The sequence below is a fragment of the Crotalus tigris genome, unplaced genomic scaffold, assembly GCF_016545835.1.
Source record: "Crotalus tigris isolate CLP2741 ecotype Arizona unplaced genomic scaffold, ASM1654583v1 scf7180000017716.2861928, whole genome shotgun sequence".
NCBI lineage: Eukaryota > Metazoa > Chordata > Lepidosauria > Squamata > Viperidae > Crotalus > Crotalus tigris.
In genome coordinates, this window is record NW_024096587.1 from 1,464,699 (window position 1) to 1,523,613 (window position 58,915).

The following is a 58,915-nucleotide window of genomic DNA, read 5'->3' on the forward strand; positions in this document are numbered from 1 at the left end:
CAAGAAACTTTCCTGGGTTGAAAGAATCCTTCAAATCTTGGAATTAATGAAGGATTTTTTATTATCAGCTCGTCACCAGGCTTACTAATTAGAATAAAATAAAAAAGAATTTAACTCCTGGATGGCCACTGGATTTGGGAACATATTTATAATAATAATAATAATAGTAAAGTTGGAAGGGACCTTGGAGGTCATCTAGTCCAACCCCCTGCTCGGGCAGGAAACCCTACACCATTTCGGACAAATGGCTGTCCAGTCTCTTCTTAAAAACTTCCAGTGTTGGAGCATTTACTGCTTCTGGAGGCAAGCTGTTCCACTGATTAATTGTTCTCACTGTCAGGAAGTTTCTCCTTAGTTCTAGGTTGCTTCTCTCCTTGATTAGTTTCCACCCGTTGCTTCTTGTCCTGCCTTCAGGTGCTTTGGAAAATAGCTTAATTCCCTCTTCTTTATGGCAGCCCCTGAGATATTGGAATACTGCTATCATGTCCCCCCTTGTCCTTCTCTTCGTTAAACTAGACATACCCAATTCTAGCAACCGTTCCTTATATGTTTTAGCCTCCAGTCCCCTAATCATCTTTGTTGCTCTTCTCTGTACTCTTTCTAGAGTCTCAACATCTTTTTTACATCGTGGTGACCAAAACTGGATGCAGTATTCCAAGTGTGGCCTTACCAAGGCATTGAAGAGTGGTATTAATACTTCGCGTGATCTTGATTCTATCCCTCTGTTAATGCAGCCTAGTACTGTGTTGGCCTTTTTGGCAGCTGCCGCACACTGCTGGCTCATATTTAAGTGATTGTCTACTAGGACTCCGAGGTCCCTCTCACAGTTACTACTATTGAGCATGGTGCCACCTATGCTGTACTTGTGCATTTGGTTTTTCTTGCCTAAATGTAGAACCTTGCTTTTTTCACCATTGAATTTCATTTTGTTAGTTAGTGCCCAGTGTTCAAGTCTGTCCAGATCCTTCTGTATCTGAAGCCTGTCTTCTGGAGTGTTGGCTATTCCTGCCAGCTTGGTGTCATCTGCAAATTTGATGAGTTCCCCATCTATCCCTTCATCCAAATCGTTGATGAAGATGTTGAAGAGTACTGGGCCCAGAACAGAGCCCTGGGGCACCCCACTACACACTTCCCTCCATATAGATGCAGTTCCATTGAGGACCACTCGCTGAGTACGGCCGGTCAGCCAGCTACGGATCCATCTGGTGGTGGTTCTGTCTACCCCACATTTTTCTATCTTGTCAAGTAGTAGGTTGTGATCTACTTTATCAAATGCCTTACTGAAGTCCAAGTAAATTATGTCCACAGCATTCCTCTGATCCACTAATTTTGTCACTTGGTCAAAGAATGCAATAAGATTTGTCTGGCATGATCTATTTTTGACAAACCCATGTTGGCTTTTAGTAATGACTTTGTTTGCCTCTAGGTGTTCGTTGATTCGTTGTTTGATTATCTTTTCCAGGATCTTCCCAGGTATTGAGGTCAGGCTGATAGGTCTGTAATTTCCTGGATCCATTTTTTTTCCTTTTTTGAGGATGGGAACTACATCAGCTCTTTTCCAGTCCTCTGGTAGTTCCCCTGTGTTCCAGGATCTTTGAAAAATATAGTTCAGTGGCTCCGATATCACATCTGCCAGTTCCTTGAGAACTCTGGGGTGTAATCCATCTGGTCCTGGCGATTTGAACTCATCTAGGCTGGACAGGTGCTCCCTAACCATTTTCTTGCCTATCTTAACTTGTGTTTCTGTTTTGTTTTTTATGGCACTATTTTTGATAGGTTGGTCTGTTTTTTCCCTTTGTGTAAAGACAGATGCAAAAAATGAGTTAAATAGTTCTGCTTTCTCCCTGTTGCTTGTCACCTTCTTGCCACTTCCACCCACTAATGGACCAATCATTTCCTTCACTTTTTTCTTGTTTTTTACATGTTGAAAGAAGCTTTTTTTGTTATTTTTGACTTTGGTCGCAAGCCTTAGTTCATTTTGAGCCTTGGCTTTCTTCACTTCATCTTTGCAGGCTCGGGCTATTTGCTGATATTCTGACTTAGTTATGTTCCCCTCTTTCCACTTTCTGTACTTGTCCTTTTTATCTTTCAATTTGTCAGAGCGTTCTTTATGCAGCCATGCTGGTTTCTTTTGAGAGCTGTTATTTTTCCTCTTTGTTGGTATTGTGCTAGACTGTGCTTTTATTATCTCATTTTTCAAAATTTCCCAAGCTTCTTGAGTTGTTTTCCCCTTGAGGATTCTCATCCATGGAATCCTTCCCAAGCCCTCTCTAAGTTTATTGAAATTATTTTTTTGTGTCAGACAAAAAAAAAAGGTGAGAATTTGCTTTTCTTCCCTTTTAAATAAAATAAAGAATGGAGGAATCTGTTCTACTGTATGCCTAATTTAATGAAAAAAAAAGGACTAGGGGTGACATGATAGCAGGGTTCCAATATCTCAGGGGTTGCCACAAAGAAGAGGGAGTCAAGCTATTCTCCAAAGCACTTGATGGCAAGACAAGAAGCATTGGTTGGAAACTAATCAAGGAGAGAAGCAAGCTAGAACTAAGGAGAAATTCCCTGACAGTTAAAACAATTAATTAGTGGAATGATTTGCCTTCAGAAGTTGTGGGTGCTCCATCACTGAAGGTTTTTAAGAAGAGATTGGATAACCATTTGTCTGAAATGTATAAGGTCTTCTGTTTGAGCAATGGGCTGGACTAGAAGACCTCAAAGTCCCTTCTAACTCTTACTAGTTATATTTTTGTACTGTAGAAGTGTTTAAGGAAAATCCTTACCTTTTCAAAAGTATCTAGCTGGCTTGAAGGTAAGAGAAGGGATGAGATAATCTCAGTGATCATCCTAAACAAAAGGGGTTAGATAAGAAAATGATAGGTTTGACTTCAGGAATGAGGGCACTTCCTCACCACTACCATTTTCACTTCTCAAAACTGTTCAGTCCTACCATATTGTGACATTGGGCAGCATAGCCAGTTTACTTTCAGCACAAATCACGGCAGATTGTTTTCACACAGCAGATTGTTTTCCCACTTTTCACCTCATATGCCTCCCAGTTTTTTTACTGTGTCTGCTCATCACAGCTGAGAAATTGCCCTTGAACCAGATGCCTTAAGCCTAATAGAAAAGAAACAGATCCTTTCTAAAGATCCTTTTTCATATGTTTCTGGGCCACAAAGACAGACATAGCAAAGAAAAGAGAAAAGGTCATAAACCTTAGGTGACTTCTATTTTTTTTACTTCTCTGACGGTCAGTTGAAGGACTAACTGGTCAACTTACAATTGTTTTGCCTGATTTAGTTGTAAGGCAATGCAGGGGACAGTCACAGGATGGTTACTGAGGAGTGGGGGTGGGCTTAAACCAATGGCTGTGTAGAAATGCTTTTAAAAACATGAAAGTAATTCATGATTGTTTTCCTTTCTCCAGGGATGAAATATGGAAAACAAGGAGCAAAAGCATTGCCCTTGTCTTAAGTAACTGCAAGCTTTACAACAAGAAAATGTGACAGCAAAAACAAAAACAACCTCTCTCACTCTGTCCAAAACAAAAAGAAAAGGTGAACAGCGTGGCATCATTTCTGAAGAGAATGAGAAACTGACAAATGCTTGGTAATTTCATCTCATCTTACCCTTTGCCTATTTGCAGACAGATCAAGGGTGTCCAACCTTGCTAACCTTTTAGACCAATGGACTCCAACTCCCAGAATTCATGCTGGCTGGGAAATACTGGGAGTTTAAGTTCACATTCCTAAAGTTGCCAAGTTTGGGAACTCATGGGGTAGGAAATTCCAAGAGTGGAAGTCCATCTATGTGGAAACTCTCATCCTGGCAGAATCCTGAGGAGGATCTGCTAAAATGAATATCCTCCTTGTAGAACCTGAAGCTCAGAGTTGAGAAAACAAAACTGAAAGACTGTTTTAATTATAACTCACTATGGCCAGAAGTAAGCCAATTCAGTTTTCCAACACTGCTAATATCAAGCGATTAGAGAAATTTGGATTTTCTCTTGAGCTGTTAAAATATATTTATTTGCAGATGCCTATTGAGTTTTCTTAGGCATCCTTGAAATAAGATTTTGTGTATTATGGGAGATACATTGTACAGAAAAAGAGATGGAGTAAAAGTGAAAAAATATTCTCATTTTCTAACTTATATAAGATTAATATAAGTATAATGACTACTAGGCTTTACCTTTAGTCCAGGTCTGCAATTATACAATTATTTAAATGGAGAAATTGAAGTATTAAAAGAAACCAGTAGATCTTAACAAACATATTCAGAAATATGTTTAGCATAGGTATAGTATCTCTTTCTATTTTAAATCAGGCATGTCTAAGGACATTTTCACATTGCCATTATTTTCACTCCCCAAAGAAAGACCAACTGCCTGGTGCTGAAAGAAGGAAAAATATCAAAAATTCTGATCAATAGCTTTGCTCCTTCTGGAGTACTGAAAAGGACTTGCAAAGCCCTCAGCACTGTTGTCAATATTTTCCTTACAGATCTTGAAGCTCAAAAGCCAGTGAGGCTGGCTTTTAACAATCTTGCTGCAGTGGCAAAACTATATTGCACTTAAGCCAGAGATGAATCAGTACAGATTCCTATTCTCCACAGGGCCTATTGCATCTAGTCCCTTTGCCAGGCTGGAATGGAGCCTTTCCTTTCAAATTCAAAGTGGGTTTTTTTTTCTACTAATAGCAATATATCTGAGAGCTTCATGTCTTACTGTACTTATTGGAAGCTAGTTCTCAGTACTGAAGTGGACTAACCAGATACTGAAAGTGTTTCCACAGCAAAAGCAAAAGGCCTTTAATTCTGGCGCAAAGCGTGTATCAAGTATGGATGGAATGTATTTTTGGTGCTTAATTCTGCCCTTAATGTCAGCAGCTTTGTTGTTTTGATTGCATTACTTCCCATGGGATCTTAGGTGAGGAAAATAACTGTCTAAACTTTCTCAGACTTGGCTGGAGCAGGTTTGACCTGTTGTGTTTTATGAACACTTACTGGGTACAACTGCTTTGTGCAACCTGTCATACACACTTCCCATCTTCATGTATTATACCTGACTTCTATCTGGTCTCTTAAGAGTTGTTCTAACTGTGTCTTTTTCACTGCAGATCTTGTCATAGAAGAAGAGTCAGTACTCTGAAACTAATTTCCAAAGCTTTACATTCTATTTCTAGGCCACTTGCAAGTCCCTTGGTGCCAGCTGAGGCTCAGTCAACAAACTGCCACAGATGTCAGGTGTTCCAGCTGCAACTGGAGACTATTTGGCCTTTGAAGCTGGTTTCAACTGCAGAAGTGTGCTGACTGGGCATTTTGGTTTTTCTTGAAATACTCTGAATTGCAAATGCATAAATTATTGTTGGGCCTAGGATGGGGTAGATTTACAGGATAAACCTCTGATTATTCATAGTAAAATCTAGTAGGTGACAAGAGATATGGAAATCTAGAGTTACATAGCTGAACAGGGAAAGGAGGACATGGAGAATTGGAAAAGAGAACAAATGGGGGCGGGGGGGGAGAAGACACTTTTTAACTTTCCTATCATCCATGACAAAAATTACACTGAAAAACTCCAAAGAATGTACTTAGGCTTATATGTATATGAAATTACTTTTTCCAACATCAGAAAAACTGTTTTTTAAAGTTGCAATAGTCTTCCAATAAGTCTTTACTGTATTTTCAAGAATATAGGCTAGTGACTACTGTATGCACTTCACAAATTTCACCATAGAAATGTATCACGAGTCATGCGATCGACAGACTCCAGCAATGATGTTTTTGAACAGGCTGGATTGAAACCGATTTCTGAAATCAGGAAATAAATAACAAAAACCTAGGTTGTTTGGTTTGTTGACAGATAAAGAAAACAAAGAAGCAGACTATTTATAATACACAAAAGTTTGAGTGACTACTGTTTTGAAAACAGTCCCATTAACAAAAAGCAAGATACTAAAGTCAGATGATATTTGATTTTAAGGCTATGCCTGCCAGACAGGAGACATGCTGTATATCTCGTAACCCTATGGAAGCCAGATCTTCTGGCTTCCATTGGCATGGCTTAAACACTTAATTGGATGGGAAGAAGAGTATCTTTGGAATGGCGTTAATATTTGCTATGAAACAATAGAAAGACATGTGTTGGGCTCCAGCTAGTGTGTCATGGACTATGTTAGTCAGCCTAAAGTAGAGCTGGCTCCCCTCCCAATCACCCCCCCCCCATTGTGTTAGGAATTTTGTAATTTTTGGAAGGGTCTGGCTGAAATTTTGAATTTAGAGAAGATGGGTTATAATTCAAATGGAACACTTAGCTTTAAAAAGAAACAACCTCAAACAACTAGAAATGGAACATGAGATGATGGCCACAAGGAAATTACTAAGTCATAGATCATAATATGTAAAATTAAAGCTACTGCATAATGACCTAGATATCAGTTATGTTGTGTGAATTCCATTTCTGGTTACAAGAGGGTTACATACTATTTAACTCTTTCATTGGAATAGGATCAAATGAGAAAGAGTATCCAAAGAAAGATATTCAGAAAAATAAATTCCCTCTTAACTAGAAAATGCCTGGATTTCTGTTTCAAATGACATGTTGGGATCACAGCTGAAGTTATTAAACATATTTTGTGAATATGGGTATGCTTTTCTGACTAGGTGAGGACTCTTGTGACACATAATTAAAAATGGTGAAGAAAATTTCACCTACATAAAGTAATTTCTCCACAACATTGTTCAATGAAAAGCATAGCCGCAGAAAAAAACAGTCTACCTTAGCACATTCCGGAACTCAAGAGACATTTAAGATTCAGCGTTGGTTATCTGGAACTGACCCAAACCAATCCTGTTGATTATATTCCCTCAGAGTTTCCCCTGCAATAATTTATCTTGACCTGAGGGTAATTTATCATCAAGAAATGTAAATCTTTTTTTACTTTCGTAGACCTTGTATAAAAGATCTTTTGTAACCAGGTGTTAGTTTTAGGCAGAAATATTATCCCCAGTACTGCAAGCCGTACCCAAATGCCACCTATTCAATCCAAATGAGTCATAGATATTGGGGGGAGGGAGTGCCTTGATGAGCAAGCTCTGTGAGAAGAAAAAGGAGACTCTGATTCTTTTTATTATTTTTTATTTTTCATGAATTTTGAAACTAAGAGTAATCAATGAAATTTGGTTGGGTTGGAGATTGTTTCCCACCTGCCAAGTTCAAAAGCTTATACATTGTTTGACTTGATAAAAAACTAGATTACATGAGATTTGCTGTCCGTTACTGATTCCGTATCTTTCTATTGGCTATGTTCCCAGATACAGATAATCTTCTGATTTCCCTCCAAAATAATGGTGACAAAACTTAACAGATTTTAGAAATCTTGAAAGGTGTCAGGATAAAGAGGTGATGAACTGTGGGTGCATATAATATAAGGGATTGCTCTTGAAAAAGACCAGAGATTTCATGCTGTACAATATTTGATTACAAACAGTTCTGACTGGCTAATTTGTTAGTCAATCTGTTTCTCCCAACAGTGGCCTTCTGGATTTTTCTGAACTCCATTCCTAGTGTACCTCACCATGCCCACTGAGTTGTCTAGGTTAATAAAAAATGAGGAATTTAATATGTTTAAGTGTCTATGCATGTACAAGCAAGGGACTCTCTAGGACAGTGGTGGCGAACCTATGGCACGGGTGCCAGAGGCGGCACTCAGAGCCCTCTCTGTGGGCACATGCGCCGTCGCCCCAGTCCTAGGCCTTCAGCTGGGTTTTATAAAACTTTTTCACTTTAGGCCTCTGCCGCCATGTGCGAAAAAAAAAAAAGGCTCAATCAGTCAATTTCCAACTTCTCACGGGAAAAAAAAGATCTTACAAAGTTGGAATTGATTGATTGAACTTTTTAGTCCCACCCAGTCTGCCGTTACCACCACAGCCACGCCCAGCCAATGGGCCACACCCAGCTGGCACCCAACGATGCATAAGTGGGTTTTGTGTTGCAGTTTGGGCACTCGGTCTCTAAAAGTTTCACCATCACTGCTCTAGGATGAAGTTTCTGCTTTGGAAACCTGCCCAAGTAAAGCATCTATGATTTTAAGAAGAGACTGGACAACATTGTCTGATATGATAATGGATTTCCTGCCTGAGCAGGGCTTTGGACTAGAAGACCTCCAAGGTCCTTTCCAACTCTATTATTCTGTTCTGTTCTATTAGCACATACTCTTTTCAAGTAACAACTCAAAGCTTGTTATGTTTTTCAAGCATTTCTGGTTATTGTATTTACAGTAGACTAGAATAGAATATCTTTATTGTCATTGTGTATCTCACAACGAAATTAAGTGCTGTCCACAGTGCACATTACACACAAGTAAAAACCACAAGTAAAAACATACATTATATACACGCATCTTCACATTCTATTCACCATTGCACTGAGTTTTCTGAATTGTGCCACACTGTTTAATTCATACTCTATTTAATCAAATTCTATAGATTTGGGATTTTGGGAAGACCATCTCAGTTTAATGACACCATATCCTGGAGAAAGATGGCTGCTGCTTCACTCTAGCTTGTTTTAACATTAATTGAAGGTTTCCTTGTTCACCTGGGCATTTGCAGGTCACTGTTGCCTTGAAAACTTCCTTTCAAATGAACTCCAATTGTTTTATTGTTTGGGTTCATAGGATCTATTTTCCTTCCCTTGGTAATAGTTTTTATGAAATTCTAAAACTGAAACTGCTATATTATGGCTTTATTTGTTGATTAAAATTATGTCTATATTTGATGATATCTTTTATAATGTTGTATAATATTTTTAAATTGTGTTTCTTTTATGTTTTTATTATAACTATCAGTAATCGTTGGATTCTGGCAGATAGAAATATGAAAAATAAATATTTTTTTTGAAATTTGTTTTAAAAAATACATCATTCGGAGTGTGTTTATTAGGAAGAGTTATATACGTAAAATAAATTAGTAATCATAATGACAGATTAGATTTCCTAAGATTTAATGGTTTATAAAGTCCTGGTTTATAAATTCTTTAAATATATACAGTACATGTGTGCCTGCCATATACACATGTAAATTCCTGTTAATTTCCAAGACTAATTTTCTTTCAGACTTACTGACTCTCAAAAATCTATTGCTTTAGTCTACCTTATTCTGCCTCACTTTAAAGCTAGGAGTTAGAGAGCAAGAATCAAATGTATACTGTATGTTGAATATCTGTTCAGATTTGCGGTATTCACTGTCTTCCCCACAGTACTTGTGTATTTGACATCTCACCTGCAAATCAAAGCTATGCCCCCAACTCCAGAGAGGGTTACAAGCGGCAAGGAAAGAGTGGGTGGCAGAGAGAGATGAAATCTCAGCAGTGCATAGGACCCGGTGGATTTCCTCTATATTACCTATGGCTGGGTCTCATAGAAAGCAACCAACAAAATGTGGGTGAGAAACCACAGAGCCCCTCCTTATTCTTCTACAAAAGAAAAAAATCATTGAAATTTAACATCATTATGAGATATTTTCATTTCCAGGGGCATATTGAACTATTGGATTGGGCTATGAACTGTGCCAGTTAACCATGCCATAAGTGGTTGGATATCTCCAGTAGGGTTAACTTATCAGGGCTGGAAAAAAAAAATCAGAATTATACCGGAGTCAGCAAAGTATTAAGAGTTTTCTGCATCACTTTACCATTTTCCACTGATTGTCTGGAGCTTTGCAGACCTGATACATTGGCCCTATCTTTTGAAATTCTCTTGTTCTTCATACATAAAATATCCAGAGATCCTGAATGCTCTGGAATACAATTAATTAAGAAATCATTTCATAAACACTTCAGAGTTCATAAATGTCCCAGTTCAGATTTGGGGCCCAGACTATCAGTTTGTGAATGAAGATACTTTTATTCAAAGGCAGATTAAGAAATGAACTCCAGATTTGAACTCTAAGGCAATTCCAGGCCTCCTATTTAGTCCACTACAAGTAGTCCTTGGATTCTCAGGGGCAAGAGAACATACCTAGATATTCATAGGGAGCAGTGAACTTTGTAGAAGTACAGTATAAAGGATTTCAGACCATATGTTTTGGTATTCATCTTTTCTTGTTCAGGGAATTTGGAAGGAAAGGAAAGGAGACAGAAAGACATGTTGAGCAACTCAAAGAAGGTTGCAAACAGGAAGCAGCATTATTTAGATAACCTTATAAAATTACATGAATGAAGCATGACAATTGAAAAATATCTCACGTGGACTCAGCGCAAGTTATAATAATGTTTTATGATTTCCCATGTTCTTTTTACTCCTTCGCCTATCTTTCATTACTTCAGAAAAATCCAGAAAAGAATTAGATAGGTTTTTTTTTATCTGCAGCTAATTCAGATTAGATCTGAATTAACTTCAGATAAAAAACATGCCCTGTAAGCACAGTGGGAAGGATCATCACTGGCAAAATGACATTTTGAGGCTGTTGCATCTTCATTCTATGTCATAGAGCACGGGTGTTAAACTCAATCGCATCATGTGATGTATTTGACGTATTGTGACGCTTTTTGCCTTTGCGGAGCTGGGGTGGGTGTGGCCTGATCATGACGCATCTGGCTCACGGGCCGCCAGTTTGACACCCTTGTCATAAAGGAATTTACATGCATAGCCTTTTCTGTGTTTTGCTTCTTCTTCTTCTTCTTCTTCTTCTTCTTCTTCTTCTTCTTCTTCTTCTTCTTCTTCTTCTTCTTCTTCTTCTTCTTCTTCTTCTTCTTCTTCTTCTTCTTCTTCTTCTTCTTCTTCTTCTTCTGTCTCCTCCTCCTCCTCTTCCTCTTCCTCCTTCTCCTTCTTTTTTGCTTTTTCTGCCTGCCAAATCTTCTGTAATGAAGCTAGTTGGTGAAATCAATTCATGCTTCTGCTTCTTTCTGTAAATTCAAGCACTCTGAAGTTTTGATGGTGTCCTTCTTCCCTAGGATGAATCAATGGCTTTTACCATGGTAATTACAGGTAGTTACTTAACAGGGCAATTTCATCATTGTCATTCTTCCTTTTTATTCCTAATTATACAATTAGGAGAATTAGGCAAAGAGACAGCTTTATGCATTAAAACTGGGAGAAGGATTTTGTAAATTATTAATTTTCAATCTAACAAGGAGAAAAATCAAGTCAGCAAGTTTTCTGTTTACAGTTGAAGTAGTCTATGTACGCCTGGAAGTGAGCATTTGACCTGAGCAACGATTAGTGAAGCTGTCATCACTATAACAGAAAGGAGTTTTATTTACATGAAATGCATTATAGGGATAGGCAAAGCCCAGCACCTAGCTAACCACATCCTGCCCAGAGAATGTCACAGATAAATATATCCTTTATTTGTATATCTAGGAACAAACTCCTTCCAATCTCTATGACAAAGAGCAGCCAAAATAATAGACAAAGAACAAGACACAGAGGGAATCCTTCTCTATCCACACCCTATTGCCCCCCCACCCTTGTGCTCAATAGGTCATGAATTTCTGAAGGATCAGTGACACTGAGTTCAACTTCTAACATAGAATGCATAACTTGAAATTGATAGGATTATGGAACTTAGAAGATCAAATTATAATAAGTTCTTTTTTTAAAAAACAAGTTTTATTAATTTTCCAATTTTACATCCAAGTATTTAGGAAGCAGCGTGGTGATTGGGCAATCAATAGTCCAGTAACAAGCTCTTTCGTACATATCTCAGATCACATCATCAAAAATTCCCTCTCTATTTCTCTTGATTATTATATCATATTCAAGTTAATACATTTCTAATTATAGCTCGATCAATTAAAGCATTTATCAATATATTTTGACTTATACATATCCGTGTCCTGTTTTTAAATTTTACCCAATTTCAATAACAGTATTCCAATTTAGCCTTTAATATTCATAATATTCAGATTTCGGGTAACCCAAATTTCTCTTATTTCATTACAAAATAGTTGTCATATCTAAAATACACATATTGTTTACTTAAATACATTCTTACTTTATTTCACAAATATATTCTATTTCTTATCCTGGTACCTCATCACTTAGTAATAAAGTATCCTTTATTGTCTCAATCCAACTTCCATATTATAAATCAAAACTATATTCTAATGGCTAATTTTCATTTTCCTTATAAATCTAAGTCCTAAATATTAAATCAATTAATATCTTTTAAAATCTCCTTAGCCCATTAAGTAAGATTTTAGGCTCTTCCATTATAAGTCAAAAAAAAAAAAAAAGAAAAGAAAAGAAAGAAAGAAAGAAAAAAGTCCCATTTTTTAAGTATAACTCTAGTTTTCTTTTTGTGCCAAGCAGGTTTCCATACCAATGCCTTTAAATCTTCAGGTGGATCTCCCTTCATTCCTACACTTGTTGTTTGAATCGAGGGAGACCATCCAGTTATCAATTTTTCAAAGGAACTGGCAAATTATAATAAGTTCTGAGAGAAGCAAAATGAGAAATTGACTGGAGATGGCTGCTTTAGAGGGAGATGTCTTTAGTTGCTTTTTAAAAAGGGATAATGGCAGCCCTGCAGAGATGGGACTTTATTTTTTTAAAAAGGCTTTATTATTCAAATAAATACAAAATATTTGAGAACTTGCAAAACGTGCAAAAGACCAAGACTTCTTATTTAACCTTTAATCTTATCCCTTTTCATTTCAATAATTTGTCTTTTTATATCTTATTTTAAATTAATTCCTTTTAATCATTTTTGTTTTTTAACTCTGAAACTTTTGCTGGACTTACAACATCTGTCACCACCTTTCCTAGAGAGAAGACATTAACCACTGGTCATCATTATTGTTGAATAAGGGATAGAGTAATGTAGATTTTTATGATATCATTACACAAATTATGTAATTTGGCATCATTTGCACCATTATAGGTTATTTCTGTGGTTGTATCATCAAATGACATAAATGAGAATTTGATCAGTGGTGAAGACTATGCTGAGACAAAGTTTCACTCTAAGGTGAATGGAGTGGAACAGGATTGAAAAATGTGTGTGATAAAAGAAAACAAGAATGAATGAGTGCTGAATGAATATGGGTTGAATGCAAAAGTGATAATGAGTATGAAAGAAATTCATTTGAGTTATTTGATCAATGTGGAGTATAGGAACAAGGGTCGAATTGCAAAATAAATACATGAAGGAAGACTGAATGGGTTGGGAGTGGAAGAAAACTGAGAAAATCATGGTTGGATGAAATTGATCAGATCCTCAAAAAGAGAGCAGTGAAAGCTTTCAAGAATAAAAGACAATGAAGTGGTGTACAGGTATGGCAGAAGCAAGGACGATTTGCATGTATAAAAAGATTCAGAAAGGTACGACAAAGATATTGGTGTAAATTAATCCTAGTTTGATTTCCCTTTTTTTCTTCTTACTGCCAGCCTTTCTTTCTTTCTTTTTTTCTTTTTTTCTTTTCTCTCTCTCTCTCTCTCTCTCTCTCTCTCTCTCTCTCTCTCTCTCTCTCTCTCTCTCTCTCTCTCTCTCTCTCTCTCTAAGTTACTTATTCTGAAAGGGAATAATGTGATTGATATGTATCTATGTGAGGTAAGGAGGGAAAAAAACCCCAAGAAATGTCACGTTCTCTCCTTGAATACATTATTTTGCTTGTAAGAGGAAGGTGGTTTCTTTGTTCGGTTTTGTTTTCTCTGCTTCTTCCCTCAGTTCTTGTTGTCTATAGGTTAGTTGACATCTGCAAAAGACTCATGCAAAAGGAAAGAACAGAGAAGAAATAGAGAGACAGAGCAAGGTAAGGGCACAATTTTACTTTTTAGCAATATACACTAATTCATTTACTTGATTTTTGTTTTAAAAATACGTATTTAAAGGATTAAGTTGCCACCCCAAACAATTTTTTCTTAGGCCTACTAACAACTATTTAAAGCCCGTATCTTAAAAATACACTAAAAATATGACGTGCTAAATATGACATTTATTGCAGCTCAACTTTATCTTCAAACTAGTATGAATCCGTTTTCAGCCTCCTATTTGCTTATAAAAGATCAATATTTTTTTCTCTTTTAAAAGTAGGTAAAACTTTGTAATAAAAGTTGCTTGAACTATGTTAGTATTAATTTTTTATTACGATTTCTCTCTTTTTACTAAAATTCAGGGGTCTATTTTTCACCTTTCTTGATTCAGACTATTATCTAATTCTTATTTCTATAATTCATTTTCCTGTGGTGCTCGGAAACAGAAGGAGGGAGAAATTGGAATTTTCTTATTTATGTATCAGAAGCATTTTTTCTTCTTCATCGTTATCTTTATAAAAGCATCCCAGAGTCAAGCATAAAATGTCCCTTTCCTAACATTTACTTTCCAAGAGGCACAAAACAAGAAACAGAAGGTTTGGAAACCAAAAAAGACATGATGATAGATACTTATGGAGTTGTCCAGATCAATAGGAATATCCGTATTACCTCTCAGAGTTAGCTCTCCATCAATTCATTGCCTGGTATGCCTTTTTTTAAATATTACTGATCTCTTTCTCTTTTTTTCTCTTTTTTCTCTTTTCTTTTTGTTTTCCTTTTCATCTCTTAAGCCTTCTCTGCTTTTTTACCATTCCCCTCAGAGCACAGTAGCTTTTCCAAAATGGCTTTCAGAATAGAGATTACTATGTGGAGTTGGTAATGGCAACTCACAGGACCATTTTTGCTTCTTCAATCTTCTGTTCAAGATGGTTGGAGTTGCCATCCTCATGCCCTGTCTTCAAGCAGTCATCTGGAAAACTAAATAAATTGGACACTTTTTTAAAAAGCAAGAATAAGCTTCCAATAAACAAATGGAGGCCGGGAACATAGAGTTTAGGGTGAAATGTGCCTCTCCTACTCCTTTCCCCCAAACTACATGGTATTTCAGCAGAGATAGGTATTGATGACTTGTTTATATAAATTAAGATAGTCCACTGCCCTTAAAAACACCTACCAATTTTATAAATAAATACTACTAAAAGCATATTAAAGCTGAAAGTAATTCAAATTTGTATTTTGATATTTATTTTTTTAATGGGTCCCTGTCCAATAGCAGTTGCAGATCATCCAAGTGTCACCAAAAGCTTTGTTTCATCTGGGCCAAATCACTCAAAATTGCTACTAAAAAACCCTACAGAAGAAAAACTGCTTAAATGGTCTGAATTATTCAATTCAAGTCCGGATGAGGAGACTCAGCCCCCCCCCCCCATTACTCTGATACATTTGCAAATGTTTCATAGGGTCCAGTTCTGGGCTAACTTTCTCTGTTAGGCAGGTGGATAGATTTTTCCATCAGATCTCTTCCTGCTAAGATTAAGTGTGTATATAGGAAAGATCCTACACTCAGCCCATTGAGGGCAATGAATAAGTTGGGAGATTACTGGAATACATATAGAGAAAAATGTAACTTCTGGTTATCAAAATTATTCTATGGCAGTAGAAGAGACCTATAAACTATGTACAGATAATCCTTGACTTACCACAGTTGGTTTAGTGACCACTCAAAGTTACACAGAAAAAAATGACTTATGACCGTTTTTCATAAGTGTGACTGTTGCAGCATCCCCATGGTCACATGATCAAAATTGAGATTCCTGGCAACTGACTCACGTTTATGACGGTTGCAGTATGTCTTGGGGCAGCAGTGGGATTCAAATCAACTGGTTCTCTGCATGGAGGCCGCTTCCAGAAGTCCGTTCTGGGCCTGGGCAACAAAAAATTAGCTACCGGTTCTGCTGAACTGGTGCGAACTGGCTGAATCCCACCACTGTCTTGGGGTCATGTGATCACCTTTGGAGACCTGCTGACAAGTAAAGTCAACGGGGAAGCCAGATTCACTTAAAAATGGTATTACTAACTTAACTGCAGCGATTCACTTAATAACTGTGGCAAGAAAGGTCGTAAAATGGGGGGGAAATCACTTAACTACTGTCTCACTTAGTAACAGAAATTTTGGGCTCAATTGTGATCATAAGTCAAGGACTACCTGTGTTCTCTGCACCATTATTGTGTCCTTTCAGTAGTTTTTGACCTTTTTAAATATGTGTCTGTGTGTATTATTGAAAGCTTTTATACAATAAAAAGGCAAACAGACAAATATAGAAGGAAAGTAGAAAATGATAAAAGCCCCCCAGAAAAGTGCTAGAAGCTGTACAGATAAAGAAAGAAAAAGAAAAAAGAAATCTAAGCAAGCGGCTTCTGATTCTGTTTATAGGTAGTCTTATGTTCATATCTATTCCTTCAGCAACCATTCAAAATTATGGCGGTGCTGAATAAAGGGAACTTAAACTGGTCTGTAAAGTTGTAGCCCTCACACCTCCCACTTTTTCTTCTCCTGCAGCAACACCCACTTACCCACAAATGACCTATGGACCACTTTCCAGTTCCCCTCCCCACTCACACATGTCGTAACCTAAGACTATTTGTACAGCAGTTGCAAACAAACTTTTACTGTTTCTGCCTCTTTAGAATTGCATTATATAGTTCCTTTCTTCCCATATTCTATCCTTTTTCATGTGCACATCTAGAGATTACTAGTTCATTTTTGTCCATCTTTAGCAAAAAGTCCATAAAAATTTCCAATCTTTTATAAAAGTGCTTATTGTTTTGTCCCTAATCAAACAATTTTGCCATTTCTGCAAGCTCTGTCATCCTCACAATTAACTCCTCCATTGTGGATCCTTGAATGTTTTTCCATCTTCGTGCATATGATAACTTGGCTGCAATTACCATGTATAAAACTAATCATTCATGAGTCCTTTCTAATTGTGTATCCATAACTCCTAATTAAAAAAAAATCTGGATTCATCGGAATATTAATTTTTGAAATTTGTTGCATTATCGTATGTATAGTATTCTTCAACCTTCTAAGCTCTAGTAGAGCTTAGCGGGATTCTGAGACATATTTTTAAAATGCAAGAATAAAATTAATTGCATCCTTTCCAGGTCTGGCAATTAGTCTGTGTAGGTGATAGATATATTGAACCAGATTCTTTGAATAATCTCCAATACTCATAAATCCCAAAAGGTGGACAACTAAATTTGAACTAATAATTACTTGATTTTTGCCGATAGTGGATTAGTAGGAAAGGGATGGCCAGTTTATTCCACTGCTAATTAATTAATGGCAGTGATCCCAACCATTTTTAAACAGGTGATAAAGACCTGTCCTGCATATATTTTTGAGGGGGGAAAAGGATTTAGAATAGATGAATAATGATGACTAGTGTCTAATACCTTCTCTTTAGGCAAGGTGGTCAATTGGGTGATATATTATCAGATTTAGAAATTCTTGGATGAAATGAAAGTGGAAAATTAAATTTCAAGTAGAGTTTAGGCATGGTTTTGTTTGTTACTGACACTACCTTGCAACCCTACAAGATGACCTTGCCAAGACAGTGATGGCAGTACAGTAAAGCTATTTTGATTCTTCTGGAAATTCATCTTGTTCAACACTGTTGATCATGGCATGCTTCTGAAGAATTTGTAAGAAGGCAGTTCCACTCAAAGATCCTATGCCAATTTCAAAGTAGCTCCAGGCTTCTTATTTCCATGATGTCAGTAGTGTTGAAGAACTGAGACTTATTTCCAATTCATTTTTAGTGTAGTTGAAATTGACGCAGAGTTACATTTTGTGTTCTTTATAATCCTGTGGCTTCCTATTGGAGGAAGCTCTTGCCTTATTGTTCTTTCCGGCTTCTGAGCTTTGGCTTCTGAAGGAGAACTGTTAGCTTTGATTGCTTTGCAGAAGGCTAAGTGAAAGAAAGGTGTGTGTGTGTGTGGGGGGTGAAACTGACAAGAATTTTGTCTGTCACATCTATTTCAACTACAGACCAACCAGAATGCAAAGCATCACTTGAACTGTTTTTCTTTATTTTCCTTTCCTTATTACTGTATATGGAGTAAGACTGATTTTTTAAATGTTTTGTTTTCAGGCAATGATTTGTGTTCCTTGTTCTCAGCCATTCAAATCAGCAGAATTCAAACAATAATGGATCATTAACTTCACCTTGCTTCTGAGAGTGTGAGGAGTGAAAATAGCAGTGTGGAAGTACTATGAGTCATGTGTGAATGATCCCTCTTTGCCATGACCTCATGCTTACACGAATGACTTTGTTCAATAAGAAAATATTATAGCATTCTACAGGGTTCTACCTTAAGCCCCAGGCTATTCCATGTGAATATGAGATCACTCCTTGAGGTCACTTTTTTTTTCCAACAGGGGAAAGAGAAGAAATGCTTAGTGGGTGTCTTGCTACAGTTAAAGGTTCGTTGAGCTTAGACCAAACAAGACAGAGGGTGAGTGGAGAGCCTGAATAAGCAGTTGAACCAATCTTGCCGGGATTGAGAGTTTGTTAAGGGATTACATTTGCAGCTTCAGGAAGCTTTTAAATCCATCTCAGTTTTAGAGACATAGACGTGACATAATTACTGTTTTACCAGTTTGACCTGATTCGCCATCTAGAGTCCAATCTACACAGAAACCATATGCCCACTCGCACTTAACTGCAGTCCTGGTGATACCTTTTATTCTTGCAAGTTCCTCATGATGTTGTCTTCATCTGATCTCTGGTTGCTGTGAGACAGGGCAAAATCACCCTTACTTCTTCCATCATTTCCCCCTCCTCCCAGCTTTTTCTGACACTATTAAAAAATGACCTTTAATGTATATAAACTCCATTGCCCTCTTGGAAGGAAGCCAGGAGCCTGACAGTGACTAGGAATAGAGGCTACAAGGGCAGGTCAAAAGTTAGCAATGGAGAAGTATAAATCTTTCCATTCTCCACCATCCAGTCAGAGCTGAAGAAGCTTCTTGGATGAGAAGCCAAACATCTTCAAAGGAAACAAGAAAGTCCAGTTGCTTCATGAAAAATCATCTTTGGATTAGCAATGGAGGCAACATCTAGCTTTCTGCTGACTCAAAGATGGGGCAGAGACTCAGTAGCTGGGAAAAGCCAATGATAGTGCTTGAATAAATAAGACATTTCCAGTAATCCACATGAAAGGATAGCATACCACAAAGAGAAATAGAGTTTCCTGTTTTGAATAAGTTAATGGAGTAAAATGTATTGAATTATTAAAGAGGAAATATGCAAGAAACCCCCCCCATAACAATTCCAAACATACCTTGGATGATTACAAGAATTTTAAAAGATATATGTCAGCCATGAAAATATAACAGAAATACTGAATATACCAAAATGTGGCATCTCTATTAAAGAATATTTTGACTTTTGTCTATGCCAGAGGTGGGCAATTAATAGGGCTGGGAAGGTGCATAGACACACACACACACACACACACACACATTGAAAAAACTAAGTCTTCTCTAAAATAAAAACAATGCAGTTGTATTGCGTGCATGGCATACACTCACTTACATTTGGTTTCTAATTTCTGACTGATCTTATGCAGGCCGGACAGGGACAGCCAAAGCAGCCGTAAAATGCTCAGGTCTGATCTATATCGAAGCTCATTCTCTTGTTCTACCGTAATTCTGCAATGCTCTCATTGTAATGGGAATTGTTAGGAGCAGATGGAGGTATGATCTGAAGGTAACACAATAATGTAATTCAACTGAGATCATTACCAACGACATGGGCTTTTTCTGGTTGAAAATCTATAGTAATTACAGTTATCTATAAATGAGAAGTAGCTAGTAGCTCTGACCAATATTTTACTTTCTTGCTTATCATGAGATGTTTCTCTTTCAAAACTAAGAAATGGAACAACAGTTTAATTTTGTTGCTGAATGGGCACATTAGTTGAAGCCACGACTGTAGAACTGTTCTGTGCAACTGAATGGGAGATCTTTCCCCATGTCTGTAATCACTCCACATTCCACAGAAAAATAGCAGATCCCAAAGCCGCATCCTAGCACAAAACAGATTCTGGTACCTTCAAAGTAGAAAATGAAAGGATGTGATTCTCAGATCTTTTCCCGTGGTCTAAAGCAGTGTTTTTCAACCTTGGCAACTTTAAGAGGTGTAGATTTCAATTCCCAAGGTGCCCCAGCCCCTGCTGGCTGTGAAATTCCAGGAGTTGAAGTCCATACTTCTTAAAGTTGCAAAAGTTGAGAAATACTGCTCCATAAAACTTAAGTGCTTGTTTCAATGCTGCCTTCCAACCCATGAGTTAGAATCACAGTTCTGCTTTTAAAGAAAGAACACGGGGGGGGGGGGAGATACTCCTAAAGGCAAGAGGAGAACCAGGATTTAGAATTAGAAAGATTAGTAATAGCCCTTATATAAGCAAGACTAATAAGAATGGAGAGGGGGGGGGGCTGGTAGAGAAAGTGTTGCCCTCTCCTACCGATTAGTTTATAATTTGTTTTTCTGCCTTTATTTATTTAAATAAACAGAACCAAAAAATATAGAAAAGGGAAAATATTTTAAAAAAGCAAAACAACAGTATTGTTTGTGTGGGATATTGTGATAGCTTCTTGTATATGTATATAAAGTTTTACACAGCGGTTTCAATAGAGGATAACCATATTTTATTACAATCATCCATAAGTAATCTTTCTCTGCATGTCCAAAAGTCACATTCCTAGACTTATGAATGAGAGAGCAGTTCATAAATGTTATGACTCCTCTGCTCAAGTCACACAAAGCCTCCAGTTGTTCTTCAGTTGCCAGCGGCATCCAAGCTAAATGGTCCACAAGAGCACTGAGTGTGGGGCTTCTGCCCGTGAGGACCTGCCGAAGCAAATTCTAAGTGTCATGTATGTATGTCATTCTGCTCTGTCCCTCCGCGCAGAGGCAATTCTTTGTCTTTCACTTTCAGCTGCTCAATTTGATTTGACTGTGACCTGTTGCTGAGTGAATTCACTCTTTACACAGTCTGATCTTGCCCAGTTGTTCAGAGTATTTTGCCCCCAAAAAAACTTTGGCTGAAAAAAGAATTTCAACTATTTGAAGAAATTTTGGGATAAATTCACAATAAGTGGAAATACATACCTCCCAATCTCCACCTTTTCAACAGAAAAATTCTTAATTTTCTTTTGCCCACATCTGTTAACTGCTTAAAATAAATCTTGCATATTAAACCCAAAATTAAAACATGAACACATTGCAAAAATTTCAATAGCAAAATCTAACTGTATTTAAGATAGTCTAAATGTTGTTGTTGAACTGAAATGGCCCAGAATTTGTCAACCAAAATGATTGTCCTCACTAATTTATTGAATGTTTTATTACATGCATAAACAATCACCAGAAGGAATGAAGCAGTTGTAAAGTGAATTTTGCCCCATTTTGCAACCTTTCTTGCAACAGTTAAGTGGATCACCGCAGTTATAAAGTTAGTAACATGGTTGTTAAGTGAATCTGGATTTCCCATTGACTTTACTTGTCAGAAGGTCACAAAAGGTGATCACATGACCCCAGGACACTGCAACTGTTATAAATATGAGTCAGTTGCCAAGTGTCTAAATTTCAATTACGTGATCATGGGGATGCTGCAACAGTCATAAGTGTGAAAAACAATCGTAAGTCACTTTTTTCAATGCGATTGTAACCTCAAATGGTCACTAAATGGAATGTTGTAAATTGAGGACTACCTGCATAGAATTTAGTTCATCCCATCATAAGACACGTCAGTGAGCTTCCACGGTTGAAGGTAGTATAAAAACTCAGTCTCCTTGTTCCTTGACAAAGCTACATGTGGACTCAAGCTTATTTTCTGTTTTGTGATCTTTTTTTTTTTTTTTGAGAAAAAATATCAGCCAAAAATAAACTTTGAAATTAGTCCACTGTAACAGGAAATTCGTTTTCCCCAATATACATCTATCTCAATAGAAAAGCTCTTGTTCTTTTTTCTGACATATATACAAAGGACTTTTTACCTAATTTGTAACTTACAAGTTGCCCCAATGTATCTTAGGAGGAAGAACAAAACCAACCAGCACTTTTCTGACAGTGGGATCATGGACACTGATTTTACTATAGCAAACCTGCTGATTCCTGGATATTTTTCTTTTTCTTTTTAATGACTTCTTATATGGTTCTGGGCTATGTTCTTGGAGTGTTTTTAACAGGACAATCACTCTTGGAAAGTGCAAATAATTTCCCTTTTTTTTTCTACTACAATGCTGTGAACTTTTCTTTGTTATAATCATGAGCTGCTTGATTCCTGTGTGTAAACTGGCTAGAAATGAAGTCAACTTAAGATGTCTCTTTCTGGATTTCAACCTCCTCTTCTTTTTTCAGCAAGATGATGACCTAAGGTTCTGTCTGGATCACATTAACCACAGGCCCTAATGGATGCATTCCCCTGCTTCTATATACCTCCTGGGCTGATAAAAGTAAAGAGGAAAAGAAAACCCAGTTTTATCATTTTTTTCCTGTCACTTGACTAGGGGGAGATGTGGCAACACTTTTGTGAATTTCACTTTATTTAAAAAAAGAAAGAAAGATTATTCTGACTCTGAGTTAAAAACGCCTTCTTTTAAATCAAGTCAGATAGATAACTCAATAGAAATGATTTCATAACAAAAATATATTTTAATCAGAAAGATTACTTGCATTCATGCTGTGGTTCTGGAAAATACATCTTTTGTCCATTTCTATAGGTAAAAGAATGATGCTCTCTTCCATACCATCTTTATAACAGCGCAGGCTCATCGGGTGACATCTGATGGCCCATGCTTCTTTCAGACAAAGACATTCCAATCTGGCTTGTGTCCAGGAAGTCTCCCAATGCCCTTTAGAGACTCCTCCTGGTGACCCATCAACAAAACCAGCATTTAACCCAATAACTGCCAGATATTCCAACATACTGATACATGCTCTCTAGTTAGGGTTACATAGAGCTATACAAGGTTACATAGAGCTATATGATTCAGAACGAAGATCCATAGTTTAATCTTGATTAATGTAAAAGGAAGGAAGGAAGGAAGGAAGGAAGGAAGGGAAGGAGGGAGGGAGGGAGGAAAGGAGGAAGGGAGGAAGGAAGGAAGGAAGGATCTAGCTTTCCACTGTTTCCCTAATTAACATGGGAAACAAAATTGTAGGGCAGCAACCAGTGATGGGAGGCATGGAGTGCTCCTGCCCCAGGAACCAAGTCAAGGGATTGCCTACGATGAAAGGAAGGGCAGCAGGCAAACTGGAGTCACGGATTGCATTCCCAATGGGCTGTGGATGAGTAGAAGATGATGTCATGCATTTCTGACTTCAAGAAATAGTCAGTGGCCTGCGTTCACACTGAGGCAAACTGGTCAAATGAGTCAGACCAAATGCAAACTGTTCCAAAGCTTCAGACTGTCAAACTAGAGGTCAAACTATGATTTCACTAAGGAGATAAACCAAACCAACAAGGAATTAAGTCTATCCCAGGCTTTATGCTGCATTTGTTCTGATTCACACTTGACAGAAATGCTCAATTGATGGGATTAAACCAGGCAATCAGGAAAACAGAACTACCCACCCAATGAGAGCAATATATAAATCAATAGTTCCAGATCAATTCTCAGGGAAGACCTATTAAAAGACATACCACATAAACAGAATGGTAGTCACCTACAGTTCAGAGTACAAGCCACTCAAATGCATTATCAGCAAGCCACAGCCCATATGGCACCACACTTTTTTAGGCCCTGAGTGGCTAGTCCATACTTGCCTACTGACAGCCATCCAACCTTAAGCAAATTCTCACAAGAAACAAACAAACAAAAAAATGCTAACCTGAGAGCCAAACCTTATAACAAATGCAAATGTTTACTTTGTCCCCATATCTTCATCAATGGAGCCATCACAGGTCCCAACAAATGTACATGTACATGCCTTCACATGCTGTTTCTCTAATGTGATGTATTCCAAAATCAACAAATGGAACGCATTTTGCACAAGGACTGATGGACACAGGTTTGGCATGAGGACTCAAAAAAAGAACAAAGTGATATCAGGGCATTTTAACCTCCCAGAACACTCTGTGGTAGACCTCAAAATAACAGCTTTAGGGAAACAGAACTTTCATAGCACCACTGAGCAGGAAATGGTTGAATTCACATATATCAAAAGATTTCAGGCAATTTCAAAAGGATTCAACAAAGAAAGTGTTTTTTTTTTAGTACATTACAATAGTCAACTGAAAAGGTATTTGTAAACAGTCTCACATGTAACCTGCATCTGAATAACCAACCTGCCTTCTTCCCCTCCCCTCCCCCTTTCACCCCAATTTAAATCCTATATAGGCCTAGCCACTTTAAAGATCACAAAAGTTTATATGTTTGAATAAAATTTATAGACTATCAGAAAAGATGCTATTAGGTATTAGGTTCCTTCTGATTCCCCCCCCCTCCACAATAGTCTTGAATACCAATTTTAGCTTATGAGGTTTAGCAGGCCATTTAATATTCCATCTGGGCCCAGTCAGAGGAGGTAAGTTGTTCCACAGTTGACCCACTGGAAGTGTTGGAAAGGTCTAATCGGACAGCCCTGCCGAAAGAATCTTCAATTGTCTTTCTCTATCTCACTTTATCCTCGTGGCTTTTCTAGACAGTGAGACTGCAAATACACATTTCTCAATCATTTACTTCCACAGAGACTGCAAATGTATGCATTCTTTACTCCTTGTTCTACAATCCTTCTATACAGTAGGAAGAAGGACCAGGCATTCTCTAACTCTTCTAAAAGACAGTAAGGAATTGAATGAACATGTTCAGGTTTCCTGATTCTTTAACTCACAAAGATGCATGCCTCTATGGGTTACTTAAAAATGCACTAAAAGTGGATTGTCTTTGTCTCTGTTGATCAACTATCTTTTCTTGGTTATTCAGTAGTATTGATTTTATCTGACAAAGCTTCTTTTATGCTTCTCTTTGAACCACCTATGTTGTTTTTCTTGTTTCATATACAGCATGTGACATTACTCCTGCATGTGTATTTTCTGTAGCTGCTTCTATCTGAATCCTGATACAATCAAGATTCAATGCCTTTGAATAGAAAAATAAACTAGGATTCTGGCGAAACTCATTGTGAAAAGCTGCAGACTGCCCACTCACTTCTTCTTAGGCCCCTCTCTTAACACAAGTAATTAAACAAATCAGAAATAGTTTATTTAGCATTTCCTCTAAATCTGAAAGTGGCTTGTTTTTTAAAATACTAAATACATACAGATAGCCCTTGACTTACGACCACAAGTGAGCCCAAAATTTCTGTTGCTAAGTGAGACAGTTAAGAGACTTTTGTCCCATTTTGTGAGTTTTCTTGCCACAGTTGTGTGAAGTGAAATACTGCAGTTATGTTAGTAACACAGCTATAAAGTGAACATGGTTTCTGTTCTGTTTTTCGCGTTGGTAGGCATTGAATAGTCAGAATCATGCACAGAAAAGTTTTTATTCAAGTAAAACAGAATAACAACAAAATGGTTCCACCCCCTTTTATACAATCTCCCTAATCATTGCAACGGCCTTTCCCGCTCAAATTGCATGCTTAGTCATTCCTTGCAAACAGCAAGTCTCCCCGGGCAGACCACATGGTCTGCTGATTGTTCTGGTGCAGCTCCCTGCACCTGCTCTCAATCAAACCCAGTACATAACACCCCTCCCCTCTTGGTTCAGGAATACATACTAGTTATTGTATAACATTACAACATTTCCATACACAATACAGCAAAACACACAACATTATAGGTCTTTGCCTCCCAATACAGTATAACAATATGGACAACATCATAGGTCTACATGCACAGACACAACAATATAGTATGAAGCATTCAGACAATACAACATTATAGAACCTGAATTGTGTTTTTTCCAATTCAACATTATAGTACAAGGAATAGTGTGTTCTGATTCCTAGGGAAATACAAGGCCAGTCCAGCTCACATTGACAGAAACCTCACGTAGTCCCATAAGAACTTTGGTGGGCCTCTGACCCTCTCCGATCATCTCAAAGCTGCTGCAAGCACCCAGTCTGCAAGCTCACCTGCCAGGCTCAGCAGACCAGGACTTTGTGACCTGTTTGCCACGGGCGACCCCGGATCGTGCAGGCTTGCCTGTTCCGGTCAGCTCAACCTGGCATTCCACTGTGGGGTGGAATCCCCCTGATCGGTGTAAACAGCCAGTGGGAACAGTTGACCCAGGTCAGAATCCCGCTGTTCCATAGGAGCAAAACACGTGGTAGGAACAGCTGTAGAAGCTGCTTCTGAGCAATGTCCCATGGGCATGGTGCCCGAGTCAGGAGCTGCTTCATGGGCAAGTCCTTCTTTGGACCATTGCAGAGACTTCAAGGTTTTCTGTGGTGAGTTAGTGCTTGACTTTTGCAGCAGCATGATCCCACCCTCATCGCCAATGTTCTGTTCTTCGCATTGGTAAGCATTGAATAGTCAGAATCATGCACAGATAAGTCTTTATTCAAGTAAAACAGAACAACAACAAAATGGTTCCACCCTCTTTTATACAATCTCCCTGGAGTGTTGTTAGCCAATCATTGCAACAGCCTTTCCCACTCAAATTGCATGCTTAGTCATTCCTTGCAAACAGCAAGTCTCCCCAGGCAGATCACCTGGTCTGCTGATTGTTCTGGTGCAGCTCATTGCACCTGCTCTCAATCAAACCCAGTACATAACAGTTTCCACATGACCCCAGGACACTGCAACCGTCATAAATGTGAGACAGTTGCCAAGCATCTGAATTTTGATCATGTCACCATGTGGATGCTGCAACGGTCGTGTGAAAAATGGTCATAAGTCATTTTTTCAGTGCTGTTATATCATTGAATGGTCACTAAATGAAAGGTTGCAAGTTGAGGACTACCTGTATATCAAACAAAATTTTATTTACAATTTTGGCTTGTAAGAGGAGAAGCAATCCAGAATCTTGGGAACAGTATGCCATTTCTGGATTGCTTAGGCCTTAACTCTAGAGTAATAGAAAGAATCAAATGAGATTGAACAGGCTCTGTGCCTTATCCTCATTTATGGAAAATTTGCTATTATCTGATTTACTGTTTTGTGTTCATGTCAAGAGATAGTAGAATTCTGCCCTCAGGTGCTGCAAATGTACGGATATGTTTTAACCCTGTCTCTTTGAAAATGAGGTCTATATGGCAAACCCGCATATTGGACAAAAGGCTGTTTAAGATGTGATAGCTTAGCATGTTTCAGATAGAATTTATTTTGTTTACCTGGAGCAACAGGGTCAGTTTTAACTCTCCTAGCAGAAAATTTAACCATTTTTTATTTAGATATCAAAACATATTTCAGTTCTACATTTAAGAATTCTAGATGATGTTTATCATATATGGAAATACATAGTACATCAAAAATAAGTTTCACTATTACTGTAAAATTCTCACTATAATTTCCTACTCATTCATTAAATTGCACCATTGATCATCACCTAATCTTTATAAAATCTGTACAGATGCAGCTTCTTTCACACACAAACAACCTTTTTGCCCATACAGTTAGTTTTTTTAAAGACTCCTATTTCCTGTGGGTGTTTTAAAAAGTATTTGTTGTTGTTGTTAATTGCGAAGTCATGTCCGACCCATCGCCACCCCATGGACAACATTCCTCCAGGTCTTCCTGTCCTCTACCATCTTCTGGAGTCCATTTAAATTCACACCTACTGCTTCAGTGACTCCATCCAGCCATCTCATTCTCTGTCGTCCCCTTCTTCTATTGCCCTCAATCTTTCCCAGCATTAGGCTCGTCTCCAGTGAATCCTTCCTTCTCATTAGGTGGCCAAAGTACTTGAGTTTCAACTTCAGGATCTGGCCTTCTAAAGAGCAGTCGGGATTGATCTCTTCTAGGACCGACCGGTTTGAACGCCTTGCAGTCCAAGGGACTCGCAGGAGTCTTCTCCAGCACCATAGTTCAAAGGCCTCAATTCTTTTGCGCTCAGCCTTTCTTATGGTCCAACTTTCACAGCCATACATTGCAACTGGGAAAACCATGGCCTGGACTATACGCACTTTTGTTGGCAGGGTGATGTCTCTGCTTTTTAGTATGCTGTCTAGATTTGCCATAGCTTTCCTCCCCAGGAGCAAGCGTCTTTTAATTTCTTGGCTGCAGTCCCCATCTGAGGTGATCTTGGAGCCCAGAAAAATAAAATCTGTCACTACCTCCATTTCTTCCCCATCTATTTGCCAGGAATTGAGAGGGCCGGATGCCATGATTTTGGTTTTCTTAATGTTGAGTTTCAAGCCAACTTTTGCACTCTCCTTCTTCACCCCATCAAGAGGCTCTTTAGTTCCTCTTCACTTTCTGCCATTAGAGTGGTATCATCTGCATATCTTAGGTTGTTGATATTTCTCCCGGCAATCTTAATTCCAACTTTTGATTCATCTAGCCCTGCCTTTCTCATGATGTGCTCTGCATATAAGTTAAATAGGCAGGGCGACAGTATACAGCCTTGCCGGACTCCTTTTCCAATTTTGAACCAATCAGTGGTTCCGTGTCCAGTTCTCACTGTTGCTTCTTGACCCGCATATAGGTTTCTCAAGAGACAAATGAGATGGTCTGGTACTCCCATCTCTTTAAGAACTTGCCACAATTTGTTGTGATCCACACAATCAAAGGCTTTTGCATAGTCAATGAAGCAGAAGTAGATGTTTTTCTGGAACTCCCTAGCTTTCTCCATGATCCAGCGTATGTTGGCAATTTGATCTCTAGTTCCTCTGCCTCTTCGAAATCCTGCCTGTACTTCTGGTAGTTCTCGATCCACATACTGCTGGAGTCTAGCTTGTAGGATTTTAAGCATAACTTTACTAGCATGTGAAATGAGTGCAATGGTGCGATAGTTTGAACATTCTTTGGCATTGCCTTTCTTTGGAATTGGAATGTAAACTGACCTTTTCCAATCCTGTGGCCACTGTTGAGTTTTCCAAATTTGCTGGCAAATTGAGTGTAGCACTTTTACTGCATCGTCTTTTAAGATTTTGAATAGCTCAGCTGGAATACTGTCACCTCCACTAGCTTTGTTGTTGCTCAGATTTTCTAAGGCCCATTTCACTTCACATTCTAGGATGTCTGGTTCGAGGTCAATGACCATCTCATTGTGGTTATCTGGGATGTTAAGCTCATTCTTGTATAGTTCTTCTGTGTAGTTTTGCCATCTTATTCAATCATTAATTTTGCACTGTTTTGCAGCTCACAACATTCGTAAAATGCAATTGTTATACGAGAAGATAAACAATGAAAACGAATTAAGTTTGGAAGGCAGAGAAAGAAAAACAGTAATGTAGAAATTATGCTTAACTAATAGTCTCAAACATTTTCACAGAAGACATTGTTCCTTTTGCCACAACTCAACTCTGCAGCCATTATTAGTTTATGCTAACATTAGAGATAATTAAAAAGTGACTTTAAGTTTAAGTGTAGAAAATTGCACAAAGTGTCCATTTGCCATGAAAAGTTTGGTGCATCTAAAGTTACTCTTGAAGACCATAAAATCAACTTTTTTCAGCTGATTAGTTAACAAGTTGGTCTTACCTGCACCTTGTTAGCTAGAAATCTAGCAAATAATGTATGCAGAAAAGCTATGAATTCAGATCTAGATAGCTTGGGTGGGGTGGAAGAGAACTTTCAGAGTTTGTCAATTACAGTTCATTCACTAGCACAGTGGTGGCAAACATATGGCACACATGCCAGAGGCGGCACTCAGAGCCCTCTCTGAGGGCACGTGCATTGTTGCCCCAGCCCCGCCTCCCCCTGTGGCCCCCTCCTCACCAGCAGCCCCCACGGAGGAGATTCGCCCCCAAGCATGGCCTGCATGGAGCAGCGCAGCCAAGGACATGGCGGCCAGGCAGTGGGGACAAGATCCCACCCTCGTGCCCCATCGCACGCAGATGATGCTGTGGGGTGCGGATGGAGGGCATGGCTGCCCTGGCACTGCTGGGCTGCCTGGGTGATCTGCAGCGGGCCATGGAAGCAGTGGGTGGCTGGGGGGGCATGGGGGTGGGGGGGCAGGGGCTGGGGCAGAGTGGGGTTGGGCAGGGTGGGGGTGGGGACAGTTTGGGGACACTCAGTCTCTAAAAGGTTCACCATCACTGCACTAGCATGACCAGCCTTGTGCACATTTTAGTTATTGAGGCGTGTTATAATTCAATACTATATGAATAGATATGCAGCTAATTGAACACAGAATAGCATTTACCACCTCATATATATTTTCTTTGGAAAGACAGCCCACTGATCTGGCTATACAATGACTTTTTATGAAACAATCATATGTTGATCTTAGGAAATCCATCCTATTTATATACCAGGTTTTGTACAAGTATCATTAAAATGATTAATACACTTTCTATTTGTTCAAAATAAACATAAATATTTAAAACAATATGGCCATAAGCCAACCACATTTAATGCTGCAGAGGTTTATAAAATCAAACCAAAATGCAGAGATAAAATGATATTAAGTTTAAATTCAACAAATATTTATGCAGATCATCACTGGCATCCTTCAATCTCGAGAGACTATGGCATTGTGCTCTGGGAAGAGGTCCTAAGGCAGCATCTGGTGTGGCTAAAAAGGCCAATTCTAGAATGGCAGTCCCTTCCAAATTGAGGGCAGATACAATCTGTCCCCTCTCCAGCCCCCAGATTTCGCTGGTTCCGGGACTGCCTCTTTGCCTCAGCCTGCCGCGCAAGTGTCTCTTCGAATTGGAGAAGGCCATGCTGCGTCTTTAGCCTCTAGGCTAAACGGTCAGAGGTCAAGAATTCCCAGATGTTAATGTCCATTCCCAATTGTTATGCAGAGCTAAGAGCCATGGTGGCACAGTGGTTAGAATGCAGTATTGCAGGCTAATTCTGCTGATTGCTAACTACCATTAGTTCGACAGTTTGAGTCTCACTGGATCAAGGTTGATTCAGCCTTCCATCCCTCCAAGGTCCGTAAATTGAGGACCCAGATTGTTGCGGGAAATATACTGACAAACTGCTTACAGAGGGCTGTAAAGCACTGTGAAGTGATATATAAGTCTAACTTGTCTAAGTGCTATTGCTATTGCTAAATGTACTCGTTAAAGCACCATCCACAAGAAAACTTCTATTCCAATTTCTTTTTAAATGCTATGACAATCATTGTATATTTCTTGCTTCCCAACCATATTACAAAGATACAAGCACAGAGTTGTGTAACAGTTGGATTAGCACAGTAGGAAAACAAATATCCTAAGATCAAAAAATATCTTTATGCTAGACAGTACAGTTGTTGTCAATGAGTTGCTAGTGGTCCATCACAGCAAAAGGATAGAAGAAAGAACTCAGATTCCAAGCTTTCGGCCTTAGGGACTAGAAATGTAGACTCTATCGAAGCTGATCTTTGTAGTTAGTCTATAACTGCAATTAAAGCATAAGGCAAGTTGTTGATTTTTTTTGAGAACTATTCAGTTCAAGCTGAGTTCTTAGAGAAAGGATTATTGTGCTTTTCTTCCTAGGAGACTCTGCTGGAGAACACAAGAGCAATAATAGCTTGTGAGTAGTGGTGGGGACAGGGTTTAAATTGAAAAAAGAACACAAAAGAAAAGGTTAACTGTATCCCTGCATTGTTATCTGGCCCACAAAAGTGAGCCTCCTGTAATTGGTTTTAGGTAAAACTGAAAGTATTAGATGTTTTTTTGAGAGCATATCAGCTCTCATTTGTACTGGTTCTGAATTCATTCTGATTATTTAATCATTTGAGATTAGCATAATGGGAATGGCGGAGAGAGTCCATTCTCATCTTGTCATAAAAAGCAATGTGGAAAAGGGGAAATCTACAAGAAAAGGACCTAGGCCTTGTCAGCCGAGCATCCTTGATCATGTTTATCATGTATGTTAAGTTTTACAATAAAATCACAGGTACCAAAAAGAGGAAGAGTGGGGGTAAGGCAGCCATAAGGCTAAGGAGGAGGGAAAAGGAGGAAGAAGAAATGCACACACACATACCCCACAACAAGGTAATTTTTATTCAACTCTTCTAAACAAACAATGATTTTATAGGAACTCTACATTATATTTTCCACCTCACCAAATACAAAGGCAATTATATCCTTGGGATTTTATAGGTCATGTTTGCCTTCTTTGTTTAGAGGAGGAATTCAATATAAATTGTTGTTCCCATTGTATCAATATAAAAATTGCTGCTATAATTTAAGACTATTATTCTGTGTCCTACATTCTTGGATGAGGTAGAACAGGAAATGACTTCTTCAATGGAAATTCTCTTTACGTGTTTGAACAGTGCTCTTAACTCCCCAACCTTTCTTATTTTTCCAAGGCTGGCTATATCCAATTCCCTCCATTTCTCCTCTGCTTCTACGTCTCTGATTGTTGCCATGCTACAAACCTGTTCCAGTTTCTCTGAAACTTACTCAAATATGGCTCCAATTTTTCTGATTCAGCTACAATGCTGAACAATCATTTAATTATCATTAGTCCCTTTGTTTAGATTCCTAAACAATATTTATGGTTCTCTTCTTTAATTGCAATCTCTAATTCTTTCTAGTTCCCTCTAGTATCCAACCTTCAAAATTCCATCTTATCACGGTTCTTTCCCCCCTAACCAACAGCATTTCTCCACATAGAGATTTCTTATACTTAATTTCAAAATTGTCTGAAGGATCTTAATATGCAAAAAAAAAAAAAGTTAACAATTTCCAGAAGTGATTAAGAAAGGAAGTATATGAACTGAGTTTCCTTTTGAAGATGTTGACTGTGGCTTGGGCAAGATTGTGGTCCCTTGGCTCCCACAACTCTAAACCTGATGGTCTCCTTGTGAGGACCTGCTGTCTGGAGTGTGTGTAGATGGTCCTGAGTCTTCTCCTTGTCTGGAGAAGACTCTACTTCATAGATAGATAGATAGATAGATAGATAGATAGATAGATAGATAGATGGATGGATGGATGGATGGATGGATGGATGGATGGATGGATGATGGATGGATGAATAGATAGATAGATAGATAGATAGATAGATAGATAGATAGATACAGTGATGGGATTCAGATATGTGAACAACTGGTTCTCTGTGTGGATGTCGCTTCCAGAAGTCCATTCTGGGCCTGGGCCACAAAAAATTAGCTACCGGTTCTGCGAAGTGGTGCAAACCAGCTGAATCCCACCACTGGATAGATATAAAAACAAACATAAATTAATATAAAAGAAAAGAAAGAAGAAAAGAAAAATAAAACATGAAGTAGTTTTCCATTTTCTTTACATCAGTTGTAAATATAAACTTACCTCTTACCTCTTTGTTACATCACTCTTTTCTGTAATCTATGTTTTCTAATCATCAAATCCATAAGTCATAAATTTATTTTTTTCTGCTTCACATAAAAAGTCTTTAAGGAGCAAAGTCTCTACTTCTGATATTACAGGATTGGAAAGATATATTTAACAAATTTGCATTTTTTAAATCTCACTGTTGTCTTGATACTCAGCAGTTCAGCAAGTTTCATCTTTGTTTACTTTGGGGATGGCCTATATTATTTTCCTATTACTATCTATCTACTGCACTGTTACATTCTATATTTAACTATTCAGGACATTTGCCAGCAGTACATCTCTCAGTATTATAACCAGAGCTTTTATTATAAAATATATAGTGTATTTATTATAAAATAGCAATAGCACTTAGATTTATATACTGCTTCATAGTGCTTTACAGCACTCTTTAAGCGGTTTACAGAGTCATCATATTGCCCCCAACAATCTGGGTCCTCATTTTACTGACCTCGGAAGGATGGAAGACTAAATTCACCTTGAGCTTGGTGGGATTGAACTCCTGCTAAGGGCAGAGCATTCTAACCTCTGCACCACCGTGGCTTTTAATCCCTACTGTATTATTTTCTTTCAAAAGGAACCAAAGAAGCACATAGGTTTAATTTCTATATTCTCCAGGTGAAAGAAATAGGTTATGTATTATGGGAAAGAGCTCTGCTGGAGATCTGAGAAAGCTGCAGACATTTAAGGTACATAGCACCAGGTTTGATGGATATATAGTCAGAAGTTACTCCACTAATAACTTTAATTCTAGAGTCATTCAATCACCATAATGAAATAACAACAGTAATGATGAAAGGCTTTATATAACTTTGACAATGGCTGGCTCATGCTATGAAGATGCAATAGTAGGAATATGTTCATAGGCTGATTCGACAAAGGACAGGGTCCTATCTGATACAGCATTTTGCCCTACCTCAGATTAGGGGTCAGTGATACTTTTTCAGACACAAGACACTGATACACACTCTTATCTACTTTTGAAAATTCCATATGTTCCAGAAATGGTAAGATTCATAGCAATATTTATTTATTTATTTGATTTAGAGCAGTGTTTCTCAACCTTGACAATTTTAAGGCATGTGGACTTCAACTCCCAGAATTCCACAGCCAGCAATTGCTGGCTGTGGAATTCTGGGAGTTGAAGTCCACATGCCTTAAAATTGTCAAGGTTGAGAAACACTGATTTAGAGGCTATCAAGCTCCAAAGGATTCTGAATGGCTTATCCTTTGAAAGCAAGGAAGTATAAAATAAACCGTTATCTTTATGATCTATATTTAATTGGAAATTGAAGGTTTATTTTATATTGATATTAACAGACATTGTTTAGACTTTTTTTTCTTTTTTAGTTAGTCTTTTTCTCTCCCCCCCCCATTTGTTTATTGATTGACTGATTATGAGCAATCAACTTGTTTTTGACTCCCAGCTACCCCATAGACAGATTTTTCTCCATGACAATCTATCCATAACTTGGCCTTTCGGGTCTTCCAATAGTGCCCTCATTGCAACTGTAACTGAGTCCATCCGTCTTGCTCCTAATGAGCCATTGGTTTGCTTTCTTAACTGTCCATAGTACCCTGAGGACGCTTTTCCAACAGCAAAATTCAAAGAAACCATTATTCTTCCTATCCTGCTTGTTTAAAGCCCAACTTTCACTTCTATAAAGTGTCATAGGAAATACCATGGCTTGCCCAATTCTCTTCTCTGCCGGCATAAATACCTCATGGCATTTGAATATCTTTTCCAGGGCCTTCATGGCTGCTCTGCCGAGTGAGATGTATTTTCTGACTGCTTACTGTTGATAGTTGATCCTAAAAAGGCAGAAGATCTTCACCACTTCGATATTTTCATTATCAGTTTTAAGATTGATTTGTTCCACACATAGTCATTAGTTTTTTCTTTGTTACATTTAATTTCAGTCCCATTATTTCACTCTGCTTTTTTAGTTTTAGTACTAGGGTTTGCAGATCCTTTGCATTTGCAGCTATTGGTAGTATCATCAGCATAGCACAAGGTATTGATGTTTCCTCCTCTGATTTTAAAATATGCTCATCTCCTTCTAATCCAGCTTCCCTTAAAATATATTCAGCATATAGCTTGAATTAAAATCAGAAAATGTACAGCCCTGTAACACTCCTTTCCCAACCTGTTTTTTGTCTATTTCACTGAGTTCATAAGTTTTTCAGAAGGACAATCAGATGTTCTGGGATTGCCATTTTTCTGAGCATATTCTAGAACTTGACATGATTGACACAATCAAAGGCCTTTCTATAATCAATGAAACACATAATGACTTGTTTTTTATATTCTTTGGCTTTCCCAATTATCTAGCATGCATTAGCATTAATGTGTTCCTCGGCCTTTTCTAAAGCCAGCTTGAACATCTGGCATCTCTTTTTCCCGTGTAGGGCTTTAATCTGTGTTTGATGATGCTAAGCATTATTTTACTAGCATGTGAAATTAAGGATATTGTATAATAGTTTGCACGCTCTGTTAAGTCTCCTCTTTTTTTTTTTTTTGTATTAGAGTGTAGATTGACCTCTTCCAACTGGTTATCCACTATGTCATTCTCCAGATTTGCTGGCATAGCTTGGAGAATTTGGTGGGAGCCCCAGGCTTTAATGGTGGTTCATGAATAAGTATGACATTTAATTTAAGTGAATGAAATATAAATTAAACTAGTCTGTTTGCATAAGCCCTGTCATGTAAAAATCATGATCTATCACAAACTTAGAGAAAGTTCGGCATTCTGGACTTAAGGTTGTAGGCTACCCACTCACATGTTCCATTAAGAAAATGTATGGTGTCTGAGTCATAAATAGGACTCTCTGAGCTGTCTGGCAAATCTTTCAGATAAGGAAGAGAATTAAACATTTTCCATATCTCTTGGCTGTCATCTAGTGGTCACCTGTATTTTTGCAGCATTATTATAGTATGCTTATTGTTTCTCCCTCAGTCCTCCACAAGCAGAAAGGAGGCCTATCTTGGCAGCCTATTGATTCAAAGAATCTATTCAAAGCTCAAGCCAATGTGAAATGTCAAAAAGGAATGTACTGAATAAATATTAAGAAAGTTAACAATCATGGTTCCTTCTACATGACAAAAACCCCAAGAATGGCAGCAGATAACAACACAAAGCTGGCAGTTATGCAACATACTCCCAGGACTCTGGGCACTTTTTATCACTTTTTGCCACTTTGCTTAAGAGACAGGGAGTATAAACAATAACCGGGGATGGCTTAGTAGCACCAGCTTATCAGGGACTTGATCATCACTTTAGGCCAGTGGTTCTCAACCTTTCTAATGCCGCGACCCCATAATATAGTTCCCCATGTTGTTGTGACCCCCAACCACTTATACATCACCAGGTGCCAAGGGCGTGGCCAAAGAAAAGGGGGAAAAAATGGCGGACAGCCTTGTTTGGCGACCCCCGTGAAATGGTCGTTCGACCCCAAATGGGGTCCCGACCCACAGGTTGAGAACCACTGCTTTAGGCTGTGGAATCTCTGCCAAAGATATTTTTTAGGGAAGACAGTTTCTAGCAGATATCATGTGGGGATTGTAGGATGACCTACAGAATCTGGTCAATATTTTGAGAAATAACCTTTTGCTTCTATGTATGTATGTATGTATGTATGTATGTATGTATGTACGTATACACACACACACACACACACACACACACACACACACACACACACACACACATATATATATATATATATATATATATATATATATATATATATATATGTCTTTGGTTATTCGGGTTTTCTCCCGCATCAAATTGGAAGTGTCTTGGCGATGTTTCGACGAAGTCTCATTTGTCATCTTCAGGCTGGTGTTTTTAGCTTCGTGCTTCTAGGAAACACCAGCCTGAAGATGACAAATGAGACTTCGTCGAAACGTCGCCAAGACACTTCCAATTTGACGTGGGAGAAAACCCGAATAACCACAGACCTACATACAAACACCCACAAAAACCTCAGAAAACAAATAGATAGATAGATAGATAGATAGATAGATAGATAGATAGATAGATAGATAAATAGATAGATAGATAGATAGATATTAAAAATAGAAGAATGATTCCTGGGTATATTCATGTTGAACAACAAACAAGCATGAACACCAGGAAAGTAAAAACTATAAAAGTTTTAATTAAATAAAGTTCCAAGCTTTCGTTGGCTACTGCCAACATCGTCAGGGATCGTTTAGGTCACAGGTCGGCAACCTGCGGCTCCGGAGCCGCATGCGGCTCTTTGAGCCTTCCCCTGCGGCTCCCAGCCTCCTCTGCCTTTGCAGAGAGAGACAGAGACAGAGAGAGGAATTGCGCTTCCCTGCTTCTCTCTCTCTCTCTCTCCCTCTCTCTCTCTCTCTCTCTCTCTCTCTGTGTGTGTGTGTGTGTGTGTGTGTGTAAAAAAGAGAGTGCACTCACAGTGTTCTCCGAGGAGCTGAAAAGCTTACTGGGCGGAGCTCTTCCCTTTGCTGCGTTTCTGCAGGAAGCAGGAAGGGCAGCAGAGAGTTAGCTAGCCCAGCTAGGCTGACTCAGGAATTCTGGGAGTTGAAGTCCATGAGTCATAAAAGAGACGAGGTTGCCTACCCCTGATCTTGTTGGACAACAGCCTGAAGCTTGTCAGGTGAGCAGCAGATAGGAGAGGGGGGGAGGAGAAAGAGAGAGAGAGAAAGAGAGAGAGGGAGAGAGAGAGAGAGGAAAGAGAGAGAGAGAGAAAGAAAGAGAGCGGGGGAAGAGGAGTGGCAGACCAAGGGCAGATAGAGAGGGAGAGAGAGAGAGAGAGAGAGAGACCCTTTTGACATCTAAAATGAAGATAACACTGCATATATCCTTTTTTTACCTGTGTGTGTGTGTGTGTGTATGTGTGTATGTATATATATACATACACACATACACACATATATATACATACAAGAATCATTCCCAGAGAGAAATCATCCAGATGCCCCAAACTCTATGGTCTCCCCAAGATACACAAGGAAGGAACCCCACTCAGACCTATAGTCAGCTCCATAGGCTCACCTCTACAAACCTAGCCAAATTTCTCGCCAAACAACTACAGCCCTATGCAGAATCCATTACCTCACACGTAAAAAAACTCATTCCAGTTTATAGAGATCATAAAGAAACAAAACTTACAGCCCAGCGACCTACTAGTGAGTTTCGATGTCATATCCCTCTTCACCCAAGTGCCTATCAAAGAAGCCTTGACAGCTATTCAAAACAAATATAACCCCCCCCCAAAACACATCTTAGATCTGACCAACCACTGCCTATCCAACACATACTTCATCTATAATGGACAAAAATACAAACAAACAGAAGGAGCACCCATGGGATCACCACTCTCACCTGTCATTGCCAACCTCTACATGGAACACTTTGAAACCCAAGCTCTAGAAAAATCTGATCACAAACCCAAACTCTGGCTCAGATACGTAGACGACACCTTCATAATCTGGCCACATGGGAAAGAAAAACTGGACAACTTCATCACACACCTCAACAGCCTACACCCCAAAATACAGTTCACCATGGAAACAGAAGCTAACAACCAACTTCCCTTCCTGGATGTCTTAGTCTACAAGAAATCCAATGGCTCCCTAGGACACACCATCTACCAGAAGAAAACACACACAAACCGCTATCTGCACGCTCTCCCACACCACCACCCAGTACAGATCAACTCTGTAGCCAAGACACTCATCTCCAGAACAAAACGCTTAGCTGACAAACAACACCTAAAACCCGAACTACACACTCTCACCAATGTACTAACATCCAATGGATTCCATAGAAATAAGATTACAAACCTAATCCAAAAAGAAAACCCCACTAAAATCCAAGACAAAGAACAAGAAAACGGCAAAGCCCTCCTCCCATACATAAAAGGCACAACAGACAGAATCAGTAAGATCCTTCATAAACACAACATCAAAACAGCATTCTGCACAAACAGAAAAATATCCACCATCCTTAGAAACCCCAAAGATAAAATTGAATTAGAAAATCAAGGAGTATACGAAATCCCATGCACCACTTGTCCCACCACATACATCGGACAAACCAACAGAAGAATAAGTGCACGAATTGAAGAACATAAGAACTCAATCAAAAAAGAGGAACCAACATCTTCCCTGGTCCAACACCTTAAAGCTACAGGACATGAAATTGACTTTAAAAATACCAGAACCATTGCCAAAAGTGAACATTTTAATAACAGAATAATCAGAGAAGACATCGAGATAGAAAAACGCCCACACAGCATGAACAAGCGAGATGATACCTCCCGCCTACCAGCCATTTGGAAACCCGCCCTCATTGACAAATGACTCCCTAACACAAAAAATGATACCAGACACACACTCACAAAAACCACACAGGAGGTCACCACCAAACATCCACGCAAAAAACAAACCCAAAGCCACACTGACTATGAGGCACGACCACAAACCAGAAGCCAGACCACAGCTGCATCATTAGCCACTTTAAACCCCCCCAATCCATACATGAAGCAAACTGACACCTCCATGAAGAGGAAGCACGACCACGAACGCGAAGCCAAGGAATGGCAGGGCAGCCCAAAATCTTGAATCCCTCTGCAACTCAGACTAACCTGAGCACAACCAAACAGAACACTCCCCCAGCCAATCAGAGCACAGCCAACCCCCCAGCCAATCAGAGCACAGCCAACTCCCCATCCAATCAGAGCACAGCCACGCCCCTAACCAATCAGAACACACCTCCACCCAATCAGAACACAGCCAAGCTCCCACCCAATCAGTTCATACCCCCACTGGCAGTTAAAAGGAAGAAACAGCTAAGACCACAAATTGCTGCTCGAGGCACGAAGCTGAAAGCACCAGCCTGAAGATGACGAATGGGACTTCGTCGAAACGTCGCCAAGACACTTCCAATTTTACGTGGGAGAAAACCCGAACAACCAAAGACCTACATACATACATATACATATATAAATATACACACATACACACACATACATACACACACACAAACACACACACAAACACACACACACCTATAATAAAGGTAAAAAAGGATATATGCAGTGTTATCTTCATTTTAGATATCAAAATGGTTTTGCGGCTCCCAGTGTTTTGTTTTTGGTGGGAAACGGGTCCAAGTGGCTCTTTAAGTGTTTTGGGTTGCCTACCCCTGGTTTAGGTCAATGAGAGAACTAATTTATAGATGACAAGGCCGTTTGCGCCTGACTCATGGATCTCATCATAGGTCCTGACCGACCAATCAGCGCTCTGGTCCTAATCTCCGTGTTACTAGTCAATTTGCACTTGCTTCTCTTACCTGCGCACATACTGCTACTCACCTCCCTCTCCTCCTCCTGTATCCATGAACTAGGAGTATACCCTATCTCCGAACAGGCACACAATCCAAATCCTTGGGATGTTTCATCTTCTCACCCCTTTCACTGGGGTGCTCCATCACAGTGGATTTTTTACTACTTCCATCCCTTTCCTGTCCATTGCTCTCACTACCGTCCCTCCTACCATGAGGTTCCTTATTAGACACCCTGCCTTGACCCACACTATCAGATGTTTCACCCTCCTCTGTCATACCTCCGATGGTCCCACAATCACCATTTTTTCCAGCAGTTACCATCCTTCCTCCCTCAGTCCCAACGTTGGTAAGCTCCGAAATGCCATGGGGACTAGTTCGAAGCCCCCATCGTCCCAACCGGGTGAATGGGGCGAGGGGAGATCTCAGATATATCTGTCTTGATGCTGCATTAGATCGATCACTCCCATCCTCCCCCCCACATGGGGCGTGGTGCGGTCATCGGTCCATTGGCCATTCCTTCCTTTCCATTCATCCACTGCGCTATTCTTCGGGAGCACATGATTGCACCCACGGCAAAATGGAGCTGGTTGCCTCCCCCTCGCATTTCATTTTGGCACATCGGGCATTTCGAGGGGTGCGCTGGTGATCCTGGCTCACGTGGTGATGACCTTATGTCATACGGAATTCTCTCCATTCCCCGTGGGTGTGCATGTACCTTTGGTGCACAAGTGGAGTTGGGAGTAGCAGTAGGAATGTCAATACGGGCGTGGGGGATGGCACAGTTGATGGTGATCATTCCGTGTCCTAACGCGTGCTTACGGAGTTGTCTCCTTCGAGCACCCCCCATAACCTGACGGGGTGTTTGGATTACCAGGAGTTGAATCATTGATGTTAATGGGCTGTTTCGTTCATTGTAGGTGTGAGTGCTCTCTTGCGGGTGGGCTCTAAGGCTGGCAATCGTGCATTTCCTCGATATCGGTGGAACGTTGGGATCGGGGGCTCCTCCCCCCTCCGTTCCTCTCTCTAGTGGCCAGAGGATGTTACCAACCTGCCTACTCCGTGGAGGTCGAGCACGCGCCTCCCATGCCCTCAGCACCAAATGGGCTTGGCACAGGTCCACATGCCTGTTGATGGATTCTCCGCCTGAGAGCCAAGCCTCTTTGAGTAATCTGCCATTTTTGTATTGTCACTAGCAATCACTCGAACACCATCAAAATTGAACCTATGCCCAGATTCCATCATGTGTGACCACATTTGGGAATATTGCTCCCCTCTTTTTATGGCCAGCTTGTGCTCGTGGACCCTTGTTTTGACTCTTTTCGAGGTCTCACCCACATAATTACTGGGGCAATCATTGCAACTGATCATATATACAACCCCCGATTTCTCTGCCATGGGGAGTGGGTCCTTAGCTCTCATAATGCTAGAGTGCAGCGTCCGATTAGGTTTGTGTGCTACCCTCACATTGTAGGGTGCCACCTAGCTGTGGCCTCCGAGACGTTACTGATATAAGGGAGGGTGACCCGGGCAACCTGTGGTGGTAGTTCTTCCATCTGTTGGTTGTTTGAAGGTCTGGATAGTATGCCATGGCGCCTGATAAACTTCATTGGGTACACGTTGCGTCTGCATACGTGGAAGAGGTGTTTTCTTTCCTCCACTTTAGCTCTAGCTGTATTGCAGTGAGAGTCTACTCTCTTAAAGAGTGTTCTAATACAGCTGACTTTGTGGGCCATCGGATGGTTACTATCGTGATGTAATATCTTGTCAGTGTGCGTCGGCTTACGATAAACTTTAGTTTGGAGGGTTCCATCCGGCTGGCGATGGACTAAAACATCTAAAAATGCCAGCCTACCCTGATGTTCTTCCTCTTCCATGAATTGTATATCCGCATACACTGAATTAAGTGCGCCCACAAAGTCAGCTTTTTGGCTCTTCTTGATGACCACAAATGTGTCATCCACATAGCAGGCTCAGAATTTGGGACAATACCGGGCCAACGCTACTCGCTCTAACTGCTGCAATACAGCTTCTGCTATGATGCTCGAAATTGGGGACCCCATGGGAGTGCCCCTCACCTGTTCGTACATAGTGCCCTGAAATGTAAAGTATGTTTTGAGACAAATTTCCAAAAGATCCACCAGGTCCTCAGGTCGGAGAGAGTCTCGTTACTTTCCTGGTGTTCATGCTTGTTTGTTGTTCAACATATATATATATATGAATTTTGATTACAGTCTAAATCAAATAAACTAACTTTATATTCCCTCATTTTATGTATATCTTTAGTCCATTTAAATATTCTCATAGGCTTTAATTTCTTTTCAATTCTTTATTCCAGGGGTGTCAAACTCGCAATGTCACGTGACATGTCACGACGTATCGCAACTTTTTTCCCATTGCCGGCAATGGGGTGGGCACGGTTTCACTATGCATCTGGCCCGCTGGCCGGCAGTTTAATACCCCTGCTTTAGTCCATTGCACAGATTTATTCGAAAGCCTCTTTTGCAGATCCAATAAGAAAACATTTTCCAGGTCACTCTCTTGATTTGTCACTTGACTTTCTCCTTTAATTTTTAAAACTTCAACCAGTTTCTTTTGTATATCCAGTCAAGCATCCTTTTCCAAATTATTCTCTTGGCCTCTTATTTTGCTTTCACTTTTGATACTTTCTTTGTCTTGTCAGACAACATTTGCCCCACACCTGTCATTCCCTCATAGACATCTTTTGGACATAATCAATAGAGGGCATCACATTTCATTACTGATGCTATAGATACTATAACTACTAATTTCTGGCTCCATTTCTCAAGCATCTCCTTTAATATTTCCAATGTTATAATGTTATGTATCATTTTATAAGTTCCAGTTAACCAACACCAAAAGCTGGCTTGTATTTTTTTCCCCTTGTACTTAGAATCTTTAGTCCTTCTTATATCCAGTTTCTACAATCATAAAGTTGCTTATCTTTGTGATGAACCAAGGGGGACAAAGTAACTCTGGTTCCCACAAGAAGCTTTTTTTTTTTATAGTTAATTCTCAGATATTTTTTTAACTGAACTCTTAATTCACTTGTAAATTTCATAGATCAAAATCTTCTTTAGCTTTTTGCTGTTTATTTCAAATTCTTTAAGTTTTTAAACTGGTGATTAATTTTTCTTTTGTTCAGAATTGAAGATAAACTTCTAGTTGTTTTTGCCCTACATATTGAATGCTACAAGGTATTTTTAGAATAAACCATGCTGATTTTTCCTGATGATTTTTATTTTTTCTGCCAGGAATTCATCACAGCTGTCAGTTGTCCAAGTGAAACGGTGCATTGGTGAATATGGTTTTAAACAGCATCCATGTTGCTTTTGTTCTTTACCTGGGTGAGTTTATGGCAAGATATATTTGTGGCACAATGGAGCTGTCATTTGATCTCTTATTTTCCTGTCTGCAGCCTAACAATTTTCATTTATTTTCATAACTTTTGCTGTGGGGAAAAAAAAAGTCCCACTGGGTGATTTTTAGCAGTTCATCAGCATATACACTGAGATGTACTCACAATGGCCAGCATGAATTATCTATATAGAAGTTCTAATGTTAAGGTGGGAGACCTGTGGCCATAAGATACAGTGACCATACATCCTTTAATGTAAAGAACTGTCCTTTATGTTTACATAATTTAATGATTTATTGGTTTTTCCTCTTGAGTTTTCTTTTATAAAGTTATGAACACCATTTTATCCTTATGAATCTCTTTCAGGTTTGCTTCTTTTCCAAGTTTATCCTTTTTCCCCCAAGAGAGTATCGTAAGACCAACATACAACCCTCAATATAAGCATAACAAAAGCAATTACTTCAAAGGCAGAAGGAAAAAGAAAGAGACTAGTGAGAAGAATGTGAATCTACTCATTACTTGTTTTGGCCAATACAGGTTTACCTTTCTCCTGGAAATGCTCTAAATCTTTGTCTAAAAAGAGCCTGAATATCAACTGGTATTTCCCCTGATATTCTGGAACAGAAATAAACCCATATTCAAAAGTATCCCAATGTAAAAGCATAAAACAGTTGCAAAAACCCAAAGAGTTTTTGATCAAACGCTACAGTAAATCCAATGGTCTAGCCATCAGTTAAAAATTCACTTGTTGGTGTCCCCGTAAGTTAAGCTTCCAATTTTCCTGGAATTGCATGAGAGACCCTGTGGATTTTTTTTTAGTCCGCTAATCGCTGTCTACTATAGAGGGCAGTGCTCATTTTCATTTCAAGGTCATTGAGCTACCATTGTCTGAAGATGTTTCCACAGTCATGTGGCTAGCATGACATCACAGAGCACTGTTACCTTCCCAACAAAGTGGTACCTATTTATCCATTCGCATTTGCATGCTTTCGAACTCCAAGGTTGGCAGGAGGTGAGGTAAGGATGGGGGCTTGCTACATCGTGGGATGCTCAGGTCTCAAACCTAGGCTGTTGGCTTTCTGCTAACTGTGTAGGCTCATGCCCACTCTGAACAATCTCTATGATTTTGGATCCAAAATGCAGCACATTTCCTATGAAAAAGTCCACTGAGAAGTAGGGTTACTCTTTTTTAGTGCACTGATATCTATGCTCACAAAGAACAGAATTTTGACATTACCAGCAGGTTTGCTACATCACCACTAAATCCAATTAATCTGGATTAATTGGAACCTGCAACTAAGGAGAAACTTCCTGACAGTGAGAACAATTAATCAGTGGAACAGCCTGCCTCCAAAAGCAGTAAATGCTCCAATACTGGAAGTTTTTAAGAAGAGACTGGAAAGCCATTTGTCCGTAATGGTGTAGGGTTTCCTGCCTGAGCAGGGGGTTGGACTAGATGACCTCCAAGGTCCCTTCCAACTTTACTACTATTACAAATCTCCTTGGATTTAAAAACTAGACATAACCATCTTCTATGGTAGTTTATACAAAATAATGACGTGCACATTTCTCTTCCTTGTCTGGAGACTGATCAATTTATTCATTTCTCCTTGACCTTGCTTTAAAACAAATAACTTGTACAGTGACAAAAACTTTTGCAAATTACAGACTTCTTGAAAACTCCAGAGTAAATCAGCAGATACTTAAAATGTAACGAATAACATAAAAGGCCAATATAGTACAGTGACTCAGGTTATAAACTTCTCAGAAACATAAGGAAATCTCATTTGTTTCTCATCGTTGATTTTCTTTTATTCTTCCATTATTTTGACCCTCTAGCTCTTCTAGGGGCAATGTTTTCCGTGAGGGCTGAAAAGCTAAATGTCATTGCTGGCCAGTCTGTCTTCCTTCGCTGTCTAAATAACACATCTGCACACAAAGTGACCTGGAAATATAATGGAAAACTTCTGCTACAGAAAATTAAAGAGCGAGTATATAGAGGTAAAACTGGTTGAACTCTTCCATATATAACCAATAAAGAGAGATAGGAGTCTTTGTGTTTAAGCTTTAATTTCATCCGGTTCTCTTTTCTTCAAAGGTGAAAAGTCTGTAACATACAAATTGACAGATGAGGAGACTTTTTCTCTAGAACTGCGAAAAGCAGAACCAGGAAAATATGTCTGTGATGTAAATGGAAAGCAGGTGGCCACTTATGATATTGAAGTGTGGAAAGGTGAATGATATAACAGAGATCATGAAATCTGCCTCTCTGTCTATCTCTTGTTCTCTCTGCTATTGAATGAGTAATTAAATAAATAAGTTATCCCTGGGAGGAGGCACGAGAAGGAAATTTTACCAGTAGGCCTTCTTTCTTTCACAGTTACTGGATCTAAAAGTGGATACCTCCTGCAAGGCGACACTTTAAAGCTGCATCTGTCTCCTTTCAAAGATACCAGGATTGAATGGTTTGAACCCCACAAGACCAAAGTAACAGACAAAGAGCCACGATGGAAACTGCAAAAGGATGGCTTACAGATATCAAACCTTACAGTTCAGGAGGACCATGGGAGGTGGGAATGTCACATCCCTCATTATGAGCTTAAGCTCTCCTACAATGTCAAGGTATTCGGTAAGAGAAGTCACTAAATTTGGTTCAAAGAGCCTGCAACGTGGGTTCCCTCAAAGTCTTTCCTCATAAAAAGTTCAGCATCGACCATAATTTGCTCTGCTAACTGCTTCCAGTATCACTGCATTTTGCCAAGATAAGGTTACTTCACCGCTGACTCTTTTTCTGGAATTTACATCCTATGTTAACTCACAGTTATGTTACAGATAGGATAGAATGATATTGTTGTCTATTCACTACAGCCCATTGTCTATAGTGATTTTATCAGATTTATTTTTTTGTCAAAATGTTGCAGTAAAAACTTCAGAAACCTCTTTTTCCAGTGTGCCCAAGCAAAATTATTGTTAAGCTTCTCAGTGGCCCTTGGGGTATCCCAAAAACAGTGAGGGAGCTTGAACTGGGAATGTATTCATTTTTTTAACAATTTCCCTGTATTTTATTTTGATATCTTTCTCATCCCTCCAGGATCTAGTCAGTTTCACTACTCTAGTCTAGAGGATCTTGCTAGTTCACAATCATGGCATGGTTTGCTTTTCCTTTCTCTGGAACTATTTCTGCCCTTGTGGCTTCCCATCTTCCCATTATTAACTTGGGAGATTCCCAAATTGACTGTGAGAAGGGGGGCAGATGAACTAGACCTGAAGAGAACAGACGTCAGATCCTCCCCATTCCTTCTGCAATATCCAGACTCATGGAAGTTTCCCTACAAGCTGCCGGCTTGCTAAAATGGGCTGGTTGCAACCCAGGATAAGAAAAACCTATTACTTTGCCTATAATAATGAGTGACACGTTCACAAAGCAAGAAAATCCCTTTCAGCATTAACCCGAATCAGCCCCAGAGTAAGGATTAGCTCAGAGGGAAGCAAATGTTCTGCCATCTCAAGGTTAGCACTTTAACTCACTACTGTAGAGGGGAAAGGGCCATAATCTTTTCCTACAGTGAACAAGCAGCAATGTACACAATTCTGATCATACGTTACTTTCTATTTTGGTCGGACATAAAATCAGGTTTTTCCAATCGATTGGATGAATTCAGGTTTGCCTCTATCAACAGCAACATCCTCCTTTCCTGTCCTTTGAACATTGACCTGCAGGAAAAAACAGACTGGGAAATTCCAAAAGTCCAGTCTTGGAAATGGCTTAAGAATAATGTTCTCGTGAAGGACCATAACATAAGCAACATCAATAGCTCTTTCTCCATCCATCAAATATCCAATGTCCAATCTGAAGATGCTGGAAAGTACCAATGCCGTCTTGGATTTAAAGATAGAAATTTGAGCAAAACCATCAACCTGATAGTTATGAAAGGTAGGAATAAATCTCAATCTGTTTGACAGTAACATGCAATTTCAGCTTACTATATTAACCGTGGGTGCTATTGTCTTTGAACATCAACACAGCCATTTTTTAACATTTTTGAAACTCAACCTTCAGTTAAGAACAAAATTCAAAGCATCCTTCTAAATAGAATAGAATAGAATAATAACTTTATTATCACTTTAAATGTACACTAATCGGCATACATTAAAATGAAATTTCATTGCATTCAGCTCTGAAAGGGTCACCACCTCCGATATACACTACATAAATATGACATAAATAAATAAATACAGAATTATGCATATACACACATATATTATATGACACAGAGAAACAACAGTCTAGTTCAAGTTATGTATGCATGTGCATGGCGAGAAAAACGAATCTTGTGAGTTTACCAGATAGATGGCATAAATTAGGGCATCTCCATTTAAGCTGCTTTCCTTTTTCCATATAATGCACAGATGCACTTCTATAAAGCACTGTTTTTCACTCCCAAAGCTTTGGAATAATTTTGAAAAGTATCCCAGAATCCATTGTGCTACACTCCTTTCTCTGCTTCAGGTGAGAAGTAGATGAGGAGCATTGTCCTTACTATTTTAATGTAGGACAAGTAAAAGGAACCATTGGTGGATCCTCCTGGCTTTGTTTTCCTCCCATGGAGGGTTGCCTGCTGGGGCTGAAAAACCACAGTCGTTCCCATTAGCTGGTGTGGAGCGAAGTAGGTCACATTAGTCATGGGGTTCAGAAGAGTCAGTTCACTCAAGTTGCCCGAGTAAGAGGATGCAGGCATTGATGTGTTCTGGGTCTGAGTTCTGTCAAGTCAGACTATTTCAGAAGCACTGTGACCAAAAATAGCCAATCTGACAGGTTGCAGTATAGGTACACAACTCACAGCTCATAAAAACTGGCACTTCCAGGTTGAAATCAACCTTTTGTGCAGATAGGTCTAGCATTCACTCCAGAAAGCACTGGTTCTGTTTTTAAATACAGACGGAGGAAGTGCTAAATTGGTGCATATAAGGAACTATAAATGGAACATTTTCCTTTCTTGTTCATTTGCACTTTCAGGCTAAAGGATTATAGAATTTAATTGATCTGCAGCTTATGCTAGATGTCTCAAGACCTCTCTCCTGAGGCTGTGTAACTCTGCATTACAATGATTATATCACTACTGACCATAGGAATCACTTAGGTGAAATGGGCAGCATATAAATTCGATAGATGAATAAATGAAGGAAGGAAGGAAGGAAGGAAGGAAGGAAGGAAGGAAGGAAGGAAGGAAGGAAGGAACGAACAGTTTTGTTCTTTTTGAAACTTAACAGACAGGTTATCAGAGCACATAGGTTTTATGCGCTCAACCCTTTACCCAGTTTGAACTTGTACATACAAGGCCTGCATTAGACACGTGTCTCACTTATGCTGACTCCTACCATTGTGGCCATGGAGGACAGTTCCCATGACCAGAGGACAGAAGACATGCATGTCTAAAATGGCCAACAGGAGTTGAGCAGTTTTCGATCCAAGGAATAGGTGATGGTGTGGGGGAGGATGGAGACACAGGGATGTAAGGATGGTCCCTATATAGAAAAACTCTACTGAAGAACTTCAAGACAAGTCAGCTCACTACAGCTGTCCCAAACAGCTTAAGGTTTTAGAGATAAAACAGCAGGAAAATACAATGCTTTTGATAAAATGATATCCCATTCCCCCATCCTAAAGCAGACCTTTAAGTTTAATGAAGGAAATGAGGTATACTCGTAGTTTAATGATCATATTATTATTGATGGGAAAACATTTTCTTTTCCATTTGCATAACTTCATAAAATAAAGTTTTATTTTATGTGGTACATTTACTGTGGGAGCTTCCAGGGAGCTTATTTTGACATGTGATGCTTTACTATACAAGAGATTGCCCTATTCTGAACTGGCAGATGCTTTTCCTAGTAAGGTGGAAGGTGGCTATCTACTTTATTAAGTCATGCAACATAGCGAGCTATTATACCATTTAGTAAATTCAAATCAACTTTGAAAAGTAAGGTATGAAGTATGAAGCTTAAAAAAATCTATTTCCCATCCTGTCTTATAGAAATAGGTAATCCTTGATTTATTGCCGTAACTGAATCTGAAATTATGGTCATAAGTCATTGCAGTTGAAAGTTGAGGCATCATGTGACTGGACCCAATTTTCTGAGCTTTTTCCAATGGTTGTTAAGTGAACACCATCATGGCTAAGTAAATGCTACAGCTGTGAAGCAAATCAATTTTCCCCAGTGGGCACTTTTGCAGGAACCAAGCACAAATCTTGGTCACATGATGCTTCATACAGGTATAAATGTGAGCTGGTTGCCAAGCACCCAAATGCAATTGTGTGATTGTGCAAGGCCATTGTAACTTTGAAAATGGTCATAAGTAGCTTTGGGGGGGGGGGTCTGGCCAGTTGTAATTCAAGAATTAAGGACACATTTTGATGGGACCTTGGTTGCTGTGCTTGCAGTCTGATCTGCAGCTGGGGAAACGTCTAGCTGAGAAATAAAGATAATTCCTCAACTTTATTGCTAAGATTAAATAAAAGGGCTCTGACTTTGGATGGGGGCAATGAGACTAGAAGAAGAGTTGATTCGATGGTTCAGTCAATATAGTTTGCACAGGATTATGGCTAAAACACCTGAAGTATTTGCTAATTATTCTGAGCTACTTATTTTCTGGAAACAGGCTTCTGAAAGTTGAATATGTAATTGAACAGCTACATATTTTGGTGCCAATATATGGGAAAAACTTGAATCATCTTTGCATACTGCTGATTTAAGCTGTGTTTATATCCTCTGATATCATCAATTCTATCTTCTTTCCATTGAGAGGGACTCATTCCAGTACCATGAACAGCCTAGTACTTTAGATCATATGATAAAATATTCTTCATGGTAAGGAATGTTCTCTCCTAGATCTTGTAAAAACTGTTTCCCTAATATATTTTTCCTGCTTTCCCTCCAGTCTCTGCTGTCCCTCCCGCGCTCAGATTCAAAGAAGACAATGTGACCCTGTGTGGTCATATTAGTCCTTCTGCTCCTCCACTGACTGAATTGTGCTGGGTTTATGTAAATGAGTCTTCAAATGAAACCAAATGTGGCTCTCCCATTTCACATAATAAATTCTGTCACGTAGCTACAACTGAAGGGCTCTGGAGGTGTGATCTCAAAGTGAACAACAATGTGAAAATCAGTATTGACTATATTCTGGGTAAGTTCCAAGGTAAGTAACACTACCATCTTGTTCCTGACTCCGTATCTGTGCACATTCTGTTCTCAACTTCAAATCTTTTTCCCTCCCCCCACAGGAAAGACCCCAAATGAGACTACTTTAGAGAATAGATTCTCACTGATCAAAATAGGCTCAGGGATTGGCACAATGCTCCTGCTGTTAATTCTTGTTGGTGTCTGTGTACCTACTTGTAAACGTATTAAGCAGAAACAGGTGAGTTTCTACCTGTCCATAAACCAAAAGGGAGGTTGCATTCTACAACGAAAAAATACAAAACAAAACAAAAACCATGGAAGCAGATCTGAAAGAACATGAAAAAAGGATAATCTTTCCTTTGTCTTTTGGCAGCAACGAGCCAAGAGGATGGCACAAATCAAGCAACATTTGCTTGCCAAGAGGACATGCCAGTGTCAGAGGTAAGGATCCAGTTGCCCAGCCAAGAGGAAGACATTGCAGATATTGTTTTGAAAGACCTTTGGTTAAGCTGTCCTGGGATGAATCAGTCCATCTGGACCTGCAATCCAGCAGATTCAAGACACCACAGTTATTATTCTTTACTAGAAAGACATATTGCATCTAACAGATTCCTTTTCTCTTGCAGTAACAAACCAGAATCAAAAGGCCTCAAAATAATAACCCTATTGTGCCTTTAGCTTTCAGCTCTGCCAATTAAAATTTGTCATCTGCTTATTATTCAACTAAAATTGCACTTGAATTGGCTACCAGTTAAATCAAATAAAGCTTGCAGACCCACAGAAATTCAGAAATAAATCATGACTAAATTAGACAGCCATGCAATTTCATCAAAGGTCTCATGAGCAATCATTCTTCAACAATTCACTTTTATGCTTTTTTAAAACAGCAAGTATCCCACTGTGCAGTTTATATCGCAAAACCAAGTATATTTATCTACAGGAAATCTTAAACATTCCCATGTTTTCCACTGAGCCTAAATTTTGGATAACTCTTTTTCAACCCTACAGGGAACTACCTAATGATTACTACCACGCCTAAAGGAGAAAATGCGTGTGTCTTTAAAAATCACTGGCCTGACCATTTGCCAGTCATTTACAATGCACAGTTACATGAATTCAAATATTGCTGGGTTGCCTTAACTTTCTATCTGATATTCATAGTTCTGTAATCATTTAGGCAAGTCTGTATTTTGAAAGTGTGGAGCTTGCAGAAAATATTGACCAAAAAGGGTTCATCCTAATTGTTTCTAAGTTGTCTAATAGCCGACTGCTGTTTGAACTGATCTGCAGTTCTGCTGTCTACTGCAGCTGTAAATGAACAAAGATGTGTTGTTTGTTTTTAAAATTCCACAAAATAAAATACTTATATCTTTCCCCCCAACTCCACTGGTTAATTCATGTATATATCTACAGATATTTGCTTGCACTTATTGTGTAGTCTGCAATGTTTTCTGAGAGAATATTCTGTCAAGAATGGTGATCAGAGAAAAGCAATGTTTTTTTAAATGATATAATTATAATGCTAATAAATTAACGCATTTCAAAGGACAAATTCCTTTTTACTGTTTGGAAAATGCTGGCGGTGGGTGGAGAGGAAGAGGCTTCTGCAGTCTGAAAGGTGCTATTATGTAGAGAATTCCACTGATGAGTTACAAAAACAACTGGAAAACTATCTCCAATCTACCTTGGCTGTTTCCATTGCTTTGTTTTATTCCTTAAAGCATGGATCTCCAAACTTGACAACTTTAAGACTTATGGACTTCAATTCCCAGAATTCCCCAGTCAGCATGGCTAGCTAAGGAATTCTGGGAGCTGAAGTCCACAAGTCTTAAAGTTGCCAAGTTTGGAGACCCCTGCCTTAAAGGAAAAAAAAACCTTAGTTCTATCTCTTGATATGCATCACCACCACAGCTCTAAGATGTAAGTACTGAATGTAAACATAGGGAAAAATTACTGTTGCTTGATTGTTTATTTTCATGATCTCCTATGCTTATGATTATGCACAAAAACAAGAAGTAAAAGCGCCTGTATTCATTCCACTGATACTTGTGAATTACATTTGAAATCTCAAGGTCTGAAGAGAGCCATGTATATATTTTAATGTTAATAAATATTCCTCAAAAACCTTAGTGTTCCCATTTTTCTTTAGCATTTGGCTGCACAAGATGCCATTTCTGAGGTCCTCTGTGATTTCAGAGCAGCTAAATCAGGTAGCTGGACTATGATTGCAGTGCTTTAGCTGAGATCAGATGAGCCCCAGGAAAATTGCCAGTCATATATAATTATAATTCAAATGCTGTCCCATTGAGACAAGGATTCAAATATACCAATTAAACACTTCAGAAACAACTTTCAGTTTTAATACAAGCATCCATCTTACAGAAGCAGGAGATGTTAGAATTTTGGTGACTAATAAAAATTGTAGTTGAAAACTCCTAGAACTACTATTATGGCTTAATTCAATTATTTCCAATAATACATCATCCTGCACTTCTGGGTCTTTTTTAAATCCATCGTTTCTTGTCCATCAAGCCATTGGGGACAGCAAAGATCAAGAAGCACCTTTTTCCTCTCAATACCCTTAGGTGTTCTGCCATTCTCTTGTAGACAGTTCAATTCCACAACTGAGTTTTACTCAACAATCTATTGAAGACAAGTTAACGATGCTTTAGTGAGATTCTTTCCATCTACCACCCTTTTCTTGGAAAATTCCTACTATGCACCTAACACACTCCCAGTCTATCCCTATATAGCAATATTTCTCAACCTTGGCTACTTTAAGATATGTGGACCTTCAACACCCAGAATTCCCCAGCCAGCATATCTTAAAGTGGTGAAGGCTGAGAAACATTGCTATATAGGGATCAAAATAAGCACCATACCATCAGTTCAGTTAGTACAAAAATATAGTTATGTTTATTAAATATTATGAAATATCAAAACCAGGGAGGGAGAGAGGGAGAGAGCAACAGGCAAGAGATAAAAAAGGTAGAGGATTTAATATCAACAATCTACATAATTGATATATTTATATTTCAAAACACACAAAACTTTCCAAAGCCACTAGGAAAAAAACATGTGGATAATTAGCACAAACCATTCCAAAGACAGATGCTTTGGGTTATGCCAGTTTTAAGCCTCTTTTGTACACAACACTGGAATAGAGGTGGAAAGTAGGGTAGTAGATAATCCTTCTCTTATTCCACACCAGAAAGGAAATAATTTGATGGATGGGGATGATGGACTTGTGTTTTCAATCCTCAAATCCTTAGAAATGTTTATACCCTGACCCTCAAAGTGTCCTCTTCACAGCCACCATTAAAATAGTGAAAAGACCATATTCTCCTTTCTGTTGATCTATCAACACAAACATCTGCCTCCATTCTGACCCCAATCCAAGATCTGTTTAGTTGGGCAGATGCCTTTGCAAACAGAGTCAGCCTAGATGTCATAAATGGACTCTGCAACTATGACGCCATTCCTCCTCTTCATATTAAAATAACAAAGCAATGATAACATGAAACCATAGCAGCTTCAGCAGCCTGGAAACGTGTGAGGCAAGAAAGCCTGAAAATATTGGAAAAGGGCCAAGTATGTAATAAGGTATTTTTTTATAAAAGAAAAACCCTCTCCCTCTGTCTGTCTGTCTGTGTGCTTGTGTGTGTGTGTGTGTGTGTGTGTTAGAGAGAGAGAGAGAGAGAGGGAGGGAGGGAGAGAGAGAGAGTGAGTGAGTCAATGCAGATGCAGTCCCAACTGGATCCCAAACCTGGTTGTGTTCTCATATAGCCACAAAGCCACATACCTGAAGCAACTGCCTAGATTAGCAGAATCTCATTTCATTTTCTCATGTTTTCCTGCTTTCTAGACTGATGCAGTAACTATTAGGCCAAACTGGCTCAGTTTCAAAGTTTTTATTTATTCATGAAACATATCGAGCTGCTTCAATCTTTAAAAAACCTTAAATAACTCAGAAAAGATAACAGCAACTAACCAGTGCAATATCAAGATATCTTGACTACTGCACCATAATCTGTAATTATCATATTAGATTTGTTGTTGTTGTTAATTGCGAAGTCGTGTCTGACCCATATTAGATTAGATCACGATAAAGACATTTAGTTTTGATAACTCCCACCACCCCCACCACTTAAGTCTCCAAGATTTCCAGAACATCTGGATCTCCACAACCTTCTGGAAGGCCACACCAAGGGAGGAGGGTCATCCAGACCTGGAGGGAGGGAAGCTACAGTATTCTAGAAGAGGGGAGCTCGAACAGAGAATGCCAGGTATCAGCCCCCACTCCCAGCAGCAGCCCTTCTGACCATGGCCTTATCTTAGAAACTCAATAGAAAATCAGCTTATGCTCCACAGAGGGTAGAGGCAGAGCAAGAGAACAACACTTTCATTTTCATTTGAAGGATAGCCAAAGCCCCATCCCTGCACAGAAATAGAAACCATATTTTTGTATCTCCACAGACTTCAGAACTGAGTCCTCATCAAGAGGTGCCATGTCCAGCTGGGAAACAGGTAAATTGTTCTCCCTTTCTGGAGGGTGTATATTTCAGCAGCCCCAACTGTTAAGATTTTATTAAACAGGCTATTTAAATAACCACTTTCCATGAATTGGATCAAACTGGATACAGATGAGACTGCATCAGTATCAACCATAAGATGGCAGCAAAGAGATACAGAAACCTTGTACTGATGTAACCTGCCCAAGCTACTCCATCCTGGATAAAAAGCCCAAAGTCATCATGACTGCTGGGCCTCTGATTTGTATTTGAGTCCAAGGCACCAGAACAGGTCTCCTTAGTGGAATGCAGCCATCAACACTTTAATTGTACAGATGTTGAGATGGGAGGAGGATAGGTCCCATTAACAAATACTTGAGGCTCAGGGACTTCTACTTACTTATCTACGGTTCTTGATTTCTCAGAAGGTAAACCAGCCACCAGAAGATTGCCTACAAAGAAATATAAAGATGACCTTGAAGAAACTATATAGCAGCCATTACAAAATCATTAGCTGATCCAGAAAAAAACGTTCCTGCTTGAGCAGGGGGCTAGACTAAACCTCCAAGGTCTCTTCCAGCTCTATTCTATTCTATTCTATTCTATTCTATTCTATTCTATTCTATTCTATTCTATTCTATTGACAGTAGGGGATGAGGGAGAAACTCAAGATTTGCCCAACTTGACTCTCTTGGGATTAAAAGGGAAGAAAAAGAATCCTGCCAAGCTTTCAAGATTTTGATATTATAGACCAGAGGTGGGGAACAATAGCCTCTTTATGACTTGTGGAGTTCAACTTACTGGCTGGCTCAGGAATCTGGGAGTTGAAGTCCACAAATCATAAAAGAGCCCCACCCATTATAGACTATATTGATAGAGTTCTATTTCTTATGGTCTTTGTTTCCTGACTAGTTTCTTTCAGAAAGTTGACATTTTCCATCCTTTTATTTTCTATCTTCTTTTTTAAAAAAATTACCAGCCTCAACATTCAAACTAACTAGAATGTGCTAAAAGTCCTTTATTTATTTCTTATTTCTTTAATCTGATGTGAATAACAGTTGCAGGAATAGGATGTGTCTAGTCTAGTGAAAAGAAGGACTGACATGATAGCAGTATTCCAATATCTAAGGTGCTGCCACAAAGAAGAGGGGGTCAACCTATTCTCCAAAGCACTAAAGGCATGAAAAGAAGCAATGGATGGAAACTAATCAAGGAGAGAAGCAACCTAGAATAAAGGAGAAATTTCCTGACAGTTAGAACAATTAATCAGTGGAATTGTTTGCCCTCAGAAGTTGTGGGTGTTCCATCACTGGAGGTTTTTAAGAAAAAGTGGACAGCCATTTGTCTGAAATGGCATAGTGTCTCCTGCTTGAACAGGGGATTGGACTAGGAGGCCTCCAAGGTCCTTTCCAACTCTGTTATTCTGTTATTCTCTGTCCTTTGCAGCTATTTTCCAAGCATATCCCTTTATTCATTTTCAAAATATAAAACAAAATGATACAAACAGGATGCTTCCTCAAAGATGTGGTTACTGTTGACCCAGTCATGCATGGGGATCTGCCTGGGTCTTCTTGGCCACTTCAGGATTCTGCAGGCACCCCACTTCTTCTCTGACTCCTGGGATTGATCTCTTTGACCAATTTGGCTTAGGTGCAAGAGAAATTGGACAGCTGGCTTCCATAGAGCAGCTGCCTGCAAAATGCTTCTGTCAAATCCTTCATACACAAGTTTAGGCTTCTCATAATTTGTCCTGTATCAAACTAGTAGGAATCTCTCTCCACTATGGCAAAAGGGCCAAAAGAGGGCTTCCTTAAGGCCAATAAGGCCAGCACAATTGGATGTCACTCTTTTTTGCTGGCTCAACACTGTTCAAAGTTTAAAAATTGAGAAGTAAAAAGGTAAAGGTTTCCCTTGCCCAGTTGCGTCTGACTCTAGGGGGTGATGCTCATCTCTGTTTCTTAGCCGAGGGAGCCAGTGTTGTCCAAAGACATTTCTGTGGTCATGTGGCCAGCATCACTCTACGCCGAGGCACAGGGAATACCGCTATCCTCTCATCAAAATGGTACCTATTTATCTATTTGCATTTGCATGCTTTTGGACTGCTAGGTGGGCAGGAGCTGGGGCAAGTGACAGGAGCTCACCCCACCATGCGGTGCCTCTTACTGACAATCTTCTGGCCGGCAAGCCCAGCCTCTGTATAATTTGCCTAACTTAGTTAAAATGTTAACATCCAGAAACGGAAATTAATTGGTCAAAGACACCTTTGGAGTTGATCCCAACATCTTGGTCTCTGGAGGAAGATTCCCGAGGAGCATCTGCAAGGGGGTCAGACACATCAGCTGGCACCATTGGGAGTTCCCCTGCTGTGCCATGGCCAAGTCAAAAACAGCATCTGCAGCAGCCCTTCACACCCCTGGCAGCCGCTCTGCGCCAAAGATCAGTGTAGTTCAGCTCAGCAATCTGTCTGTTGGCTGCGTATCAACTAATCAGAACAGGGAAAAACATAATGGCAATGTCATCCTCTTTTATGACCGGCTACATAAACCCTCCAGTGCATTTAGCTTGATATCAATCAGTGGTTTATGTTTTCCAAGAGGGAGCTTGCCCATTAGTTATTCTTACTGCAGTAGTCTCTGTATGATGGTATTCTTGACGTATGCCCTTTTTAGTGTATTTTTTCTATGCTCTAACTCCCCAATTACTAAAGTCTGTCTTCTCAGAAGAAAAATATGCCTCCTGTATCATCAGCCTGGCTCAAGCTGGATAACTAAAATCACATTGAGTATTCTTGCTATGGATGCACTTCACTTATATAATGGCATTAGAGTGCTCGCCTGAGACATCCAGTCCCATCAGAATAATTCTGGGCACACACACACAGCATTAAAGCCAATTCAGAATTATCAACATACATTTATGCACTTGGGATTATTGTCTCAAAGGGCATTAATCTGCAGATATCAACACAGGTTTTCATCTGTCATGTTGAGGATTAGATGGAGCTCTTCATAACCTCTTTTGGATTTTACTAACTTGAATCTTTTGATGTACATTTTTCCTCTCTTCTACACAGCCCTCCTTCTTACCATGCCCCTTTCCCCAGGTAAATAAATTTAATAATAAATAACTTTTTCTTGCAATTTCTGTCTTCAGTATACTTATTTTTGTTCTCTAGGGCCAGTGGTTCTCAGGGAAATATACGAAATCCCCCTATGCCCAAGTTCTATTCTCTCAAAACTTCACGAAAACAGCCCTATCTCATTTCCCAAATCTTTTCACACTTCTCTGTCCCATCTGCTTCTGTATCAAGAGATTCTGTGCCAGCATG

The 58,915-nt window shown here is 39.2% G+C and overlaps 1 protein-coding gene across 6 annotated transcripts; it reads left to right on the forward strand.

Moving 5' to 3' along the window:
- Positions 1-13,557: 13,557 nt before the first annotated feature.
- LOC120306099 (T-cell surface glycoprotein CD4-like) lies at positions 13,558-53,813 on the forward strand. 6 transcript variants are annotated; one of them, XM_039338753.1, is made up of 10 exons: positions 13,559-13,753; positions 43,791-43,883; positions 45,734-45,895; positions 45,993-46,127; positions 46,275-46,523; positions 47,529-47,828; positions 50,835-51,092; positions 51,178-51,314; positions 51,450-51,517; positions 52,085-53,813. In XM_039338753.1, the coding sequence occupies exons 2-10, from the start codon at positions 43,841-43,843 to the stop codon at positions 52,113-52,115; spliced, it is 1,383 nt and encodes a 460-aa protein (XP_039194687.1). In that variant the 5' UTR covers positions 13,559-13,753; positions 43,791-43,840; the 3' UTR covers positions 52,116-53,813. The 6 variants fall into 6 exon arrangements, with proteins under 6 accessions (XP_039194684.1, XP_039194687.1, XP_039194690.1 ...); XM_039338756.1 differs by having other exon boundaries at positions 50,835-51,080; XM_039338750.1 differs by having other exon boundaries at positions 13,558-13,753; positions 51,178-53,813.
- The last annotated feature ends 5,102 nt before the right edge of the window (positions 53,814-58,915 follow it).

What these genes read in the sequence shown, in the direction of transcription:
- LOC120306099 (XM_039338750.1), top strand. Translation starts at nt 43,841, where the DNA reads ATGGTTTTAAACAGCATCCATGTTGCTTTTGTTCTTTACCTGG. An exon ending in TGATATTGAAGTGTGGAAAG is followed by an intron (nt 46,128 to 46,274) that starts GTGAATGATATA and finishes TTTCTTTCACAG; the next exon opens with TTACTGGATCTAAAAGTGGA. An exon ending in CTACAATGTCAAGGTATTCG is followed by an intron (nt 46,524 to 47,528) that starts GTAAGAGAAGTC and finishes ACATAAAATCAG; the next exon opens with GTTTTTCCAATCGATTGGAT.